The sequence below is a fragment of the Syngnathoides biaculeatus genome, chromosome 17 (genome assembly GCF_019802595.1).
Source record: "Syngnathoides biaculeatus isolate LvHL_M chromosome 17, ASM1980259v1, whole genome shotgun sequence".
In the NCBI taxonomy this organism is placed as follows: Eukaryota; Metazoa; Chordata; class Actinopteri; order Syngnathiformes; family Syngnathidae; genus Syngnathoides; species Syngnathoides biaculeatus.
The window spans coordinates 17,737,669-17,809,400 of NC_084656.1; the positions used below are offsets into that span (position 1 = coordinate 17,737,669).

The 71,732-nt window shown below is 43.3% G+C and overlaps 3 protein-coding genes and 1 long non-coding RNA gene across 5 annotated transcripts; 3 read left to right on the forward strand and 1 right to left on the reverse strand.

Annotated features, from left to right (window-relative positions):
- Positions 1–2,015: 2,015 nt before the first annotated feature.
- LOC133491214 (uncharacterized) lies at positions 2,016–40,316 on the reverse strand. 2 transcript variants are annotated; one of them, XM_061802161.1, is made up of 4 exons: positions 40,271–40,316; positions 26,530–30,061; positions 23,110–23,181; positions 2,016–3,579 (listed from the first exon to the last, which is right to left on the reverse strand). In XM_061802161.1, exons 2-4 carry the CDS (start codon positions 29,349–29,351, stop codon positions 3,390–3,392), a joined length of 3,084 nt encoding a protein of 1,027 aa, XP_061658145.1. In that variant the 5' UTR covers positions 29,352–30,061; positions 40,271–40,316; the 3' UTR covers positions 2,016–3,389. The 2 variants fall into 2 exon arrangements, with proteins under 2 accessions (XP_061658145.1, XP_061658144.1); XM_061802160.1 differs by having other exon boundaries at positions 23,110–23,184.
- On the forward strand, positions 3,454–46,051 carry LOC133491216 (uncharacterized). The gene is made up of 4 exons (XR_009792372.1): positions 3,454–3,593; positions 6,310–6,487; positions 12,363–12,441; positions 45,966–46,051. It is a non-coding gene; the product is annotated as an uncharacterized LOC133491216 (long non-coding RNA).
- Positions 46,052–46,063: 12 nt separating this feature from the next.
- On the forward strand, positions 46,064–54,202 carry zgc:73226 (uncharacterized protein LOC402792 homolog). The gene is made up of 6 exons (XM_061802162.1): positions 46,064–46,130; positions 49,702–49,852; positions 50,634–50,715; positions 51,445–51,518; positions 52,332–52,481; positions 53,779–54,202. Exons 1-6 carry the CDS (start codon positions 46,094–46,096, stop codon positions 53,825–53,827), a joined length of 543 nt encoding a protein of 180 aa, XP_061658146.1. The 5' UTR covers positions 46,064–46,093; the 3' UTR covers positions 53,828–54,202.
- A 10,613-nt stretch (positions 54,203–64,815) lies between these two features.
- On the forward strand, positions 64,816–70,373 carry LOC133491147 (thrombospondin-4-B-like). Its single transcript, XM_061802050.1, has 3 exons — positions 64,816–64,989; positions 70,074–70,271; positions 70,363–70,373. Exons 1-3 carry the CDS (start codon positions 64,911–64,913, stop codon positions 70,371–70,373), a joined length of 288 nt encoding a protein of 95 aa, XP_061658034.1. The 5' UTR covers positions 64,816–64,910.
- The last annotated feature ends 1,359 nt before the right edge of the window (positions 70,374–71,732 follow it).

Below are 71,732 nucleotides of genomic sequence, written 5' to 3' on the forward strand. Positions count from 1 at the left end.
CAGACACGCACACATCATCGCTCCACATGCGCACGCTCCCTTTGTGGATTCTAAAGCACTTCTTCTTGGTTTCCTTTTGTTCGCCACTCCAGGCTGGGCTCAGATCCTTGCCACTCGCTGTAAACCCACCACGCTCTGTCGGGAGGATTACAGGCTGCGCGGCAGCAGATTAATGACTGACAAGTCCGCGGAATCACAAACGAGGCATGTGGCGCGCTACGTGCCGCTTTTTGTCCTGCCGACACTGCGACAGGGTTACAGAGCAATTTGCTGGGCTGACGTACATGTGCTTTGCCCCCCCCCCCAAAAAAAAAACCCGTGTTGAAGTGTGTTTGGGAAAATTGACTAGGAAAAGCTAAAAGTCTGAGCAATTTATATTTTGTAGCAATTTGCAACATGCTAAAGTAATAAGACTAAGCTGAACACTGAACAAAATTGCTACAATGGAGCATTTTACACAAGTTTCACCAATTAGTTATCATCTCAATAGTATATATCAAATATGCATTTTTTTCAAGGTCTAGTTTGGGTTCTTACTGGTTGTTAAGTTTTTGTTGCATGTGCGTGTAGACCCACATGCATCACCCACCCCACCTGAAAACACCAGTAAGCCATTTATCTCTAAGCGTAATGTTGTGAGATCACTATTAAATCATAGTCATAATTTGTAGTCCATTTACTGTTAATATTGGCATGTTGTTTAGGGAAAGGCGTTCCTATTCATGTTGGTTTATTTTATCAAGACTTGGCTGTGCTACATATTTTACAGTGAAGGACGGGGAAACTTTATTTGTGCCAATTATGGAAAGTAGCCGAGAAGCTAGCCCCATAAAGTTTTGCCTTTCCTGTAACCAAAGAAAGGCTTGAAGCTCACACTACCTCGGAGCCTTGCCAGAAGCAGATTATGTGTGTCATGAATCACTAAGTAGTAATATTTGGGACTTTTCACAGCCGTCAAACAGCTGAGGCTTAATTTCCTCAGAGTTGCCCTACAGTGTCCAGGGAAGTGGAATGTGTGAGTGAAAAGGACAGAAAAGCGTTTAGAGCCGGCCTGTTTCTGACCGTAGCCGCACGGACACTTAATCTTTATAAAAGGAGTGGGGTTTTTTTTCATATTTTGACACATTTGTATGGCACTGGGAAAAGATATCAACCTTATAAAAACTCTGTTGAGGATTATGCACAAACCACGTAGCCATTTTTTTCTGAAACTTACTGTTGTTCGAGGGGTCCTTAGATCTATGGCGTCGAAGTATTTTGTTTCACGAAATCATTAGCCCAGTTGCAAGTTTGCCCAAATGATGTTTAACGCAACAAATTCAGAAAACAGGTGGTCGGTTCCTTCGATTCAATCTTCGCCATCACCTGGATGGCTCAGAATGGATTTGCATACAAATTTATAAACCGAGTGACCCCCTGTACCTGCTTCAGAGGCGACAAAAATGAGCAACTCCACAAAACGAGGCTGCAGTCAATTGTTGAGCCGAGTACATCTACAGACTTAAACCCTATTGAGCATGCATTTTATTTCATAGGAGACCAAGGACAGTAACACCCTATCCCCCAGAAAACAGATCAACCGTGTGGGTATCGTACAACTTCGTCATTTCACCTTGAGGAATTATAACACATAAAATAAATTAAACAGTTTAAAAAATGTCATTAATTTCAATCGAATTCATTTTTATAGTAGATTTCATTCAGGTCATTAATGGCGTAATTGTTCACTTGCTAGACCTCCATGGGGCCAGCTAGTACTCAGTTATAATGTGAACAGTGATGGTCTGCTGACTGGCGACCAGTCCAGGGTGAAGTCGATATAAAGTCTGATACAAACTGAGATTGGTTCCAGTTCCCCACTACCTGAAACGGGCTAAGGTGTGTAGAATAGGGCTAGATACATGAATTCATATTTTATTCAACTTCGACTTTGCAATGTTTGACAATGCATGACTTGAAATGACTAAAATAAACACCCATAACTTACCTTTACGTTGCAGCGTTACACTCTTCATTCTCCACTTTTCGACAGCGGTGCCCTCAGTCTCCAACCAAATAAATTGAGTCGTCCGAAATGAGCTCACACTCCAAGCAGCTGTGGTAAAATACTTTTTTTTTTTTTTTAATAGAGCATTATTCCATATCTGAAATATAACATTATGGCAGAATATGCACAGAAGTCTCTTATATACTGTACTGTTTAATGTAAATGTAGTTCGCTTATATATATGTGTGGGGGGAAACGTGTGTGGGACGGGTAAGTGTTTGCACGTGTGGAAATGTGTAATGGTTTCTTCCACAATTATAACAGTAAAAGATTTACCTTTTCAATATTTTAAATACAAGTATTTGATGGTGTCTTGAAATGTCTCTGAGTATAAAAGCTGGTGTTCTGACCCTCATTAGTCCATTAATGACGATGACTCCAAAATCTCTTACTGTCATAAAACAGCTCCTTTTGATCTTATATATATATATATATATATATATATATATATATATATACTTTATATATGTGTTTATAGACTACTCAAAGAAAGCGAGGGGTTTCTTTTCTGTGATATTTCAGTATGAACCTAAAATGCACTTAATTTGAACCTTTCCAAGTCCACTGAATAAGAATCAGCTTTAATGGCCAAGTATGTAAAAACACACAAGAATTTGTCTCCGCCCTGGTACGACAATTTGACCTTCTTTAAACTTTTGAGTGCTTGTGTCTATGTGGTCAACGTTTCAGTACGTTTTGTACAACCTGCTGTCCTCCAACAAGGAGCTGAAAGACAAAATTAACACGTGGTTTTTAATCTGCATGTAAACCAAAACGTTTCCTTGTTCGGTCAGTCATTAAACAGTTTGCTTAATCGTGCTGTTCACATTTTGACATCATTATTTCACTAATTATTTCATTCATTAATATTAATCCTTGTTAGAGGACAGCAAGTTGTGCACAACAGTTGAACACGTGCAGTTAAATGTTTAGCGAAAGGTTAAATTAAGTCCAGCGCTAAGTTCATCCTGAAATTTCACCCGAAAGATGGCGATGCCTAACTTTCTGTGAGTGGTGTATATTATCTGTATTTATTCTCTTTACATCTCATCATTGCTTAGTCATATTGCACTTGAAGCGACCGTCCGGCGCCATAACAAAGCTGAAGAGGCCTTTTTGGAGAGCTCTAAAAGCACATCAAGGCATTGTCATCACCTCCAACAAAAAGGCGCTCAAATCTCAACCTCTGCGTCTCGTACTCCCACAGTTTTTCTTTTGTGTATTTGCATGTTAAAATTCTCCAGGTTGCTCATGAAATCGCCCGTCTGCGGGGGTATTGCAGTAGCAAAAGTTGTTGGTTTTTTTTTGTGTGTGTTTTTTTTTTTTTTTTTTTTTTTTTTTTTCAGAGGAACCAAAAGCATTTCTTCCTGTTCTTCTTGGTGGTCGCGGTGGGGCGCACGGCCTGGGGGGAGTCCTGTTGGCTGGGCGTGCCGGACGGAGGGGTTGAGGTCTGGGGCGAGCCCTCGGGAGGGTCGCCCACCTTCCACGTGCGGACCACCTGGCCTTCCTGAAGACGAAAGTCGTGCTCTACGCTACATTGGAAGAGGTGGGAGACAAAAAACACTGGTCAGACAGAAAAATATTTACCATGGTTATTAAGATATCCGCAAAATTCATTGTGCATACTGTAGCTAGCCGCTAGTAAAAGACACTAACGTAGCAGTCTACATCTTCACTCAGTCCTCTTTCTTAAAGAACTACAAACCGTGTCAGTGAGCGTGATAACAAATGTTTTGGTGTTCGTGGCATCACATAATTATCTTTGCCGCTTATCCTCACGAGGGTTGCGGGGAGTGCTAGAGCCTATCCCAGCTGTCAACCGGCAGGAGGCGGGGTACATCCTGAACTGGTTGGCAGCCAATCGCAGGGCACAACATAACGTGGCTTGACGGGACCTTTTGTTTACTCTTATATACTGTACTTTGTTTACAAAAGGTGCCGTCAAGCCACGTGAATGAGAACAGGAATAGGAATAAACCTGTCCAAACAAAATCTGTGCAAAACATTGACCAGAACCAATACTATTATTGATTAGCAAATTGGAGCTAACCCAAGAAGCTGATGTAGCAGTCGCAATTTTCACACAATGTTCCTTCTGGTGAAACAGCACATGTTGGTTATTATTGGTGCCGAGTCCTATCCAGCTAAGCGGAATGGGAATAAAAACAAGATGTACAAAGCTACTAAAATGAAAATTGAAAAAAAAAAAGGAACACTTTAACCTTGAACAGAACCATCATGTCTTGTTGCTGACAAGCACATTGCAGCGAACCAGCTAGCATAAACTATGGTAGCAGTTCGCGATCCTATTTGGCAAACAGCACAAGATCCATTCAAATTACTCAATATCCAAACGGGTAGCAAAAAAAGAGGAAGTTTAAAATGAGGATAATAAAAGATCCAACAGCACTGTCAAACGTTGAACACAACCATCATTACTCGCTGTATATTAGCCTATGGAAGCCTAGCAGCTAGCAGAAGATATCATCATAGCAACAACCTACATCGTTACTACACTTCACACAGTGTGAACAGATCAACTTAAATGACACAAATCAACCGAGTAAAATTTAAAAACACGTGCCTAAATAATGATTCAATTCAAATGTTTTGCGCATAAAGGGTAAGTAAAAAAAAAAAAGTAACAAAATAAATGTTTTAAAACGGGCAATTCTTGAAAGATCAATGCAAATCTTATCATTTAAAAGTTAAATACGACGGAATTGTACACATGGTGTGATTCTTTCACGTGTCGGTGTCAGGAGCCCGCATACTACTCGAGGTACTCCTGCCACGCTTTGAAAATCGTTCACTTCGAGAAAGTCCGCGTGAGATCCAATAATTTAGCGTGCAAAGGATTTCACGAGACATTTTTTTTTTTATTTCAATAGCAAGGCTGTCGAGGCTAATTTTAGAGCGAAAATGTTGAGCGTCTCTGAAATGGCGAGAAATAACACCATTGGATGACACTTTGTCATGTGACCGATATCAGCTAGCGGTGTGTCGCTTCCTGCTGTGAACCCACGCTCTCTCTCTCTTTCTCTGTCTCTCGCTCTCTCTCACTCGCTTTCTCTCTCTCTTTTTTTTTCTTGTTGTTGCCATTCCTTTGCTGCTATTCCTGCTTATTATCATGCAGTGGCCTAGTTAGCGGGTGTTTCTCATCACACGGCAGCGGCGGCAGATGCTGGGAATAAATATGAGTACTCCCACCATTGAGGCGATGCACGGCCTGCTGGAGGACTCTCAGATTTATTCCCGTGTGGCCAGAAAACAACAACCCAACGCCTCTTATTTTATTATGATTATTTTTTTTGTAATCACTTGAGATGCACACAAGGGGTTCTCACATTTTTTTGGTTAAAGGAGTGAAACACACACAGCGGCCCGCGACCCCGTGGCCTCGCTCTGTTACCTGTTACATTGGGCTCGAGGAGCTCTGCTGCAACTGGGGGGTGGGGGGGGGGGTGATATGCACCTTCAAGCTTTACTACACGTAAGCTTTCCTACTGTCATGGCTTGGGTTTTCAGTGGTGCAGGCGTGGAGGAAAAAAATGTGGAGGACCAAAGTACAGAGAAGCAGGGAGGCAAGGCAGGAGGCTCAAAAAGGTATTCCAGTTCAAAAACAAAAATGGCAACCAAGGAACAGGAAGTCCAAAAATCTCAATTCAATGTAACAAAGAAACAAAACACTCACCACTAAGAAACACGACAAAAACTAAATCTATCCATCCATCCATTTTTTTCCCGCTTTTCCCGCTGGGGGTCCCTTGGGAGGTAGCTTCAGCCGGGATACCCGGACTTCCCTTTCCCCAGCCACTTCTTCCAGCTCTTCCGGAGGGATCCCGAGGCGTTCTCAAGCCAGCCGAGAAACATCGTCTCTCCAGCGTGTCCTGGGTCGTCCCCGGAGTCTCTCTCCGGCGGGACGTGCCCGGAACACCTCACCAGGGAGGCGTACCGGGAGGCATCCGAGTCAGATGCCCCAGCCACCTCATCTGGCTCCTCTCAATGAGGACTAAACCTAAATCTAATCAAAACAAAAGTCAACCAAAGCATGGATCATGGCAGATTTCTTCCTAAGTTCAAGCACGACCAAAAATTACTTTCATACTTTCGTGACGGGATTTGAATTGCAGCATTTCCGCTGTATTTGTGTCGGGTGTTTTTGTAGCAGGTGCTTCGTAGAGCCGGTGTTATTCTTGCTGCAGAAAGGGGACTGCGTCATTGTGCTTTCAACATGAAAGTGCTATCTTGTTCTTTCACAGAAAAATCCTCAGCATCGCATCGAGCCACCAATCAAATCCCGGGAGGATTGGAGGAAATTGACAATGAAGATGAGGAACAAAAGCCTCGATGACAGCGAGAAGGAGGAGGCAACTGAGCAGGGATCGGCCTCGTCATACATAAATCATCCCGCGGGGATTCATCATCCAGTCATCGCAGGTAGGAGTGGAATTTACCTTTTTAATTTCGGGACGCAAAAAGTAGTCGGGTCCTCACAGCGTGTATAAGGTGGAAAACAGCGACAACATTTTTATTGAGAATATTTGGAGGCTGCTCAAGCAGCACTGAAGGTCTTGGCAGTGAGTCAGACCCACACTATATTAAAAACTCATAACCTCGCGCTCATCTAGTTGTCTTTTTAGCACAGTTTCATCAATGGTAGGAAGTAACAAAATACAAAAATAGATTTTTATATATATGATCTGTACTGTACTTGAATACTTCTGCCAAACCTTTACTCCCTGCATTCAAAAACCGCAACGCAAAGCCAAAAATATGTAACTAGGGAAAGATAAGAACTACAATTGTGATCTCGATTGATTAAGATCTTGTGGTTTTAGTATGTGGGTGGGGGGAAAAATATGAATTTGCTGTCTTGGTCCAGCCTAAAAAACAATTTAGCTTCCGGCCTTTAAAAAAAAAAATCCATCTAATCAGAAAAAAAACTGTGATTTTCTGCTCTTACCATGAGCTAATTTACTTTTATTTTTTTTAATGTTGTTGTTCTGTTTACTGATTATCCTCTGAGGATTTAGCTTGTAGCGTAGATATCTTCAGTGGTCCCTTGAGAAGGACCACCACGCAAGTTAATAAAAGGGGAAAACTATTTTGGCTAAAGAGAATCTTTTTTTTTTTCATGCGCCAAGTTATTAAGAGGCTGTACTTAAAAAACAACAACTTTTGCTTCAGTAAAGGAGTTGAATCAGTACTTTTACTTTTATGAGAGTACTTTGGCAGTGTGCAGTGGTGCTTTGAGGTGACTGATGCATTGGCGCTTTTTGAAGCCTTTCAAGATACGGGTCCCACTGCGAGCAAACTTAATAACATCTGGCCGCCATCAATTGACATTGATTTCCTCGCAATGGAAAGACTATATTAGTTTGTGCCGCTTATGCACCATTAGGTCTGTTCGCTAACTAGTAATCAACATGTTGAACACGGATGGACAAATATGTTCAGTAGATGCAGTACTATTTTGTGTTATTTTTATACAGGACAGTACTGTTAACTGCATGTGCCTTATATAAAACATCTTTTAAACAGAATTCGTTTTTTGGGGGGTTCTGGAACAGATTGATTCCATTTCCATTCATTTCAGTGGGGAAGGACATCACTGTATTTTCATTTTTCTGTTTTACCCTTTGAGTATCTGTATTACTACTTCAGTACACAGTGTGAGTACTTTTGCCACCTCCGAGTTTCATCCAAGCATTTTATACGTGTTTGTCTCGCACGCAACCTCATTAGTCAACCTCTGACCCTCTCCGCAGGGTTTTCAGACCAGCCACACAAACTCTGGCATGTCGATGAATAAATAAGGCAAAGAGTTGTTTACAGAGAGCAGATGAAGAACGCCGGGGGTCAAAGATCGACCACTGCGTCGAATAGCCAGTGAAAGGATGAATGATAACCGAGGAAACGCAAGAAAATAAACGCAGTCAACTCAAGACCCGCCATTGCGGTCTTGTCGTCGATTACTCGGCGGACTCCATTGGTGAGGTGGGGAAGCTGTGCAAGGTGTACAAATGAGGCGAGTTCAAATACACGACAGCGGCAGCCAAAAGCGAGGCTGGCAGCTGCAATCCGTCCGCTCTGCGGGGAGAAAATCTGTTCCCCGCAAATTCCCGGTCACCGCTTTGGTTTACTTTGGGAGGCGTCCCGGCTGACGCGCGAGGCATCTGTCGCTCGCCCGCTCGCAGCAACCCGTTTAGTCAAATGTCTCGCTCGGGAACGAGCGGCGCCGAAGCTCACCGGCAAAGCTCGCGCTTGGACAAAAGACAAACCGGGATGTTGAGAGATGGAAACGCTTGGAGACATCTGTCAAGGCCGAGTATTTCAGGAGCCATATTTTGTACCTCAAGTCGATGCTCTGATGTCATGTGCGCCGGCATCTTGAGATAGGAGTGATCCTTTTTAAGGATTTTTCCAGAAGTACTCATTCAGCCATTTTTAAAAATGTATTTATTTATTTGATTTTTTTTTTTATTTTTTTTTTTTGCTTTGACTTGCAAGCACTAAATTAATACAAGCGCTGTATGTACTGATTAATGCAATCAGATACTAGTTTTATAAACACTTCTCCAACAACAAATACTCGAAAAAAATAACAATTTACCATGTAGTCCTTGAGGTCTACGCAGTGCCTGCCGGGACCACGTTGGAGACCGCTACGGCGGACATTAGCATTTACCTGGTGTTACGTCTCATGATTATTTAATGACCATTTTGTTTGGGTAGAAATGCAGGAGAAAAGTCCGACTTTTTATCCCCCGAAGTGCACAATTAGCTGGCGGTTTGCCCCGTTTTTGTCGAACTTCTTTAACGCGGGACGTCCCCGGCATTGCAATGCAACGATCTGGAATTCATAGTCCAGCTCGCTGCCGTGACTTGTAGGTTGAATACAGCTGGCAGAGAACTTAATTATGTTGTGAGTCATTTGGAAAATGGTGGGTTTCGGTACACCTTGAGAACATGCCATTGGTTTTCAATTATAAATATTTATGCAATCTACACTAGACCTGCATTTTTCAAGAGCAGTGATTACGCTGCGAGTGGACACAATCTTGCACCAGAAGTAGCTTTGGCAAATCTGGCGGGGGAGATTGTGCACGCAGGGGTGTGAGATTGAGTGTGTGTTTGTGCGTGTGTCCACAAATGCGTGTTTGTGTGCAAAGGCACCGAAGTGTCGCTCCGCCAGGATTGCTGCTATTGAGGAAATTGGAGCGAAATCTACTGTTTCAGCCTCTTGGGCGTCTCTGTTGTGGGACAAATTTAGTGCAACATATGCGCTGAGGTGTGCTGACACAGTCTGTCCTAACAAGTCAAGCCAGCGGCCGCCCACGGAAATGATTTATCCCTGCGTTGCCGTGATGGGGATGCTGCGCCTTCGCTTACTGGGGTATATTTATTTTTGCTTCACGCGGTGGGTACGAGGATGATAAAATGGCTGCTAAATGATGCGCCGCGTGCATTATTTAGGTAGTGACTGATCGCTGCTTTAGTGGGAAAGATTTGACAGCAGAGGATTTAAATCACACTCAAGGATCCGCCGCCTCCCGCAGCAGAGAAAGGACATCGAGAAAATCAGACAATTGAATCAGACAAAACATTTTCTTGAACAAAAGTCTGTCGTCTTCCAGGTTGCGCTCACCTAACAGAACGTTCACGTCAGAGAAGGTTTACTTTTGCAAAGTTTCAGAATACTTGAAACATTTTTCACCCCCGAAAAAACACGACATGCATTCGAAGCATCAATGCGCTGAGGCGTGCATTGAAGTTCTTTCGGCGTCTGCCTTCCGCACGCATCTGTCCAAACAAAGGCCTCTTCCCAAATACGAGATGATGCGAGATATGAGCTCATAGACGCCTTCCTCAAATAACCACCGAGTACTTTCAGGAAACGTGTGAATGAACTTTTCTTTTCGAGGAGATAAGCATTTATTTTGAAACCTGAATCGCAACTCAGCAGGGTAAATGTCGTTCGCTTTTTTCATCACAGCATCCTCTGCTGGATCAGATGCGGCACTTTCCCATTAATCCTGAATCCCAAATTAGACATTTTCTTTTTTTTTTTTTTTAATTGTTTTTAAACAAATGGCTGTCGTATTTCAGGTACTAGTCAGTTAAGTGCAAGGACAAGAGAAGATTTGCTCTTGCAAGGTTTGGAACATCTGAAGTATTTCTTTGCCCCCATACATAGCACGACACGTCCATTCCTCAAAGGCCTGCATCGAAGTCTTTTCAACGTGGCTCTCTGCTCTTTTCAATCCGTTCCATTTGTCATGTGCACTTCGCTTCCTCCGTGAGCTTTTGAGGAGAGACGGACCTAAAGTATCTGGTTTCTACAATAACGGCAATCTGCGCCGGACTTTTGAAGGCGAGGGGACCTTCACCTTGTCGTGATGAGAAAGAAGAATTGCGGCAGCGTGTATAACCTGAATATAGCCCCGTCGCGGCTCAAGGTGTCTTCGCCATCTGCTCCCACACGGACTGACCCAACCGGGATGTGGTGCGTTTACTGCGATACACGTGACCGGCAGAGGTGCCCAAAATGATCACGCGCTCAGATACTACTGTAAAATAAATAAATAAATAATGTGGATAGTAAAATTAAAGCGTGAGTTGAAAAATAAATACTCCAAGGGAAATACATACAGTTACCTGAAAAATCTCCCCAAGTGCCTCGTGAAGTATTTGTACTTTATTTCCCACCACTGGCAAGCAGCTCGGAGTGAGTGGGTGTGAGTGGAAGAGCTTTAGGGATCTCATTTAGCCGTGGGCGGGTTTCAAGCGTGATTAGTATTTATATGACACATCATCCACATGAGGCAGTGAATCCCCTCAACCCCCCCCCCCAACCCACCGCCCCACCTCCTCACGGTGATGGGCACCATCTGGCTCCCGGCGTCGCCGCCAGTTGGGAGCTCTGGATGACGGCAAAAGAAGCGCTCCTTTTTTCTTTTCTTTTTTTTCCCCGCGCGCCCTCTTGGCTGCTCAGGTTTTCATGCCCGGCAGTACATCTGTCACATAAAACCAACATTGGACATGATGGCTGCACCGCTTTGTGAAAGGATTATTGAAACCTCACAGAGAATTACCGGATTTATAGTCATTTGTCCGGTGAAGCAAAGATTTTTCACGTCCGCGCAACACCGGCCACCATTTTATTTACTGCCCCCGTCGACGACGAGGATTTAACGGTTGATGAAACTGTGGAGCTGCTGTACTGCATTCTCATTCTTCTTTTGTGAGCTTTGTTCACACAGGGATCCTGCAAATACATATATAACAAACAGCCATTCACACAAACGGCCGTTGGAGTCTCAAATTCGAACGTGTCGGGCTCGCTTTTGGAACATGGGGAGAACATGCAAACTCAGCACACGGAGGCCACAGTCGAGATTCCAATATTGAACCTCACACCGATGGGGCAGCAGCGCAGGCAATGAAATAACCGGCCAACCCAACTCCAGCTCCTGACGTCACTCCTGAGACCATGCCAATTAAAAACACGCATGCGACGCACAAATACTAAAGTATATACTGTAATTACACTTCATGAATCATTATTTTTTACTTCTATGATATTATACTGTTCTTATTCAAGATATTGATAAGGTGTTTCTTTATTAGAAACGCGTAACAATTTTTAGGGGGGAGCGGGGTTGATGGTCGGCTAGAACGGATCAGCAGGATTTCCATTAATTTTAGTCAAAAAAAGGAAATGAGTAAATGGAGATACGAGTTTACTCAAAGAATGAATTCAACTTGTAAGTCAAGGTACCACCGTAAGAACTTTTAGCCCAGTCCTGTCTTTTTTTGTGTGTTGGCGAGAAAGAGCGCCGTACATAGAACACGTAATCCCCCGCCGCCCCCAGCCGTCAAATCCCCGACGACTGCTGGCTGAACATTTCATCCCCACAGTTCAGAACGAGGCCGACGCCTTCGGTGTGTATCCTCGTCCCCCCGCGCGGCGCCTGTTGCGCGGCGGCTCAGCCCTGAAGTGAAGATGGATTACTGCAGAAGAACTGCTTGGCCTGCCCTTTTACACGTTTCACACACACCACTTCTCCATTATTTGCCTCATCCATTGTGTGGCGTGCACGCACACACACACACACACACCACACACACACACAAAGAAGCAGGTCTGGAAGCTCTGACAGAGTCGTTAGAAAAAGGTCAAAGTCAAGAATCTTGACAAATCTTTCTTCAGAAAGCGAAAATATGTCTCTCACGTTCGTTTATACTGAAAACGCAGCATCCTGTATGTGTCAGGTTTCTAACCCGTTATATTTATCTCTTCTTCTCTCAGCCGCCTCTGTGTGTTAGCGGACGGAGGAGGCCACGCGCAGTTGTCGGAGGATCAATGTCTCGTCGGACACGGACAGACGGTATGTTCGAAAGAGCAAAAACCAATCTTGAAAATTGCGTCCGTGTCTGGGTTCCGGGGACTTAAACTTATTATTCGATAGGGCGGCTGACCGGCTGGCCACAGACTACTTATGTCAGGAGAACTTTGATTTACGTCACGTGTGTTGAAGCAACAAACATACAACATTTCAATTCTGTTTTCTTCTGTTGTTCCACCGCTTTCTTTGTATGAAACAAAGTGACCTCCTTTAAGGCTAAAAATAATATAAAGTCGTTCCTGAGCCATAATTATTCACGTTCATCGCCACCTATAAAAACTTCATCTATAAAATGCAAATCAATGCATAACCATAACCTTAATCCTAACCTTTCTGTGAACATGCCTGAAAAAAATGGGGTTGCAGTACATTCCAGCCAAGCGTATCCCCGATATCCTCTTAGCACCAAACAACTGCTCACATTCCCTCCATTTGAAAAGTTTGTCGAACAACCGATTGCGCATCCATTGAGAGATTCGCACCAAATAACTGTCATTGCCCCGAACAACTGATCGTAACCCCTGCGTCGACAATTTTGTCCCGAGCGACAGATCGAACCCTCCCGTCAACAAGTTTACTAGAAAACCAATTGTACCCCTTTGACAAGTTCACTGAATGACCAAACACGCGGCCCGTTAACAAGTTCAAAGAACAACTGATCGAAAGTTCCCCGTCGACAAGTCGGCCTCAGAACCAATCGCACCACCTCCTTGACAACCACCGTGCAACTATTGCATCCCCCGCCCTCACATTGTCAATTTAACCAAATTTAACCCGCCCACAATTTTGCACCAAACAACCACTGCCCCGTTAGCAAGTTCATCGGAAAAAAAAATGGCTCCCCTCGCCGTCCGTTTCTATTGTACTTAATGGATCCTAAACTTCACATCCTGGGTTGAAGCCGCAGAGAAACGGTCGATTGATTGCAGGCGATAAGAAACTAGCTCTCCCATTTATCAACTCCGACTTTCAACACTGATGCTGCGTGTTTGCATTGGACGCACTCGGGATTTGCATAATATTCCAATATGGATGTAATTCGTAGGAAAGCGAGCCGGTCCGCGAAAGAGTCGCCCTCTTAAAATTCATATCAGTTCTGTTGGCTTCGCTTCATTGCCTCTTCAAATACAGGAACACGTTCCCCCTCTGCTTCTTCCTTTTAACCTCACTCCTTTCCTGGGAATCCATCTTTATCTCCCAGGAAGTGGGCTCTTTTCACTGGCGGTTATGGTAATGTCAGAGGATTGTCAATGTTTAATGAACGGCCCAAGGCGGGATTGTGCTTCCGAAATAGCCCGACGACCGTGAACATGACGAGGGGGCTTCGTCTGTAATTTGCCCGCGCTCGTCTAAATGGGCGTACACTGACGCGTGGATTTCGTTTTGGAGAGACGGCTGCTCATTTGCGTGCCGTTATTTATAGCGCACGTGTGGGTTTCCCCGAATAATGCCGCCTTGTGTTCCGCTTCGTTTGGCTTTGATGGAAAAGCGGCAGGCTGCAGGTAGCTGCCGTCTCCTCTCCCGTACGCCCCTCACTTGCTGTTCGCATTCCAGCGAGAGGCTTTTGGATGCTGTCCTCGTCGTCCCTCACCCCTTGGGTGTGAAATAGACTTTTATTGAAGGCGCAGAAGCAGGAAGCAGATTGTGTGTGTGTGAAGGATGCAAGACCAAGCTATCTACTGGGGGGGGGGGGGGGGGGGGGACGATCACTCTTTCTGTTTGTGAAATGTCACGTTCCCCTGGATGAATCCCAGACAAAGAGGAGCTGTCAGCAGCTCCGGGCCAGTGTTGGAGCAACGTGGAGAGCATTTGATGCCTTATTAAATGTCTGCCTGGGCCACTTTGGGCGCTGAATGAACGGTGAGAGAAGAAGGACCGAGCTGTGGGGGTTGGGGGGGGGGTTACACTCATGGAAGCAGATAGAAGCAATCAACCTGACTATCGATCAGCAATCATCTACAATACGCATCCCATCAAGCTGCCGTCCATCAATTTACTCACGCGCTTGTCTGTGGATACATCCCTTAGTCACCTACGTATCACTCGCCATCTTAAGGGGGTCTTCGCTTTACGAGGGTACAACATCCGATGTTTCGGGGTTAGGAAGTAGTTGCATAATCTGGTCCTCCAGCAGCCAATTTGATGTACCAGTGAGAAAATCTGGCGGAGGTCTCGTTTTTTACACCCCTTGACAGCCTTTCAAGTAGGTTTCTGGAGAATGAAACTTTGCTGGTGGATCTGGAACATAACTTTTGCGATGAACCGGGGATCACTGTACTGTTTTCATCGTTTTGGTTACGTGGGAAATATGTTTTGTCTATTTTCTCGACTACGCACAAACGACACCACGAAGATGTCCTCAGTTTTGGACTGTCTCGATATACATTGTGAGACTACTAACAGCAAACAATTTATGAGTCACTTCACTATGCGAAACGCTCTTGTGAATCAAATATTGGTTTGCCACAGGGAGCCAAAATCGACCATGTGTCTGCTCATAACTTGAAAATCCAAAAATTACAACACTCGTAAGTCAATCGCCTGTATGTCAGTCATCCATTTATCAACAAGTTGATTTGTCCACAGATACTCTCACTGAAATCCATCTTGTCACCTGGTCCCCCCCCCCCTCCACCCCACTTCATTATTACTTTTTAAAGCCTAAAAAGCTTCTCTGATGAACTTTTAATGGCGATGAATATTCATCTGAGAGTGGTGCAGATCCGGTTGCAGTTGAATGGAGGAATGCGTGTCGAGAGTTTAAAAAAAAAAGTTGAGCTAGCGAGAGTTAACCCAGTTTCCTTCCCGCACTTCCCCAAACCCTTTTGTGGTCTACGGCAATCGAAGGTCGGCGTGCGAGGACGGAATGTCGTGTCAGTGCGGATGTGCGTCAGGAAGCGCTGATTCATGGCGGGTGTGCGGTGAGAGTGGCTTGAGATGAGTCGCTACTGTAGGCGCTGTCACAAAATGTTCGTCGGCATCACTCCTCATAGATTTCGCGTGAGTCGATAAGCTCTGGTCCTACGTGTGTCGGGGGCCCGGTGAAGGAGTCCTCCGGCGTAGCGCTGCTGCGCCTCGCACGCATATGCTGATCAGGGCTGTCGTTGACAAATGAGAGGTTACTCGCAACATCATTGCACGGTGCGCCTGAGAGACTGAGAACAATTGTTAGCTTGGAGTTTCAGTTGCAAAAAGACAAAGTGCTTTCACACTGAAACCAAATCTGAGAGAAACTGGACTCCAAGGCGAGGTACGCATATAATATTCGGGTTTGGAGAAGTGTAAATCAAACTAGTAACCCTTCACATTGATCAGTACTTGCAAGAAGTTGCTCTGTTTCAAACAGGTTGGTGCCTTTTTTGGGTGATTACATTCAGCCAAATGAACAATAATCAGTGAATGAAATTCATCCATCCATTTTCTTAGAGCCGCTTGTCCTCACGAGGGTAACGGGAGTACTGGAGCCTATCCCGGCTGTCGACGGGCAGGAGGCAGGGTACACCCTGAACTGGATGCCAGCCAATCGCAGGGCACATAGAGAGAAACAGCCGGACTCACAATCAAACCTTGGGGCAATTTAGAGTTTAGAGTAGAATTCATGTTTTTGCATGTTTTTGGGATGTTGGAGGAAACCGGAGTGCCTGGAATAAAACCTACGCAGGCACGGATCGAACCCGGGACCTCAGAACTGTGAGGCCAACAACGCTTTCCAGCTGACCCACCCGTGCCGCCTGAATAAAATTCAATCTAAAAACAAAACCAAAAATACGCTTTAGCAATTAACTTTAATGCAAAATCGATGGAATAATTATCATTGATTCGAATTTGATTGTGACAGCCCAAGTACACTTTTTTTTTTTTTTAACAAATGCAATCTGATCAATTGCAAATGACTATTAGTATTTTATATTCTTGGGAAACGCAGTAAAATTTGGGCATCACTTCTCATTGGGTCCAGTCAGTGCGCGACAACCAGCTATCCCAAATACTTTGCATTTCCCCTCATTGCATGTGCAAAATAAAGCTATCGCCACATGTCAAAATACATCACTGGTCAGATTGAAATGTCTAGCATCAGTGACAGGACTTAAAGAGTAATAGAACCGACTGGTACTACCCGCCGTACCATGTGAGCCGTCGGGTCGTTAGCTTCGACTTAACGTCCTGGGCGGTTTATTTGTGCGTTGCGATTTGCAGTTTCAAAAACAACAGTTCTGGAATCACCCCCGCTGCAGCCTTGACTCAATTATCTACCGCCCAGCGCAGGCGATGACAGATTGCCTTTAGAAAAGAGAAAGGGGGGAAAAAAAAAAAAACACCGGGTGGACTTTTACTTCGGCCGCAAACATCGAATCCTGAGTCATTAATCTATGTGCAAGCAGCTGCTTGTGGAGCTCCTCCAGCCAAATGCGTGATGGAGCAAACGAGTGAGGAAGAGCCGAGATAAAGCGGCGGAGTGCAGATCTGATTAGGCGGCACTCCGCGGGGATTAAGCACAACGGCTCCTTGTTAGACTCTACTTTACTCTCACGTCGGCCATTAGCAACAAAATGATGACACGGAGGCGTCGCTAATTAACTCTGCCGCACGGTCACACAATCGAATCCTACGTATTAATACGCAATCAATGCACCGCCGCCGCCCGATAAATAGCATTGGAAGTGTCATGGGTAATTCTCGTCGTACTATGAGGGCTTTTTTTTTTTTTTTTTTCTTTCAACAAACGAAGCGCTCAGTTAGGGAGGGATTCCTTCTCGGGTACAAAGTGTTCAAAATGTAATATTCTGACGCCAGCCGCGTTTGCATGCAAAAGTAGCATTAGCATTTTTACATAAGTTCTCCCCTGGAAAGAGGTCCGGAGAACAAACGCTACACGCTTTAACACTCCACATCCCGTGTCGTTAAGTGAGATGTAGTGTGCCTAATTTTCTGCTTACATTATTCAGCTAAAGAGGCCAGAGTAGACTGCAAACTACAACTCCACAAATTTAGTTTAGTTCATATAGCTCTGACAAAACAACGCATTATTGTCTTGTATTGGATCTCATTACAACGATGTCTGCTATTTATTGATTTTAAACAATATATGTATATTGTTCTCCAGCGTTTCTTTTTTTCTTTGTGTCAGGATGTGGGAATACTTTTCTATAATCTATATCCACAGTCATTTTTCTCAATGTATGGGGAACATGCACGTTAGAGGGGGATTTTCCAGCAAGAGATGAACGTCTCTTGCCGCTTGGGCAAACGTGCCCTCGTTCTGGCCGTGCCGCAGGAGTATGGGGGGGGGGGGGGGGATTTTCAGTCTTAGCAAATAATCACAGACTTCTCCCGCGTGCAGAGGAGTCATTTCCCGCTTTCTTTCCACTCTGATAGCTCGGAATGAAAAGTTATTCAAAATCCTGCGGTTGGCCGGCTTCCCTCTCATTCGGCGATTCTCCCTCATTTAGCAAAGCTGTGCAATTAGAAATGGGAGACAATTCAAATCAATGAAGGTGACAAGCTATCTTTTTTTTTTTTAATTTATTCAACACATTTCATCTGCTGCTGCAAGCAGTTCTGCTTGCTCCTCAAGAAAAGAAAAAAATCCTGATTAGCAACTAATCGAGTTCAAGCAATACCCCACATTCATCAATGCAGTTTTCACGGTTTATTAAACTGCACAAATCAGCAATGCTACGTATCATAACTGCGCCACGGGACCAGTTCATTTATTTATACTCCTTTCTCATTGTTATTTGTTTACATGCAATGCAGCGCTACTTTTTACTTGCTAAAAAGAAGTCTGAAAAAAGATTGCATTAAATTTTTAGGGTCTGTATTTCAATAGGGAATATTGATTTGATAAATGAGCATAAACAGGATAAACGTGACGAAATCAAATTAGCAGCTCGGTTGTGGAGTGGATCAATGCAAGTCAAGTCAAGGTGCCACCGTTCATGTTCTCTTTTAAATACAAACATGTGCTTTTGTTTGAATAGCGGTGGCAGCGTCTGGGATGCGAAATCATAGCTGAAATTTGTTTTCGGTGTTCGAGAAGGATAAGCCGTGAAGTTGGGGCTCGGATTGATGTTTTTCAGGAGCTTTCGAAAAGTTGTGTTGCATTTGATGTGCCTGGCGGGTCAAACTGGGGTGAAGGCAACATTCTGGTCTCAAATCACTCCCGCATTCCTCCAAACTCTTTTTCCCTCCCCCCGTGGGAGCGTTTCATCTCCACTGATGTAATGTGCTTCAGCTTCACTTCTTCTTTTCTTTTTTTTTTTTTTTTTTAATTGATGGAATCTGTCCTGTCGGATGTTCCGGCTTCTCCATCACACCACTCGTCGTCCCCCCCTCGCCCAACACTTTTTTTTCTTCCCCCATCACCTTGGCAGAGCAGACAATCCGCCCCATCGCGCATTAACAGGAGGCTTGACGGACGACCCGGCGGAATCATCTCATCTGATCCGTGAAAGCGCGATGTGATGATGATGACTAATGTCTGATTAGGGGAGCGCGAGAAATGCTCCAGACCGTTTCAATCCACACGCGTCTATTATCACTTTTTTTTTTTTTTTTTTTGCCAAAAGTGATGTTCCTGCTCTGCGATGGTCCCATCTGCTGAGATGAACATCGACTTAGTTGGAGCTTTTAACACCTGGCCTACTACTACTACTACTACTACTACTACTACTACTACTACTACAGATACATCTCAATAAATTGGAAACGTGTCAGAAGCTGCATTTAATTTGGTACTTCAGTGAAAGTGAAAGTCATATTACAGTTGATAGATGGACTACACACACTGAGTAAAATATTTAACGTGATATTTCATGTATAACCACCATGATGGTAGTTTACAGCAAACTAGAAATCCAAAATTCACCAGTTCTTAAAAAAAAAAAAAAAAAATACTACTTAACAACAATTTGGTGGGGGTGGGGCTATTTATGGTCATAATTAAAATAATGTAAGTTTGCTTTCGGCTTGTCCCATTAGCCCATATTTGTTTGGCACAGTTTTTACACTGGATGCCCTTCCTGACGCAACCGCTTTCGGGGAATGGAGGCCACAGTGGGATACGAACTCAAGATACAATGATTAGAATAACAATAATAATATTAAATATTATTTTTGAGTTGAGGCGGCACGGTGGGGCAGATGGAAAAGCGTTGGCCTCACAGTTCTGAGGACCCAGGTTCAATCCCAGCCCCGCCTGTGCAGAGTTTCCATGTTCTCCCCGTGCCTGCGTGGGTTTTCTCCGGGCCCTCCAGTTTCCTCCCACATCCCAAAAACATGCAGCATTAATTGGACACTCGAAATTGCCCCTCGGTGTGATTGTGACTGCGACTGTTTGTCTCCATGTGCCCTGCGATTGGCTGGCGACCAGTTCAGGGTGTACCCCGCCTCCTGCCTGTTGACAGCTGGGATAGGCTCCAGCACTCCCCGCGACCCTCGTGAGGATAAGTGACAAGAAAAATAGATAGATGGACGTATGGATTTCATGCATAAATCCCATGATAGTAGTTTACAGCATACTAGAAAATCCAAAATTCACCAGCTCTAAAAAAAAATACTACTTACCAACAATTTGGAAGCAGTGGAGGGGGTATAATAATAATAATAATAATATATATATATATATATATATAATTAAAATAACAATAATAATATTAAATATTATTTTTTTAGTTGGGGTAGGTTACACATTACGACATTATTTAGCTTATTTACAATAAGACGAACCTTTTATGAAGCTTGTTTCAACCATTATTAATTGTTCATGCTTTTTGTAATATAGATTTACAACCGGTGTTTTCGGAAAGTTGTTTATATGTTTTGTTTGAGCAGGCGCAGTTGTGTATGCATTACCCGACACATCACTATTTTAATATGATGGTTTTAAATGCTCCTTTGATGCGGTCAGACTTGGGCAAACTTCACAAACTGATCCGGGAGGAAGGGGATCGTCTATTCTAGGTCGAGTCGGGATACGATTACCATTTGTTTGGCCATCAGGCGAATGTCACAAGCGTCGGAAAGCCGTAGGAACCATTTTATATATGAGCGTGCCCGAATAATAAGGCGACGGGCGCGCCGCTAAATCTAATCGCGCGACGGCATCAGTCCGACTCGTGTACCTGCCACCTTCGCCCAGACTTGCAGTTAAGAGGATGGATGAGGAACGTGGAGCTGTTCATTGTGTTGTTGTTGTTGTTGCACTAGTGCGTTCTATGAGTTATGACATTGTTTGTCTGCCATGTGAGGTGTCGAGGTGAAAAGCTCAATCACCTGAGTCATAATCAAATTAGATTTGCCCATGCCTAGCCCTGTGCGAGACGGCTCTCTTTTCCCCACGCTGCTTTGTTACACGTTAATAACGCTATTTGGATTTATTGCTGAGCACAAAGACTTCACCAAAAAAAGATGGCGGTCCCAATGCGGAGGTGTCAAACCCCTACGTCGACTCGCCTCGGTTTTTCCCTTTAAATCCACCCATGAAAAGGATAATAAGCAAATGCAGGGGTGATTATGTAATATGATGGAGCGATTATTAGGGTTCCCACGCAGAACATATTCAGGAAGGGACTAGAAGTGGAGTTGGTAACTGCCAGGCACTTTCGCCGTACCCCTAATATTTAGACAAATAAAGTGCAGCTTGGCGGCACGGTGGAGCAGCTGGTAAAGCGTTGGGCTCACAGTTCTGAGGACACGGGTTCGATCCCGGTCCCGCCTGTGTGGAGTTTGCATGTTCTCTCCCTGCCTGCGTGGGTTTTCTCCGGGCACTCCGGTTTCCTCCCACATCCCAAAAACATGCAACATTAATTGGACACTCTAAATTGACCCTAGCTGTGAATGTGGATGTTTGTCTCTATTTGCCCTGCGATTGGCTTGAATAAATTCTATTTCTATATTTTTTTAAAACATTTATTCTTGTTGGAAGTTTAATTTTGCAGTGTTAAAAAGGCGAGCGTGCGATTTTTGTTTTCCCTGAATCAGATTTTAATCCCACATAAAGCATCTCGGCGAGTCGCAGGTTCGGCGATCGATACGCAAGTGCACAGTCATGCGAGGGAGCGACTCTGCGCCCCTTCGCGGCGATGAGGCCATAAGAGCGAATTCCCAGAATTGATGTGATGCGCGATGACAGCGCAATGCACAGTAACCGCGCGCCGAGACACGCAATGTGCTCTCGTTGCCTTAACATGTAACGGCCAGGGATGCGGCAAATAGCCGCATTTAGCTCGCGTTTACGCTGCAGGTCCGAGTGCCCCATTCTGAATTAATGTATATGTCGTATTTTTAGGGAATGTCTATTTCAAGTGACACGTATCCCAGAAGGGATGAAACAACCCACATGCAGAGACAAATTGCATGTAACACTGCAAATCTCAACACAGTAAACTGAAATACTTTATGCATACACAGTACAGTGGTTCCTTGACTTGAAAGTATTTTTTACGTGACCCAGTTTGTCACCCTATTTAATCATACTGTGTATCAAATCAATGTTCCCTATTGAAATGTAATGAAATGCCATTAATCTGTTCCAATGCCCATCCTCCCAAAACTTCTTCTTCTTTTCCTTTCGGCTTGTCCCGTTAGAGGTCGCCACGGCGTGTCGTCTTTTTCCATCTAAGCCTATCTCGTGCATCTTCCTCTCTAACACCCAACCGTCCTCAAGTCTTCCCTCACAACATCCATCAACTTTTTCTTTGGTCTTCCTCTCCCTCTTTTGCCTGGCAGCTCCATCCCCAGCACCTTTCTACCAATATCCTCACTCTCTCGCCTCTGGACATGTCCAAACCATCTAAATCTGCTTCCTCGAACCTTGTCTCCAAAACATCCAACTTTGGCTGTCCCTCTAATGAGCTCATTTCTAATCCTATCCAAATTGCTCACTCGAAGCGAGATCCTCAACATCTTCATTTCTGCCACCTCCATTTCTGCTTCCTGTTGTCTCTTCAGTGCCACCGTCTCTAATCCGTACATCATGGCCGGCCTCACCACTGTTTTATAAACTTTGCCCTTCATCCGAGCAGAGACTCTTCTGTCACATAAAACACCGGACACCTTCCGCCAGCTGTTCCAACCTGCTTGGACTCGTTTCTTCACTCAGAGGCCACATTTGTTTGTGTGTTTTAATCGAGAGAAATGATACTTTATTGTATAAAATGATCATAGAACCTCCATATTGCTCAAGTCGGTGCTATCATCAACCATTTTGCTTACTTAATGATGGGCACAACTCTAATGTAGCATGTTCACACCATATTGTTAGATTTTCAGACTCACAGTGGATGTTCTTTTGTGCAGTTTTCCCAAATACGGGTGTCTACACGTCACCAATTGGTGTATTTAGATGACGTCAAGATAGCTTTGTGTATATGCCATCTGTGCATTTATGCTGATACATTTTGGATTTTTATCCACACATGTAGGAGGCCTGATTCCAATCTGAAGATAACTGATTTGGGTGCTTTCCCCCCAACACACACACACACACACACACACACACACTCGCCCTTTTTTTTTTTTTTTTTTTTTTTTTTTTTACATTACCATGACTCATATCACAAAAGATTAAAAAAATAATAATAATCGGTAATGTGCGACTTAAGCATTGTAGCATAAATGCAGCATGAGACAGACAACACACGTGCGTACCTGTAAATGATGCAGGCGCAGTCCCTGCAAGTCCCACAGTTCTCAATGTCCTGACCGGTTCGGTATGAATGTCTTCTGTGGGAAAAGCATTGAGATGACATATCAGGGGTAAAAGGATGAGTTTGGTGCGTGTACGCATGTGTGCACACGTGTGTGTGTGTGTGTGTGTGTGTGAGGAGGAGGTACTGACAGGAGTGAGCGTGTGAGTGAATGTGTGTGCCTGTGTGAGTGCGTTCATGTGTGTTATTCCCCCTGTTGAGTTAACAAAAAAATGTATCAATCCTGAGATCTTTTTTTTTTTTTTTAATGAACGCATCTCACCCCAACCAAACCTCCTCCCCTTCCTTCTCCAACTGGCTGTTACGTAACCCCATGAGTCACTACATCACTCCGGGCATAAAATAATGCTTATGAGGTAAAAGTCAAGTCTGCATGCATTAGAGCGAGCCACATCACTACGTTCCTGTGCCAGCGCACGCAAAAAGGCCGGCCGGAGCCTCCCGCGTCTGCGCCGCGCTGGCAACGATGCACAATTGGGATTTGCGCGCTTCAGACGCCATCTGTCCATCTCACGTCGCGTCGCGGCGATAAGGCATCAGAGATGACTAAGAAGCTTACAGTAGATTAATTAAACGATGATGAGAGTTTAGCGCCATCGCCAAACCACCGACGCGAGACGGGGGACGCAGATTCTTGCACGGCGAGCCGTCTCTCAAAAAGGCCGACGTCTGGTGCGTCATGAGTTCTTCTGTGGCATGACTGACATGAGAGCTAGTAAAAATAACTACAGAGGCTTGCTTCCCCACCCCCCCCCCCCCCAACCCCGCCGCGACCCTCTGTGCCTCCTGCCTGGCGATATTTCATGTTCCTCCTCTTGACGCTCAATCTGCTCCACCGCCACATTTGCCTTCAGGGGCCACAATTCTTACGTTGCGTTCGGCAGAAGTTGGCTGAGGTACAAATACGTGAGCGGTATCACAGCATCGATTCGGCACAACAGATGTGGAAGAAACACCGATTCCGCATTTATTCGATATCCTTGATACCCATCTTAAGACAATTCAATGCACTAGTAGAATGACTGGCAACATATTTTTTCCGTTACTACCTTCCTTTGCTTCATGACATTTCTACAGGGCTTCTCCACAATACTAGGAAAACTTTGTGTTACTAGTTAGGCAAAACTGCAAATTAGATGCAACTAGTCCATAGATTTTTCTAACTAGTACCAAGCAGTTGTGCTACTAGTTTGCTAAAGCTGTCTGACCAGTGAGAACAAAGTGCATATTATATTTGTACATGGCGCCCGTTGAAGAATTTCGGATTTCCACGCAACTTGTGCGCAGAGTAAAAACATTTTTACGCATTTATTAGTGAATGAAATGTTGTTGAAATGTTTTTACATACAGGCACACCGTAAGTAAAGGCTCGGTCGCACCACGACGTTCTGGTCAACGTTCTCTGAACATTTCAATCGTTCTATTTTTCAACATTCTCAAACGCGGATGACACATCTGGCGTCTGATTAACGTGCGTCTAACGCATGACTTAACGTGTGTCTATACGCACGAGAAGCGTGTAACAGCGACCAAATAAGATACCCCTAAAAACCATTAGCGTGTGCTAACGTGTCACTGGCGCGCGACGAGCGATTTGTTGACGTTAGACGAGCGTGTGACTAAACGGGTGAATAACGACAGAATAGCGTTTTGGTAGCGTGTAATTTTTACAGTGGAACGGGAATGAAAATGTTGGAAATTTCCTACTCACTACAGTTGTTCTTGTGAGTTTGAACAGTCAGCATCACGCCGCCTAGATGAAAAAAAAGTGGGGTGCGGACTTCAGCAACTAGCGCTGCAAGTAAGAATGCAAAGCATCGGTTTATATACCCGTATGCGTGGACGTTCGGGAAACGCTCGAATGACGCTCAATGGACGCCAAAGGACGTTCGTTTGACTTTAGCTACACGCTGTGTGCGCTAGGGGATTGTTCAGTGGTCGTTGACAGGTCGCCAGCGAGTCGTTCACTGCAAAGCAAACGATTAAGTAACAACCAAGTAACGCTACAGTAACGACCGACTAACGGTAGCCAAACGCGTGCAACGCTCGGCGAACGTTCTTGAACGTTCTGCAGGGTTTAAAATGAAACGTTGATGAACGCTGGTCTCGGTGAAAACTTTTGTGCATGTTCCAAACTTTTTTTCCGGAGTTCTCCGCCGATTCCCAGCGATCATTGACGTTCACTAGCGTTCAAACAACGCTCTTCTGGCGCTATCCCGGCGACCCTGGGCGACTACCAACGTTTCCTCAAACGCTATAGAACGCTTGACCGGAACGTCGTGGTGTGACGAGGCCATAAGATTCACTAAAGACTGAAATGTTAATCACGACATTAGCGAGTGGCCCCTTGTGTTTGTCGCCCTGCGTAGGGAGCCGGACTTGACCGTGAGAAATTAGCTGTCGTGGAATAAAACAGCGTCCGCCCCGGCATCCCACTGGTGTTGACTTTGCACACTGGCGGCCCTTCATAACTTATGTATTCCCACCGAGTCTTCTTCACGTCGGGCTGCAGACGACCAGATGGCTCCGTCGCACAACACCCGGCCCCCGAGCGGAGAGATCCCTGCTAGTTCGGGTTTACAGCTCCATTAGCCCGAGGCGTCCGGTCATATATTTACATGTTGAGATGTGGCTCAGTTTGACCTCAAGCTTCAACACTTCAGACCGGACTAACCTTTGGGTTAACCCTCAGCAAAGTAAGCTTTTGACACAACTGTTGATGTTACATTCCTCATCTTGTTAGGATTGCAGAGCGCAATCCTGGATTATCTTATTCAAGTGTCTGTGAAGAAAACGCTTAAAATTTAAGGTTAGCTAAGGTGACAATTAAGTCGATGTCACGATTGTTTCATCATCCAGTCCGACTGAAAATAATCGTAATTTTGATGCATTTATTGTGTTTACTTTAATGTACCTATTTACCAATGGTTGCTTCATCTTCGCAAAGCAAACCTTTCATGTCTGACACTTATGTGTACATGTGAACGATTCATCCATTCATTTTGTATTACACTTGTTCATGTTAGGTTCCTGGGTGAGCTGGATCTTATCCTAGCTTACTTTGGGCGATGCCCGTGATACACTCGGGACTTGTCGCCATCTTATCGCTTGGCACATACAGAAAAAAACAAGCATTAACGCTCACGTTTGTATTTTTGTACATTTTAGACTCTAATGAACAAATTGGGGGGGGGGGTAGCCAGAATACCTAGACAACTACGCAAACACAAGGAAAACAAACTCCACATTTGAAGGGCGAACTCGAGAGTCGGACCTCGAAACTCAGTACCATGTTCTACCCACTCGCTCTCTCTTTTGCCAATGTGTTTATGCAAAGCACTATAATAACATTTTTCCTCACCCATCTCGCTCAGCTTCCTTCTTCTCCAAATCTTGAATGACATCTAGCAGGATTTTGATGGTATTCTGGCTGGTCTCCAGGACTCCCTCTAGGCTGTGGAGATGGTTCTGCAGGCTGCGAATGTCCCGCAAGGGCCCATTGGGACCCAGGAGCTTCTCCGTCACCCGGGCCGGGTCCAACTTACACTTAGCCCCGGACACTAACCCACCCAGAATCTCCTGCACCTGCCTGAGCGTGTCAGCCTGGATCGGAGTCAGAGGCTTCTCGCCGGAAACTTCGCAACCTTTGGGCCCGGAGCAGCCCTGCTGGTTTGGAGGGAGAGTGTGTTGGCTGTTGGGAGCGTTGGCTCCTGCGCAGAGCATTTTGTGTAGTACCCCAAGCTGAGCCTGGGCTGAGCTTAGACAGCTGGGCTTAAAACAGGCCTTGGCGGGAGAGGACGGCTTTTCCGCCTTCACCACACAAACTGGCGGAGTTTTCGCCCTGTGCTTAAGAGAGCTGGCCCGCTCACAGAGCTTTGGCGTGTCTGTGCATTTTACCGTTTCTTTCTTCTCATTCTCTTCGTCTTTATCGTCTTTGGGCTTGCTCTCGCCGGGTGCTCGCGCCGCAGCTCCCGGCGGGTCGTTTCCCTTTTTACGCGGTGTGTAGGGAGGTGGCGGCGGTGCAGGAGGTGGGAGTCGAATGCCCCTCTTATCCTGAGCATTCAAGGTGGCCTGAGAGGGAGGGGTGTATGGCGGCGCTGCTCGAAACGAGTAAAGAGGAACGGCTTTTGTCGGTGTCGCGGAATGGTTCGGGTTCGGAAGATTGACAAGTTGCGACGTCGACGTGCATGTATTCAGTTTGGGGACTTGAGAGGAGTAGGGTGCTACGCCGATGCTGACCGAGGAGGAGTTTTGCAAAGCTTGACATGGAATGTTGCAGTGAGCTATGGTTTGGATGAGGGTCGCGCACGAAGGGGTAGCAGGATTGTGGAGAGGGCCCGCTGCGTGGGTTGTGGTGTAATAGGAGATGGAAGTGCAAGACAAAGCAGTTTGTGTCACCATTGTGCATGGTGTTTGATTTGTGGCCTGATAGGTATTTGGTGGCTGTGGTTGAGTAGCTGTTTGGTGAATGGGGTCACATGGAACCACACCCGGGTTATTTGCAGGACTAGCGGCGAGACGGGTGAGTGCAATTGGTGACGCCATGTTTGGCACTGGGGAGGTGCGGTTTGCAGTTGGGCATGCTGGTGCTCCTGGCGATGGAGTGGCCCGGACGAGTGCTGCACTGGTAGATGCTGACGGTGTCACGTGAGTATAGTACGGGGCGGGGAGCGGGTTCACAGTGGAGGCAGCGCAAGAAACGGGCGGGGCCGCAGAAGGAGGCGGGGGGACGCTAGCTGGCTCGATCGACGAGGTGCAAGTTGGCGGAGAGCATTGTTCACAGTTCTGTGTTGGCGCACGTGTCGGAGACGGAGATGTACAGTAAGGCACAGTAGTTATTTGCGTCCGGGGAGGCTCCTGTATCACATTTGGCCGTACTGGACACTCATCTTGAAATTTTTCTGCGTTTGGTGATTCAAGCGGAGGTGGAGAAGCGCAGTGGCTGGATGTTTGTGTCTGGGACGGTTGATGGTCTGGAGGCGAAGGCAAGGGAGGGTCTGTTTGGTTCTGAGTGGTACGCTGCGTAGCATTTAAAGAGAGGGTCGAATCGGAGTTGCTATTTATAATCTGGACTGAAGTTTGTTGTTTACCCTCCGTTTGACTTTGTGTAGTGCAATGTTTTGAACTGGCAGAAGTGCACTCTGTTTGAACTCGCACAGCGCAAAGTCTGGTGGTTGAATGCGGTAGGGTTAAATGAGGGCTCTCGGTCTGAGTAGGAGTGGTGCAGTATTGCACGTCTTTTCCAGGATCGCTCGTTGTCCTATTCAGACGCTTTCTCCTCCTGACCAGCGAGGGAGTGACGCTTCCCTGTCGCTTGGGGCCGTCTCTGCAGGATACGGTGGAACAGTGGAACTGCTCAGTGTTGTGAAAGACTGATGGAGGACAACTGTGCCTGGAGTTTTTTGTGGCAGCAACAGTTGATTTCATTTCCGCCCTGGAGGTTTTCAATCTCCGTTCAATCACGGATCGATCCGCGGGACCTTGAGGACCGTTCAGATCTTTGGAGCTCGGAAGCGCCACGTGGTTGTGCGAAAGGTACTCATCCTGGGAGTCACGTTCATCATCGCCATCTACGCCCAAGGAATCTCCCAGGCTTTGGCTACGCGTGTGCGTGGAGGAGAGAGACTTTTTCAGGCATGGTGACGTCTGGATGGCTGTGCTGGTGCTTGGCTTGCGCGTCATTGGCAAGGTCAGGGAGTTTGTCTGCGGTGGTGTCCAGCATCGGCGCGCAGGCCCTGGTGTCAATGGATGAGGAGGCGCCCTGGCTAAAAAAGCAGCCACCACCTCTATTGTACTAGCCATGTCCCCACGCACCGCCCCCACCACAGAGGTCTGACCAGGTAGGCTGTCAGTTGGTGGTCCATCCCTGTCCCCCCACGGTCCCTTGGGGGACCTGCTGCTGTGTTTGCGCAACGGATGAGGACTATTGCAGTCCGCTGTCGGCCTCTGGTTGGTGCTGTTCTCTCCCGTGCCGCTATTGCCGCTGCTGCTGCTGCCATCCTCCAGGTCTTTAAAGCGGACCTGGTGGGTGCGATTGCGACGCCGCCTCAGGCGACTCTCAATATCAGGGGAGTCACGATTGAGCAGCACCGAACGCACGGTCATTGTCCCGGACTTTTCCGCCAGGGGACTCTTGCTGTTGGTTTGGCCCGTCAGCAAGTTGTTGGGCTCTTTGCTCACCATTTCTCTTTCCTCTCACTCTCGCCCCAACATCCAACAACTCTGCGGGCAGTCCGAAGTGTCGCAGAAGGCCCGTTCGTATCAGTGCATCACCGAGGACATTGATTTTCCATCGGCCTTTTCTTTATCAATGCAGTAATAGATCTGGAGTTTCATCAAACTGTCATACCGGATAACTGGTGTCTTGTTATCCGGTATCTTGTTATGTGTGTCTGTGGGGGGGGGGGGGGGGTCACACACCGGTTATCCCTTGTCTTTAACCCAAGGGAAAGTCATTTTCACAGGTAAAGGTGATGTAAAGTCAAAAGCCAGTCCTTTATCTTCTATGGGTAGAAAAATAAATATGTGCAGCTGCATAAATATTCGTCACACTGCTATGTGTGTTCTGTTGCTTTTCCTTTCCATTCTTTGCGTAAGAATGGGAGCGAGTAAAACAGGGGGCGGAGACAACCTGTCCTTCAGTTTTGTGTTTATCACATTGGCTGTTCGACCTGTCCAAGCGCTTTGTCCTTCGGGCCCACAACAGGAAGGACGGCCAAGTTATGGACCGGACCTGCTTGGCTCTCCATCACACCCTGCGTCATTCGGTTTTTGTGGCTCTCACTTCCTTGGTTTTATTGCCGCCACCCCCCCCCCCCCCTTCAAAGCTCTTTTCTTCTGTTGGCCCTTCTTTCACGGAGTCATTTCCTCGTGGCTCAATACAGTAGAAACTCCTATTAAAAAAAAAAAAAGAAAGAGAGAGAGACAAAGAGGGAGGTGTGAGAGACTGTAATTGTTCCCGTATTATTGCGTTTCCATTGAAACACAGCCTGCTTCTTCCTCGGCATAATGAAAAAGCGATAAGGTGGGCCGCTATTTTAAAAATGCATGAGAGCCGGGTCAACGCAGAATGGAGGAAGAAGAGATCAATCAGCCGATGTAATGACAGGATGGAGGTGGCAAAAGAAAAGGCTCGACGAACACAATGGGGGGCAAAGGGAGATTGTAATTAAGGCCCATTCACGCAGACTGCAGGCGACGCTGTTTGTGTATGTATGTGTTCTAATGTCACTGCGGCAGCGCTGACAAGACTCAATGCAGCTTGTTGTGACTCTTGTCATATCCCTCATATGCGTGCGTGGTACGTAATTTCTCCTTTGCGCCACGTTCGGGAGTCGGCGGCGGCAACGCTTCCGGGCGTTTTGATGATTCGCCGTGCTGACACCGCCTCTGATTCATCTGCTCTCCACGTGACAGTCTGTCCGACACGCTCGGCCGTCACTCCCGGTCCGACGCCGCTTCCGCCGCGGCCCTCCTCAACGAAACACTTGCGTTTCCCGTCTGTCCCGATTGTCGGGCTCACCTCGCACCAACGACGGCGCCCTGATTGAAAGTGGCGGGAGTTACAAATACTTGAACTTATGTTCCGTCGTTTTAGGCATCAGTATTTTCTGACGCACTTTGTACTCCCCATATTATAAAAACAGGTATGTGCACTTTCTACTCCGTATGTTGTCAAAATAAGCGTGTCACGTTTTTCAACCACAGACAACACAGCATAAAAAAAAGAGAGCAAAGTAAAGTCTTCAGTGATAGAGATCTTGATTTATTGGAATGTTGGGGGTTATAAGGCAGAAAAAAAAACAGCGACATTGAGTAATGCGACCCGGCGAGCAATAACGACGACGGCGGCGACAGATTTGGAGAAGCAAGATATTCCAGTATGCAGTATATAAGAGAATTGTGTGATTGTTGGTGATATCCTCTGTCAGCCTAAAAACTGTATGGGGGGGAAAAAAAAGATGTATTTTGCATCTTGCCATTATTAGCTCATAAACAAGTTAACAGCTTCAGCAAAGCCACTTGAACACATTTTGCATTTTCTCTCGCTTTTTCGTCTTCAAAGTTACAACCCATATTTAAGTAAATAAAAGAAGGAAACCATGTACAGAAAATGTTTTTCTTTTTTCATTGAACAAATTGTAACGTCAGAAAATGGGCAAAAATGTCAATCGCCGGTTTCCAAAGTAAAAGCAAATGTTGCAAAACATCTTGTTTTGTGTAAACGCAATGCTAAGCGGTCTGCTCCAGAATTCTGTATCAAGAGGCTGAAGTTCCAAATATTTACACAGTTTTAAAACAATTCCTACAAATGATTCATTGTTTATCAGAATACTCTGTCGATTGTGTGATAATGTGATGGTTTGATTTATTGTTGCATCTCTTATCTTGTACTTTAACTTTACCAGAGTCTGTTTTTTTTTTTTTTACCCAAGGATGTGACCTCTTACTTGAGTGCAGCATGTGAGCACTTTTTCCACCTCTGCTGGCCGATATTCACTGATTACTGATGGGCAAATTCTCTGCCACCTCACGCCTCCCCCCCCGTCACCCCCCCCCCCCATATTTTTTTCCTTGTTCTGCGTGTGGGGTGATTAGTGACGCCTTTGCAGCTCCCAGGTCCTTTCAAGAGCAAGAGAGGAAGCGAGACCCGAAGGGCTAACACTTTTATTTACGCTTCTCTTTTTCTCTCTGCATCTCCCAAGGGGGGCATCTTTGTCACATCCGCAAAAAAAAAAAGAAAAAAGCACACTTATAGGGATTAACAATGATTAAAAACGCAGCCTGGAGGCCAAATATCGAGCGTGCGCGCACTCGGCTACACTAATGGATTTAGGGATGAATGACGGGGATTCCTGTTTATTTTATGTTCTTATCGACGATGAGCCGCTTATGATGATTCACCTCGACTACTAAATCATCCTTAGGTACAAGTACTTTGTACACAAGGAGCGCACACTTAGCGATCTTAACCTGCTCCGGAGCAACGGCACCAATTTAGTAGCGATAGCAGTCGTCGGGTCTCGGAAATAGCCGCCTTGCCGTCATGTCGCCGGCGTGATACAGGAACACCCCCTCAGTCATTGCCATGGCGACCCCGCATCACCCACTTTAATGGCCCATAATATTGGCGGAGCTGCAGGAAATGACTCTCATGTTGCGCGAGCGTCACAGCGACGTTTCTTTTTCGAGCTGTGGGCATTGCTTGCGCAAACTTCCGATCCCGAGACGCGATGCTGTAATTGGCCTGGCCTCTGTGAACTACGGCATCGCACCGCGTAACGAGGACATGTCTAACACCCGGTACACGCGTGACACACACTTAACCATCTGGCCACCGACAATCAAGAGTCTCGTCTGGCAAACTAGAAGTCTCCTGAGGGAAAAAAAACTCATCCTACGTAGTGCGATGGCTGCAATGAAATACAAAGAAGACTTCGCTCGATTAGCAATTATCATCGTGTACGTGACAAATCCATTTTTAGGGGGGAAGTCCGAACGAACCCTCAGAGCAGCAGCTCCGTCCCTTCAATCACAACACCGGGAAGGTTGCAGTTATTCCGGCGTGGTGGGGGGTGAGTAACACATCAATTGAAGCTATTTGTCTTTTTACCAAGTGCTCCTCCTTATTGTCACGTTTATCGATGGAAAAAAAGCAGATCGGTTCTAGCCTCTGCTAAAAAATCCCAAGTCTGGACCAAGACTTTGAAAATGTGGTCTTGAAACTGGCCTCGTCTTACGGCACTGTTTAAATGTCCTGTACAGACACTGGGTCAGGCAGAATTGAGAATCTTCACGCATTTTTAGGCAGTGAAAACTGTGGTGCAGCTGGGTAGAGCGTTGGCCTCACAGTTCTCTGGACGCGGGTTCAAATCCCGGCCCCGCCTGTATGGCGTTTGCACGTTCTCCCCGTGCCTGCATGTTTTTTTTCCATGCAACAGTGGATTTTTAATATACATTACTCTCCATGAATGTTTATATTATGAGGATATTTGTTGGGAAATGCAGTCGGACAAAAACCTGCAGAAAAAAACAGAGCAATTGAAGGATAAAAGTGTAAACGACTGTTATTATATCACATAAGATATTTCATGCGGACATGAAAGGTAGCGTTGAGTTTGTAATGATATTAAAATGTTCCAGGATCAGAGAGTGTGTTCTGGTTGAGCTATGAACTATTCACACCAGGATCCGGTCCCTATCCCCCCGTGAAGAGCGGCGCTTTACTGTAATACAGTAATACAGTCTACGATTAGCGTAGGCTCGGATTTGGGTTTGCCACTGCTGTAGGAACGGAACGCCTTTAACGACCCCTGCAAAAAAAAAAAAAAAACTCCCTGTAGGGATCGCCTGGCAAAACCAATTATTGGTGGCTGCTGCTTTAATGGAGAGTCTGCTGACCTTGGATTTCCAACTTTTAATCTTTCGTGGCTTTAACCGCGTTGTCGTCCTTCTGGTTTTTCATTAATATCCAGTATCTCCTCAGTCGTCTCGCTTTCTTGTACGGGGGGGGGGGGGGGGTTGATCTGTTTCAACCGTCACCCTGACAGATTTGCCTCGGAGCCTCCGTCCCGCCAATCACACGGCCATTACCCTTACTCATTCCTGACGGTGTCACCCTCCCCTCCTTCTATCTTTCTTCCATCTTCTTATCATCCGTGCCACTTGTATCCCTCTAGCTCCCGCTGATGCTACAAGGCAATTTCGTATGACCCCCCCCCCCACCACCACCACCACCGCCACCTTTACAACCTCCTGCTCCCACCTCTTCGCACCGCTGCCTCCCTCGCAGGCTGCAAAGCGCCCTCCAGATCAAAAAATTTACGCTGACAATTTAATGAATGCGGGACCCCGTTAATAGCACCCGGGCTCGCTCCCGTGGCCGGGGCCAGCACTTCCCCACGTGTGACATTTTCATGTTGAGGTGTATCGGCAGAACTGGAGATAAATCACCGGGCAGGAGGAAGAAAGTGTGCTAGCGCATAATGCCACGGTTGGGCTCATAACTCTCAGAGGTCATTATTTAAGCTTCACCACAGCCTGCTCGCCTGCTGTTTACCACACACAGCAGGCTTTTCTGCCACCGTTCTTACGACCAAAGCTATGAGGACCTTGTCTCGTTTCCCCCGACAGGCTCGTCGTGCGCATTTACAGTGACGACGGTCGAACAATTTGGAATTGCGTCACATCATGACGTTCTGATCAACGTTCTCTGAACATTTCAGTCATTCTATTTTTCAGCGTTCTTCGCATGACTAACGTGTGTCTAACGCACGAGAAGCGTGTAACAGCGACCAAATAAGATACCCCTAAAAACCATTAGCGTGTGCTAACGTGTCACTGGCGCGCGACGAGCGATTTGTTGACGTTAGACGAGCGTGTGACTAAACGGGTGAATAACGACAGAATAGCGTTTTGGTAGCGTGTAATTTTTACAGTGGAACGGGAATGAAAATGTTGGAAATTTCCTACTCACTACAGTTGTTCTTGTGAGTTTGAACAGTCAGCATCACGCCGCCTAGATGAAAAAAAAGTGGGGTGCGGACTTCAGCAACTAGCGCTGCAAGTAAGAATGCAAAGCATCGGTTTATATACCCGTATGCGTGGACGTTCGGGAAACGCTCGAATGACGCTCAATGGACGGCAAAGGACGTTCGTTTGACTTTAGCTACACGCTGTGTGCGCTAGGGGATTGTTCAGTGGTCGTTGACAGGTCGCCAGCGAGTCGTTCACTGCAAAGCAAACGATTAAGTAACAACCAAGTAACGCTACAGTAACGACCGACTAACGGTAGCCAAACGCGTGCAACGCTCGGCGAACGTTCTTGAACGTTCTGCAGGGTTTAAAATGAAACGTTGATGAACGCTGGTCTCGGTGAAAACTTTTGTGCATGTTCCAAACTTTTTTTCCGGAGTTCTTCGCCGATTCCCAGCGATCATTGACGTTCACTAGCGTTCAAACAACGCTCTTCTGGCGCTATCCCGGCGACCCTGGGCGATTACCAACGTTTCCTCAAACGCTATAGAACGCTTGACCAGAACGTCGTGGTGTGACGGGGCCTTTAACAGGGTTTCCGTGGATCCTCGGAATGTCTTAAATTTCACTTTACAAAATGAAAGGCCTTAATTACCCTCAAAAATGACACATAATCCCTAAATCGGCCGCTCTCAGTGGTCGTCGTATGCGGTGACTGACAGGTCTTAAATGTGATCCAAGCGGCCTTAAAAAGCCTTTAAAGTTGGTTGCCTTTAAACTCGCAGATACTGCAGTTTCAAGGAAAATGATCCAAAAGTCCATCAAGCTCATGACAAAAACAGGATTAGCGAGACAAAACTTCTGCGCTATTAACTAATCCCCCTGGTTCTCCTACCTCCCAGCGTAATTTGTTTTCTTTCTGTTCTTCAGTTTTCAAGTGTTCAAAAGCGTAAGAAGTAAACTGTGATGACGATGATCGAAGCCGTCGAGAAGCCTTTTCTGCGACTCTTCTCCTTGTTAGGGTCACAGTTGAGCTGAAGCCAATCCCAGCGCGCTTCGGACAAGAGGCGGGGTGCGTCATTGACCGCCAATCGTACACAAACGGATTTTCACCCACACATTCACACCTCAGGACAATTTACAGTGATTTTTGGGAGGAAGGCAGAGTACCCGGAGGAAACATACATTTGTAGCCCACGTGTGCCAGGGTAAAAGGTGCTTTGGATTCCTTTTTTTTGGGGGGGGGGGTTAAAACAACAATAAAAAAAAAAAAAGAAAGAGTCTTATTGTATCGTCTTGCCGTGCTCGGATTTGTCAGACGGCGCCGAGATTCGGAGGAGGCGGCAGCTAGCGGAAGAGGAAGGAGAGGAGGTAGACACCCTCGGTTATATTTAGTGACGTTGCGAGACCAACCGAGAGAAGTCCGACTAAGTGTGATGGAGTAGGCGGTAAAAGACAAGGCAACCAGAGGAGGGGGGGGGGGGGGTGCAGAAAAGAGGAAATGTCACGGCTCGGGTTCAGCGGAGCGGTAAATCAGGAGCATCAGCGTGTCAGGGCGTTTAAGGAGGAACTGGAGAGGAACTGAGAAAAGCTATACACGATCAGCGATAGGCCCGGCAAACAGCGTTGCCGTCGTAGGAATTTACAACCGCGACGCGCGCTGAGCCTTTTGCTCCGTCTGAGATGTGCTTGCAGATTGTTATTTTGTCAGCTCAGCATTGGGAAGCCTCACGGGGGAAGGTGGGCTTGTTGTATTTGACATGCTACAACTGGCGAGGATCTTGAAATGCAAAAATCTGCACAAAAGGACAACGAGCAGGCTTTCCGAATCCTATTGCGAGGATCGGAAGGAGAACATAAATATCTTTCTTCTGGATGATGATGCTTTCAAATATAACACAGGGGTGCCTTGAGAATCAAGATACAAGTTGAATTTGTTTCTTGACCATGCTTGTAACGCAAATCAACCATATTTCAAATCATCTTACCCCTCTCAAATGAATGCGAATGCCACTAATCAGTTCCAGCCCGCTCCCTGCAAACATTTTTTTACGCGTAATACTAAAGGATTATAGAACGACGGCTCCAGTGCCAGTGCATAAGATACAGTGGTTCAAATAAACGTGTAATAATCTTTGTTTTATGTTTCATTTAACTTCGACCGGGAATGACAGCTTGAAGCATATTTCACATTAGAATCGTTCTCCATCTGCCATAATCCTGCTTGTTGTGAAGTAAATTGAGTTGAGTTCACTGCCGCCGTAAAGTGGTCATAATTAATTCTTGCTCACAGGTCAGAGTAAAAAAACATCTTCCGGTATCTTGAAAAAATTACAGTTGTGTCATCGGTATTTCAAGGCAATTGCTGCTTGAATTGAACTCAATTCCTGATTTCAAATTGGCGCATAATCTCATGAGAACGCGACCGTGCCCTTGAGTAATTGACTCTCCACTCAAAATGTTTATAACTTCCCATATTTAATAGTTTAAATCCCATGTGTCGGGCCCTCCGCTTCATTTTTTTTTTTTTTTTTTGTGGCGCACCAAAACCAATCAATTTTGTCCTCTTCCTCTATCCTTGTAATAAGAAGCAAACGCTAAAGGCTTACTTATCTTATCTGCTAGCCACATTGTGGTAGTAAACACTCCTTCTTGTCATTGTGGCGGAAAATCGCTCAAATCTGGCAAAAATTTTCAGCAGGCGATACAAATAATATGAACCCTGCCGTAAATAGCAAAAAAAAAACAAAAACTCAAGTGATGCCTATTATAATAGATTAAACCATTAAAAAATTCCACAAACTATGATCCCAATAGAGACTATAATATCAATTTAAACTCATTACAGAAAAAGGATTTGGATGATTTGAGTTTTTAAAAAAATCTATTGGAAGTGCTTCCGTCTCCTCCGCTCACTTCAACATAGTTCCTCGGCAGCAAGAGCCGACTGCGTAATAAAGCTCCTCTCCTCACTTCAGTTCATCGGCAATAAGATGGCATAAATGCCACCAGGGCTTTGGCACCACCTTGTGGCATCTTAGAGCATTTCAGAAAGAGCACAAGATCACTGAATAACCATTGTCGCCCATATTCAGTCGGATTTATCATTTTAATAGATAATTAATTGATCTAGAGGTGTGGTTGGTGACAATGAGCGCATGTTGAGGTTTTTTTTTTTTTTGATACTCTCAACAGCAGCGAGTCCAGAGAAAGTTAGCGAAATCGGATGGGAACACAGCGGCACATTTAGCTGCTGAAAAAGCCAAATGTTTCCCTCGGGCCTTTCACAGAGAGGAAAACAGAAGCGTAAAGAGAGTGATAATTGGAGCACTCCGGGTGAATATTAATGACGTCGCGTGTCTGCCGCGCGTCGGCACGGACAAATGTTTGCGAGCTCAACTTTGGCTTTGAACATAAGGGCGGATCAAAAATCATTAGAGAGAGGTTTCCCGCGCACTTTGTTTTGCAGCCAAGGAGTTCAAATAGCATTTTAATTTGGAATCCTGCAAATAATGGATATCTGGAAGGCATGACGGCAATTTGGCTGAAGCGCTTCCGACGTCTTTGCGGCGTTTCCACTCACGCTGGTTGTTTGTCTTGCCTCGCTGGCGCACAACTTTTACGTCTTCATATTTTGAGACGATTATTTGTGTTGATTTGTCTCCCGATGGGAGATAGCAGGAGGTTCTAATCACGCTTGTTTTTCCGAAGGAAGTCCAGATCGGTTCCAACTTTTCCAGCAATGAGAGTGCCAGCGTAGATTTGTCCCATCTGTCTGCTGCGGCCTCAACAATAGCGTTTGAAAATCCTGTCGTAAGTAGGCTAATACATTGTGACGAGCGCGCTTTGACAGCACCAGTCGATGTTTGTGCCGAGGAAAGCCAAAGTAAGCACAAATGTTTGACGTTTTCTCGAAGACAGATTCGTTGTTCTTGTTGGATTTCTAGCAGTGCTGCCACAGTGCAAAACTGCTCTCGTGTTTTTAGCTCCCGTTAAAATGTTGTGACTGGTGAGGCCCGCTGTCCAAACTGCCCCATCAGGACCGTATTGTTGCACTGGATGCTGCTTGTCTAAAATTAGGTTGAGTAAAATGATATTATATTTTTAAAACGATCATGAAAATAATAGTTTTGAAAAATACATTTAAAATTATTAAAATCAAATTAGAATTTCAGAAAAAGAAATTCCAATATGATTTATTTTTTAAAAATCTATCTATCTATCTATATACACAGGGTGTCCCCAAAAATATATACACACTTTAAATAATAATATTTGTAAATTCTTTTACATGTTAAAAGTTATTCGAATTATAATAAACATCAAAGTTGACTATTTTTTCAAACTGTGTATGCATTTTTTGGGGACACCCTGCATAAATGTCTCAATAAATGTATATCCATGTATGTATGCATGTATACCAATAAATGGTACAAGCAAAGAAGTTGTGAGAGCAAAGGGAAGATATACTACGAAAATAAGAGACACAGTACTGCGCGGTATTTAGGTGTATAATTAAGAATCTATAATCATAAATAACTGAATACATTATAAAAATATAGATAAATATAGTTATATTTAACTACCAACTATATGAAATGTAAGAAAAATGGCAAGTTGAAATTATAGTAAACCTAAAAAAAGAGAGATATGATCATACAAACACAAATATAAAAATCTAAAGTGAAAGTAACCTGCTAGTAATATGGCGTAATATTAGATATGAAACTGCCACGATTCAATTCATTAAATTGCAAAAATATCATGAATTATAATCACATTATATATCACAACTTTTAAAAAAATACATCTATTTATTCACTTATGTATTTATTGATTCCTTCATTCCCTATTGTATTTTAGGCTAAAAATTGGATCCTAAGCGACCTGTGTACAACAAGCCCAATGCATATTTACAATCCCTAATAGTAAATTACATTTTGCTGAATGGATTCTTCGGTACCACCTAGTATATAGTACACACACACACACACACCACACACACACACACAGACGCAGACGCACGACAACACACACAAACACACACGCTATACTAATGGGATTCCCTCAGTCAGTGTTGTGTTTCCTTTCCCTGGTAAAACTTTCTGGACCACCTCCCACCCCAATCCACCCCTCCTCAGTCCCCCGCCACCCCCCCACCCCCCCTGTCTAAACACACACACACACACACACACGCATATATGCAAGGGAAGCAGAGTGCTGGAATTTGCAAAGCGTGGAAAAATGGAAGCGTCTCCCTTGTCGGAGCGTCCCGTAAAGCTGCACAGTCTCAGAAAATAACACCCCCATCTGCAATAAAGTCCATCCCCAGTTTTCTGCGCGCACCCCCCCCCCACACACACACACACACAAACACACATCCATACGCACGCGTGCACAAACAAACACAAGCAGCAAAAGCAGCCAGGTTATGGCCACATGACCCCTCTTATGGGAACGGGGAAAGAAAGAAAAACATGCGCATGTCAGGGATGCCTTTGAATAGAATCAGGATGGAGAAGATGCGACCACCGCAGGGAGGCAAAAGATGGGAAGTGTCCGCACGAGAGGCTACTTAGTGTAGCTCGTCTTATCGCCACGGCGATGCTGAACTGAGTCACACGTACCACATCGCTCTCCTCCTCCGGTTCTTGCATCCCTCCGGCGTCGCTGGTTATTCCCGCCGCCGCCTTCTTCCTTCCTCCTCTTCCAGATGTCTCCCGTCTCTCTCTCTCTCTCTCTCTCTCTCTCTCTCGCGCGCGCGCGCGCGCGCTCTCTTGTCGTCCCGCACCACACACCCACCCCTCCCCGCCTCGGTCTCCCCTTCACGTGGGGACCTTGTCGGGCATCCCTGGGAGCTGTGCTGCCTGGCGGTCGGGACTCTGCGAGTGGAAGTGAACGGACAGGAGGGGGAGCAAGACGACAAGAGTGAGCCAACAGGCAGTTATCCTCTCATGGGCTCAGCCCCCCTTCCTCCTACATCACCAATGCTATGATTCGCCTCCCCCCTTTTCGCGTCGCTCCATCCTTGGTGACCTCCTCTCGAGTGTCGCTATGCGAGTCCCCCCCACCCCCACCCCACCCCGTGTCCTTTTAAAGCGAGGGGGAGGTGGAGTCGAATTAAAACAGCAGAGTATGTACAGCTGCGGAGAGGGAGGACGCAAGTGAGGGGAGGTGAAGTGGGCAAATGAGGGGCAGGACATTTGGTTTCGGAGGTGGCGGGGGGGGGGGGGGGGCGGAGAGGAGGAGCTGGGTAGGACACCAAGGTCACTCGGAAAGTAATGCAGAATGACTAATGAGTTTCATTCGTTCCGTCGGCAAACTCGTAACTCAATTTACTCGTACGAAATTCATTTTCTGCATTGAAATGAATTAAAATCCCATCAGCATGTTGCAGTCCCCAACTGTCCCCCACCCAACCACCGCTCCGCAATTTTCTTAATCAAGGAAAATAACACCGTACAATGCGTAAGAATATATAACACGAGACAAAGTGACTTGCGAGTGCAAACTTGAGGTACGAGCGCAAGATGGTGGCCGTGAGCTCAGTTCAACTCATTTCACAATCAGCAGCAGTTTGGCAAATTGTGGACAATTCATCCGGAAAAAGAAACTTCAAGCTGTTTTCGAATTATATATACAGTTTATACTGTGGGGGGGGGACTTTAATCCATTAATCTCAGTTATTATTTGCACAAACAATTTTTTTTAATTAACAGATTTTAACCGCATTTAGTGTTGCAAACAATGCAGAACCTTTGTCAGTGCACAAGTTCCCGGTACAACAATTACACTGAGGCGCGTGTCAGAGCTCAGCTACTAAAATTTAAAATTTGGATGAAATAGTGTTGCTAGGGCTGATGGGAGACAAATTTAATTTAAAAAGAATAATAATAACTGCTTATAAAGGGGTTTGCATACCACTGAAAAACTTCACCTCTCACCACCCAGAAAGTATTTAAATGTTTTACTTTTCTTTAAAAAAAAAATAAATAAAATAAATCACAGTTTAATTTATGGTATTTTCAATTTATTTTTTGTTAAATTAAACTTTGATTAAATATTAAAAAAAACTTATTTTTTTTTTATTTAATTTTGTTGTAGTTTATTCTTTTATTTAATAAATTACTCCCCCCCCCCCCAGTGTAATTGCGTTAAATTTAATTCAATTTTGGACAGCGCACGAAGCGGGAGTACGTAAAATGGGAAGGAAGGGGACGCAGATGGGAACAGACAGGTTGGATTATTTTCCAGATATCTCCCATGTGAGCGTGACCGGCAGGATAATAGAGACGTGCGGAGGCGAGGGGGCACTCGGTAGTCAGCCGCATGGAAACATCACTTCAATAGTTCAGCTCTCATATCAGTTGTTTTGATGTATGCGCCTACGGATGCGGAATGAATGAGCGGCGTGTCAACGTGAGCAAAGTTTTGATAAGGGCATGAACTCGGCTCGCTTGTCTGCAGTGACTCGGCGTGGCCAGTTTGAGTTATGGCCGTACGGAGGTTACGCCTCATTTCATTCAAATCTGTCCATTTTTATGTGTGTGCGTGGGGAGGGGGGGGGGTTGCATCCGAAAACATATTTGAATTCCAGCTACAGCCCAAGTACAAATGTTCAACTAGCCCTAACCCTGTGTAATATTTTTTTAATTAAAGGTTTTATTTCGGAAACGGACGATTTCGAAACACATTTTACCGCATCATTTACGATCTCAAACATGTGATTTTTTTTTTGTGCACTCGCTGTTAATGTGGGTTTGATTGTGCTTGAAAGTTGAGAGTCAGATATGATAGAATTAGCGGGAACATTGGGCCCGCTTTCTCTTCAACGACCGCGACCCTTGTGAGGATAACCGGCGAAGAAAATGGATGGATGGATCCTGAAGTCAGACAGGAAGTGGAACCCTCATGTCGTCGCCTATTCTTAGCTCCTCTTTAACTCACCAAAATCATGTCACAAATTTTTCAGCAGGCTCCATGTCGAAGTGTCAACCGTTAACAGCGTTTTTTAAAAGGTACTCAGATGTGGGAAAACGACAATTATTTTTGTGGCGCACGTTTGGTTGTGGCACTGGTGGTGTTTTCGCTTTTTTGTAACTGCTGTGCTGCTTCCGTCGGTTGGTTTTGTACAGTCAGATTGTTGGTGTGTTTTTGTTCGAGTATTTGCCTCCTCTGTTTAGCTTTACAAATAGCTAACAGTTCTCCAATTGAAAGGCGAATTGTTCTCGCTTCGAGCTGTTTATTTCTCTTTCTTATAAATATTCATTCAAAGTACTTTCAGCACAGCGTCTCTGCCATTATCGTTGGCCTAACGCGAGCCTGCTAGCTTGATGCTAGCAAACAATAGGAAACCCCAGAGAGCGGCTAATGGCAAGTAATATCGTTGCGGTCATTTTAAACCATCAAACTATTACTTAATGCAGACATGTCAGAATACATAGAACACATACAAATGGAACAATCAACAATATTCACAGGCATCCATTTTCTCTGATTTATGTAAACGATTATATCTGCTGGAGTTAAGGTTCATTGAATAGCCCTCGAGTTTCTTTAAGTGTGAATGTGAGTTGTTGTTTGTTTATACGTGGCCCGTGATTGGCTAAACACCATCCATCCATCCATTTTCTTTGCCGCTTATCCTCACGAGGGTCGCGGGGAGCTCTGGAGCCTATCCCAGCTGTCAACGGGCAGGAGGCAGGGTACATCCTGAACTGGTCGCCAGCCAATCGCAGGGCAAATCGAGACAAACAGTCGCACTCACAATCACACCTAGGGGCAATTTGGTGTGGTCGATTAATGTTGCAGAACTGTGAGGCCAACGCTTTACCGGCCGATCCACCGTGCCGCCGGGTAAAGACCAATCCAGGGTGTAGCCCCCACCCCAATGCCACGTCAGCAAATAGACGGAATTTGACAGCAGCATTTGGTCATACTGCCGTATGAGTTTTCCGTCTCAATCTATCGACCTCTTCATCGTCACGTCGTCACCCGATGAGTGCAACGACAACGCTCGATATGGCTTACGTAGACACGATAACGTCTTCTCTTAAACGCCTCCAGGAGTGGAGTGAGACATCCTGTCCCATTTTTATCAGCTATGATCACTTATTTCCCCCCCGACCCGCCCCCACCACCTCCTCCTCCATCACCGGAATCACGTTAACATTCCTGCGTAGATTGTGTTTTCATATCTCTCGGGGGCTTCGCATTTACACTTCACACGCGCCTCGTTTTTTTTTTTTTTTTGGGGGGGGGGGTAATCAATTGAGGGAATTTGAGATTGAGACGCGAAGAAAAATGAGGGCAGAAGTGCGCCGCGCGTAAATGGCAAGCCATTAGGAATACGGCGCGAATCGCTACAAAGAATCACAAATGGGATTTGTTGCCAGGAAAATATGTGCAGATAAACATAATTTGATTCAATACGACGCCGACTAGAGAGAGAAAACAATGTGATAACGAAAAGAAATAGAAATCAAATCCCCAAATAATACAATTTAATCAGACACAAATATGAAGCAGCAATTCCTGGTTTGCAGGCAGCTGCTAGCTGATCCTTGATGTCACCACCGCCAATATAAATTTTTTTAAAAAAAAGTCAGTTTCAAGGGGAAAAAGTCAGTTTATCTACGTAGCGTTGAAAAATATGTGACATTCGATGCATTGATGATTAGATTGCGCGGAACTGTTTGGTGATTAATTGCGTCTTTGCAATGAATGCAAAATGAAGTGCACTACTTGGCTGCAACCAGCAGAGGCACTGTTGCTGTTTGGCTCGCACCAGGCTTGCACTCTGACCAAGAACAACAATAAAAACAGAAGAAGACGTTTCTTTCCGCTTGTCCCGTTAGGGGTCGCCACAGCGTAACATCTCAGATGAACTGTCATATTTGTTTGGCACAGTTTTTTTTAACCCGGATGCCCTTCCTGACGCGACCCCTCTTGGTGAGTCGAGGCCCCAGTGGGATACGAACTCACAACTCGGAAAATATTTGCACCTGCCTTTCACAAACGGTGATTTAATGCAGCTATCGCAATTCGTATCAGGTTTTATAAATCATATTGTGTTTGCTAGATTAAGGCATTTGTCTATACTCCTCCCTTAAATTAATTTAATGAACATGTTTGGGTTTTTTTAGATCAGCTTCCACATCTCTGTGTGTAAACCAGGCCTTAAAACCTTTAGTTTAACCTGGGTCGTTAATGAACGTTATGGAGAGTCTTCACCTTATGTGCGAGTACATGCTCATTCCATGTGCAATTGTTTTATTTTTATTTTTTTTTCCAAAACAAAACAAGCTGTGAGCCATTTATTTTTAATGCCGTACGATGAATTCGAACAGTTATTTGAGTGTTTTACAGTCATAACTTTTGGTATATTCCAGTTTAAAGTTTTAATATAGGCAACTGTAAACATTTTTAGGGAGGCATCAATAATTTATTTTCACAATAGGTAGACAACAACCCAAGTGAACATTTATTAGTGTGAGATTAATGTAATTGCAGTGTGTATGTGCAGTTTGTATGAATTATGTATCAGTTAACCACTACTGCACATTAAATTGCAGTGCAGGATTTATTGCTGGATTAATGAATAGACTGTTGATAGATGGATGGAAATGGAAACCATTATGACTTTCGATGAGGCTTACTTTCTTTTTAGGTTTCTTCTTCAGCAAGTGAATCAAAGTAGTGTAATAATCACTAATAGACTCCAACGGACACGAGAAGCCATTACGACTCTTTTTCAAAGCTCGTTTGCGCGCTTCTGTAAAAGCAGTTCAGCCAATTCCTCGAGGAATCGTTAGGGTTTTTTTTTGTTTGTTTGTTTTTTGAAAGATGTGACCGCTTCAGTGTAAAAGAAAGCAAATTTTTTTAAAAAAATGATGGCTTTTAAAAACTAAAAACAAAAAATGGCGCAGGGCGAAAGATGAACCACGAGGTAGGGGGGGGGGGGAACCCTGTTCAAAAATAAACCAGGAGACCCTTTCAAATGTTTGACTTTTCAGTGTGAATAAAACATGAGGCTTATCTAACGCGCTCGTGTTGATCCGTCTCCAAATAAATTATGTAACTCATCAGCACTGAAACTGCTGGTGTACTACTTGTGCTCATTCATAGATTCAGAAGACATTTTAATTGCATGCTTCATTTAGCTTTCAAATATTAGAGAGGGGGGGGGTGGGGGGCAGCCGGTATGTTGGCTTGTTTTTGTTTACATCCATCCGCCCTGGCTGACACGTGGCCAGAGGGAAGGGAGGAGGGTGCGTGGATTAGTCCAGCCGCGGGGACCTTTTTTTGTTTTTGTATTTTTAGGCTTGCACCAGGCGCGAAGCTGCCCAGTGGGAATCGCTCGTCAGCCGGCGTTTCTTGTCGTCCTCCTCCCGGAAGCCCCCCTGTTCCCTCCCCCCCCCCCCCCAGCCTGCCACCCGGGAAGACCAAACATGTCGGGCCAGCAGACTCCAGAAGACGGCCTCTACGGTGAGTGATGCTCCGTCGCCGCAGCCTTTCCTTGTGACGCGTGGCTTTCACACACCTGCTCGAAACAAAAAAAAAAAAAACGATAGAAACAGAATCATTTTGAAAGAATCAAGTTGGAATTTGGTGCTTTATCCTGGAGAAATTACTGTTTTTTTTCTCGTGAATTGTTTCTCTTATGATTACGGCTCAAATGTAAACTAGAGATACCTGAAAAATATACTTGCATACAGTACTGAAGTATTTATACTTTGTCACTTCCTGCTCATTGTTATTGAGCAGTATTTCCATTTACCATAAACAATTACAAGAGCTTTTATTCACACCAATTCATAATATTTTACTATATGTATATTAAAACAAATATGATTATTAATTATGATTAATTTATTTTTTGTTTGTTTAGAAACAATTGAATTAAAAGAAGTATTGACATTACTATTATCATTAATGTATTGTATATTTTTTAATTGATTTATTTTATGGTATGCGTTAAATTGTTTTTAATTGTGCATTTGAACAATCTTAGTAGTATTTCTCTGTGCACTTAATCATGATTGAATTTTTTTTCCATTTATCGTAATAATATTGAAACTACTCTGTACAATTGTATACATTTTCAAATTCCTTTATGAAATGACGACGCAACGACCAGTCAATTACATGGCGGGGCGTATCGGTTATTATTACCGCAACCGACACCGTTGCTGTGTAAACGGATTCCCTGACTCATCTGCGTGTTTCTCAGTAAGCCAATTAAGCTGCGCAGATTTCTCGCCGCTTATAGCTCGCTTGCAGGCGAGCACCCCAACCTTGAGTCCACCGCCAAAGTTGTTTGACTTCAATCATGCTAGCTCGAGCGTACGGCCAATTAAAGCTTTTCATTCACTAAAACGCGCCAATTCTGCGAAATCTTGTTCAACTACGTGTTTTCACATCAAAGGTCTATTTGGCTACCAATCGTTACGCTGTGATCGTATGCTAGCATCTCCCGTTGGACATACGGCAGTCATGTTTGAAAGTGGAATATTGTGAGGAATAGAAATTTTCAGATCTTTTATTCAACCCGAGTTATTTGCTGGAAATCTGATCAATTTGCTCAGGCTGGAGCAATTAAAGCCAAATTACTTTGGCACTATTTTGTGGAATCTTTGTTGTTATTTTGACGTTGTGCTAATGTACGTGTTATGCTAGTCTCATGTGAATGTTATTTGTTTTGCTTGACTCATTGAACAACTGATTACAATTGTATATGTAACATGGGTCCATGATTGTGTACATGCTCAAAGCATGGTTGATTATCGTATACTCTCTATTTTAAGTCCTTTTCCGCCATCTTGTGCCATCTGTACGTGGCTACAAGCCCCTATTGGTGAGCCATCAATTTATTTACCGAGTTTCGCGATTTATGGTAAGGTTTGGCCTCGATCCCCTCCAAATAACGGCGGTTCACTTAAGTACAGATATTAACCAACTTTCTTTTTGTGGAAAGGGATTTTAACATAAAAAATGAAATAAAGACGGAATCCTAAGCCTTCTATTTTTATTCAATAGGATTGTTGGAAAGAAACATCTGCTCTGAATTTAAAAAAAAAAATTAATCGGTCTGAAAATAGGGAACAATCGAAATTATCTTTAAATAATTATTTTTGTTCCAAATTTGTGATATCAAATTATTAGATATTTTCTCTCATCATACTACGACTTTTGCAATGTTGTAAATCTGAGGTTAGTTTGCAATCATTGGGTTTGTCGTCATAAAATTATGCTTGTAAAGATTTTTTCTTCATTGTATTGAAAATTGTCTTTGTGCAATATTATTTTAGATTATTTACAAGTCTCTTAAGAGTTTTATACCACAACATTTGCAACTGAAATATTTTTCTACATTTATACTCATAAAATCACATACTACGTTATTTTTCTTTTACTCTAGATAAACATTTTTTTAAATTAAAAAAGTAGATTTTTTTTTTCTCGTTAAAATTCCCTCCCCAAAAAAATCCTGTAAAATTCAGATTTCATTTAAATTAAAATCCTGCCACCATCAAATTGTGTTAGCGGAATAAAAATATATTTAAAAACAACAACAAAAAATAATGTTTTTGTTCATTGAGTTATGTAAGGTCTTTGATGGCCCGCAACAACACAGCATCGCAGCGCAAGAATCGCTGCAGATAGATCATCAAAGCGGTTATGTCATAAATCTCTTCTGTAAGCACCAACAAAAAAGAAAAAAAAAAGAGGAAGCCAAACTAGGGCAATGGCACAGATTCCCCCCCCCCCCCCTCGCCGCTCCACTGTGCTCAGTCATGTCTCACACACACACACATGCGGGCACACAAAAACGACATCACGGAAGTGGAGAGCGACTGCGATTGGTTGTAAATGTTGTGCACAAACAACGAGGGGGGGTGGGGGCTAGGAGGGTGAATGGCTAATCTCCAACAGAAATAAAATCTTACGTAAGCGAGCATGCTGTCAGGCCTGCTTACTGTTGCTTGAGCTGTGCACTAACACCACTGTGCGTGTGTGTTCTGTGTGTGTGTGTGCATATATATCAATATATATGTGTGTGTTTGGACCTGATGAACTTTTTCTGTTCATTGAGTCATTTAATCCCCTAATGTGTTCATTTGATTTTTATCGATGGCTCTCAATGGCGTCGCATGCAATGAAAAGCATCATTCAGCGACCGAGGGATGCTGAAGCCACACAGAAGAAAAAAAAAATAAGGCGGGCGAGCGGGGGAAATCATTTCATAACAATAAAGTTAGAATTTCACGGGGATCTTCAAAAGAAGTTTCGAGAGGATGAAAAATGAAATGGTACAGGAATATTTTTTTATTTTTATTTTTAGAAATATTTTTAAACAGTCCTAAAATATGCAAAACAATATATTTTTTAACAATAATAAATAAAGTCAGAACTTGGCAAAAATATTTCTGTTGTAATTTTAACAGAAAGTTTTAAAAATCAAATCAAACAAAATTACACAAAAAAGTTGCTGTTTAACAATTATGTCACTCTTGTTATTGCATATTTATGACTAATAAACAGGATTAAAAATAAATTGTGTGAGAATGTAATTTGTAATTTTACAACAAGATTCCAGTAGTATATGGGAGGAAAAAATTTTTACAATCACTCAGAATCTTTATGAATGAAAAAAATCTCCAAAATATCCATTTTAAAATATGTAGTTGGAGTTTCATGCAAAGAGACTAAAATGAATAAAAATTTCTAAATGTTTCAATTTTGCAAGACTAGTTTTTCTGGAATGATTTCAAAAGAAAAGTTTTTCTATATTGATCAAATCTTTTTTTTTATTCAAAAGACTAGAAAAATATTCGAATCAAACTTAAATTTTATGGTAATTTTTCAAAGCAATTTAAAGATCAGAGATTTTAACTTTGAAATATTCTGAGAATAGAATGTGAATTTTGCAAGAACAGGGTTATTAAATCATACCATAAAATTGAAGCGTTAGGACCGTACGGAGAGTCTTACTTCATTCTTACTTTCTGTAAGTACAGTAATGAAGCATTTGCGACTTATAAATTCCTCCGTGAAGGCTCCTGGGTGGAACTGGAGGAGTTGATCGCCGCCGTGAGCCGCCGGGAGAGTCTGACGGGGCCCGAGGACAGCATCTCCTCCGCCCTGCAGGGGGAGCTGGAGAGGATCCTGCTGGAGGCGCAGCTGGAGTGCGAGAGGAATCGAGACAGGTACCGAGCGAGCAAGCGAACGGCCCTCACATCACACGACACCTTGTTGACTTGCGCGCTGCGCTTAATTGTTTAAACGATTGACGTTTCTACCTCGTGAGCATCACCTCTGACCAGTTTTTGTCACGGACTAGCATGAAAGGCGCGGGATGCTAATATTGGCATCTCCCGCTCACGCGCGTTAGCTGCAGCGGCTGATGGTTGTACGTAAACGCATACAGGCGCTGCAGTTTTGTAACAGTTTTTAGTTTTCTGATCGTTAATTTGATGTTCTTGTATTATTATTGATTCATTCATGATGAAAAATTTTAGGACTTTTTTTTTTTTTACTACGGCAAGGTTAGCGGTTAGCATATAGATTTTTTTTTTTTTTTCAAAATCAGGACAGGTTTTCGCTGGGAACTCCGGCTTCCCAGTCACCCGTTAACAAACCCATAATAGGCTCATTTAAAGCTCGAAATTGTCCACAAGTGTGAACGTGACTGTGAATCATTGTTTTTGTTTATATCTGCCCTGGGACATGGACGGTACAAGGTCTATGACGACAAGGTACGGCTAACTAGCGACAAGATGGAATGAAGATGGAATTAAATACGTGAAGTAATCAGGAAAGGAGGAGGCGCAGTATACACAAGTATACACGCACATGTGACATCCATGTTGTGGAGGCCCCACCTTACCCACGACCCTTACGAGAGCATACGCTATTGATCATGGATTGGATTTGGATGATTTTTGTTTGCATAAATTGTGACCAATAATGTCCTCTCAATGTCTGCAGCCCCGCACAGGCCGGGACCCCGCGGTCGAACGCCTCGCCGAGACCTCCTAGCGATCCTGACAGTGATTGTATCACCATACAGGTAGAAATGATCATAATATTGTTCAAAAGTTTAGATTTTCCATTCCCAGCTTGTTTGAACGTGTTGAGGTTGAATGTTAGCTTTCGCTCATGGATGGATGGAGGGAGCCGTGATTCATAACCGGCTACACGAATCGCTAGCTATTGCGCTAACGTGAACAAGGGATGTTCTGCAGCTCCACAGCATTGGCGCTCTTGCCAGAATAAAGTGCGTAGTCCACCGGCGTTAAACTCAAGGCCCGGGGGCCAGATTCGGGCCACCACATGACTTGATGTGGCCCGCGAAGGCAAATCGTGTTTGTCAACTTCCGTCATTTTTGTTAAAATCAGCACCAATATTTCATATTCTCATATCATAAAGGATAACGTTGACTATTGCAAGCATGTTTGTGTTAGTAAACATCATTAATAGTTGAAAAAGCCATTAGCCTTGATTGGTGATGACAAAACCAGTTCATAAATTTCATTTGTAAATATGATGAGGGGATTATAGATTAATATAACATAATGGCCCTCTGAGGGAAACCATAACTACTGTGTGACCCGCGACAAAAATGAGTTTGACCCCCCCCCCCAGCATCGTGTGTTATTCTTTGATTGAAATGTATAACTTTGAGAATTTTTCCCAGCAGATTCACGACATCTTTTGGCTCGCCGCCAACACATTCGTGAAAATAATATTGATCGTGATGTTGTGATCATATGATCCCTTTTGCTGTGATGTGAACAGGAGGAGACTGACAGGAGAGTGGACACTGACTGGGTCTGGGACTGGTCCAGCAGGCCTGAAAACATGCCCCCCAAGTAAGAACGGTCACTTTGAAAATGTATTCATCCACTCCATAGCTTTTATTCTAGGTCAGCAATGTGTAGTAAATCTTTTATTTTATTTTATTTTATTTTATTTCCTTGGGTTTTATTTTCCTCATAGCATTTTTCTATTCATATTTTCAATTTGATTTTCTTTGAATGTTTTTCTGTGTAAAAGTCTTTTTTTTTGTTTTATTGAAAAAAAATTATTTATTTTTGTATTACTTATTCTTTTTATAGTTTATTTGTATTCACTAATTAACTAATTATTAATGTTTTGTATTAGTTAGTTCATTTTATTTAAATTGTTTATTTTTGTTTCATCATTTATTTATTTTTAATGTACATATTTTTTAATCGATTAATTGCTACAATGGGTGTGTATTACATAACATAATTTTTCAAATTATCATTGATTACTACTACATGCATTGTGTAAGTTTCAAATCATCTAGATTTATATATATTTATTTAGGAATACATTTACATTGTATGTATTTATATATATTTAATATTCTATGATAGTTTTACTATTTAAAATGCATCTCAAATGTTGCAAGAAAACTACATTTGAAAGTATTTTTATTTTTTTCACGCTGACATTCACGTAGTATTACAACAATACTTAAGGATATTGTCGTTGTGCACTGCAAAGTTTTTCTCGTGTCAAAAACTAAATCTTTTGCGTATTGATTTATTTTTTAAATGATTTTTTTGGGGACGACACAACAGAAATTCCAAACGACGCAATACATCCGTCGCCTCCCTGTCGCCGTTGACGTGATATTTTGTGGCTCTTTTGCGCAGAGAGTTCATGTTCCAGCACCCCAAGCAGTCGAGCTCGCTCAGCATTCGCAAGACGGAGGTGATGAAGAAGCGAGGCCTCTTCTCGTCCGACGTGCTCCTCGTCCTCGTCCCCTCGCTGCTGGCCTCGCATCTCCTCACGCTGGGCATCGGGTACGACCCGCACGCACTTTCCTGCCCGTCTACTGCTGCTCGCGGACAGCTGTACTTCTTGTATTTTTTTTTTGTTGTTGTTGTATTTCTTATCTATGTGGCCAGGTAGCTTCATGCTTTCGATAGCATTGAAATGTCATTCAAGGATTATAAAAAAAAAAAATAGCATGTTTTGAAAAAAAAAAAAAAAAATTCATTTTAACATGATTTTTTTTTTTACATTTGTTTAAAAAAATGAATACAACTAGGGAACGATAAATAATACCAATTCATTTTCTTGCTCTTTTATGTTTTTAATTCTCATAATGATGGACTATTTAGAGATTAATTGCTTATCCAGCATTTTATAATGTAAAAATACATATGTACCGTATGTACTCAACAAACAAATTAGAAAAAAAATTAAATGGTGGTTTAGTATTTTCTACTCAAAAGGTACGTTTGATACATTCCTTTGAACCCTCCCTGGACCAAATAAAATTTTGCAGAGAGAAAAATCTGATACTTCCAGAAAATGATACTCTGAACTTCAAATTTTCAATTATTTTAAACCTGTTGCAAATTTGCAACCCCTGCCCGGAAAGGGTTAAAATCATGCAGTGTGAACATTCATCGTGCGCTTACTTACAGGAAAATGCACTTTTGTGAAAATATATGGGACGTAATACCCAAAGAAAGGATTGAAAGAAAACTCCTCTACAGATGAAATGCGATTGCGTTGTACTTTAAAGTTAAATACAACTGAACTGTTCATATCAGATGGAATTACACCCTTACCCCTTACACCCCCCACCCCCAAGGAAAACACAAAACCACTATATAGCCGCTTATCCTCACAAGGGTCACGTGAGTGCTGGAGCCTATCCCAGCTGTCAACAGGCAGGAGGCGGGGTACACCCTGGACTACATGCAACATTAAATTCTGTGACTTTTTTTTTTTTTTTTTTTGCATTCCACTAGAGGGAGTCTGTATATGTACGTTAGTATGTTACTAGTACCACAGTTTGAGAATTACTTTTAGATGAGCGCCAATTATCATAGCAAAAATTCACTAATTAGCCCGGTTCGGTCACTATCCCCTGCGACGAGATTGAGGGCCACTCTTTATACGGACGCAGGTATTATACACCCCCCCCCCCCCCGGTGGCCAAGGCGAGAAGTACCAGAAAGAGCAATATCAATGGGTTTTGATGTATGAAATTATGATGCAAACACTTTATTCTATTCACTGTTCTTGTCAGATTATTAGTATTAAAAATAATTTGTTTTTTCTTCTCTTTTGTTCATTTTTTTTTAGAATCTACATCGGAAAACGTTTGGCCACGTCCACAACTAGCACGCTGTGACATTACCTAGCCCCTTCCCCAGTAAGGTCGCAATCTTAGTACCTCGCCCGTTTGCATTTGTGTGCATGTGTGCGTGCGTGGGTGTGCGTCTGTATTTGTAGCCATGTTGATAGGACCCTTCAGGGTGCTTGGTGGGGGGGGGGGGGTTGAATGTTGTCCACTGAGTCACGCTGAGGTCACTTCAGCCTCTAAAAACTAATGAGAGAAAAGGACTTGATGATCCAACAACAAAAAGAAAAGGAAGAAAAAACAAACAAAGAGGACGCTACGTTCGGGGAATATTTGCCAGCCCTTTGGACGACCTTGGGGCTGCAAATAAAAGCTGTCATTTGTCACAAGTAATGACTCTTTGTACATCTAAAAAAGTACTCCCCCCCCCCCCCCCCTCCATCACTGTCATGTATTTCAAGCAGGCGTGTAGTTTGCGGGAGTCATTGTAGGAGCTCTTGTACTTTTTTTGTCCCTTAATCCAATTAGATGTGTAACCTCCCCCAAAGACAATCATGATCCCATTAAACGTCACTCCTACAAACCCTCAGAGTGCGTGCTGGCTCTTCTGTTCACTTCGTGTAGCGGGGCCGCTTTGGAATTTTTTTTTTTTAAAGTTGAAACTTTCCGCGGGAATTAGCAGGAATCGAAGGGAAACCAGAATAAACCGAGAATTTGCGAAATACCAGTACGGTGTTGCTTTAATTTGCGCCTCAAAGGATTGGTGCCTCAAAGTTGCTGTACGAAAACAAAGTAATGACATAATTGCATATGACACAGAGTTTTGGTTCGATTCAGTGCACACTACGCTGCTCCTTTGGTGCGCGTGCCTCGGCCACCTGGGGGCAGCATAGCACAGACACGCTTGCAGAAGACTCTTACAATCGACTCAGAAAATTGCAGTTAAATTCCTTCTGTCATTTTTCGCAAAGCGTAAATCATATCTCCTACTGGACAATTGTAATATTGTTAGTCTGCATCTGCTGCTGCGCTGTTTGTGTTTGAGATGCTGGCGCTATTTGTTCTGCTCGTCTATGGTGTTGTTCATCATTTGTTAGCATTTAGCTAATCGGCTTGACATACACAACATGTAATTCTCTTTGTCTTATGTTGAATTTGAGGCTAAACTTCAGCTGGAAGCGGCATTTGACAGTTTTAAGCCTCTTTCTTTCTTTTTGTTTCCCAAGAATTTTTGAAGTGAGGAGCTCCCTCCCCCGCACACAGCGCTCGTACATCTCCGATTTTTGCTCGCGAGTCAAAGCAGAAAATCTGGCGCGCGGCGTCTCGTATCTCAACAAGTCGGGTCACTCATCTCTTAAAGTTTTTATCATAATTGTGACAAAAATATTCGATTTTCATGCATGTGCAGTGGTTCCTTTGCTTTGCGAGAGTATCGCGGTAATTTATTTGCATTTCTTGATTGTTTTTTTGTTTTTGTCAACCGTTTCTTATGTTGTGAATGACATCTGCCTTTGTCATTCCTTCCCTGTCTTCGGTCCTCCTCCTTTCTCTCTCTCTCTTTTTTCTTTCTTTTTTTTTTTTTTTTCTTTCTCTCAGACCAGACATGGAACGAGCCTTTTATTGGATCCCCGTAAACCCAAGAAGCCTTTCCTGGGACAATAAAGGCGCATTTGTCAGCGAGATTAAAATGATTTATTTCTACGCATGAAATAACATGTGTGAGGGTCCACTAATAAAGTGACCGTGTGACAACGATAAAGTGGCAAAAGTGTGAGGTGGATTATGGCAAGAATAAGTATTTTTACAAGAAAATACTTTCATTATGTAATATTCAAATAAAGCATCATATACAACAGCAATAGTGACTTAATGTTATGAGAATAACATTAAATATTTTTATGTGACTAATGCTGTGATATTCCCAGACAAAAATTGTGTCGTCAAAGGAATAGTATTGCAAAATGTGCTGTTATTACAGCTGTTTTGCTGTAATATGATGATTTTAAAAGTCTTATCATGGCAAAAGTTATTCCTTAATATTTCAAGAAAATTGAACTTATCCCAGCAGGCACAAGACGTGGATTCAACGTTGAATTGACGTTGTTTTAGGTCGCGACATCTAACAACCTAAATTCAACGTGAATTCCACAGTTGAATTTGTTTGTTGTACGTAAATAACGTTGTTTCAACGTTGATTCCTCGCGGATGTCGCAACTAACGTGATGTGTCAGTCACTGTCTCAAAATATTCCCACGATGCACCGCACGTGATGCTGCCATTCCTCGTTTTCAAATCTTCAGCAATCGTTCATTGTGATTTACAATTTTTTATCGTAATTAATTCGATCTAAGCTATCAGTCCGTCCGTCCAGGCTGTGAGCTCCAACAGTGACCGCTAGTTTCTCCGCCCGAGCTGTCGTGGGAACTTCCACGGGGTTAGGAGGAGACTAGGACGTTGGACCTGGACGTTGTTTCAACGTAAAATCCACGTCTTGTGCCTCCTGGGTACGGTTCCGGAAATAATACCACAATATTGTGAAGGAAAATTCATTTTATTACAGGAATAATGCCACAATATTCCGATTTTTTTATTATTAATACTGACGGAATGTAATATGTGAATATTTTTGAATTATTACACGAAAAAAGGATTTTAAGCTGTCTTTATTTTTTCAAATGATCTTAATCATATAAAGTGTATTGAATGACCTTGTGTAGGAAATGCGCCGCATTAAATTTTTTGTTTAATTTATTAAGATTTAAAAAAAAACATTTGTAAACATAAATATGTTTATCTTTCTCAATTCAAAAAGGTCAGCTTGTTACCCCCCATACCCCATAAACCTTGAGACTCTTTAAATTTTTTTTGTTTGTTTTTTTGTGACCACGTCGTCGTTTGGGTGTGAACCGAGCGTGTCGCCCATTAGCGCCATCTGATGGTCGGCGTTAGGTGAGCTCGTTCGGCCTCCAGCTGACCGGGACAACAGGAACAACAACAAAAAAACGACAACAACAAGGCGAAACGAGCAAGCAGCTGGTTTTCATCGTCCGAGCGTTCCCGCGTTCCGTTCCCACGCTGACGTGTTTGGCCACAGCAGGAAGCGCTTTGGTCGCAGCGTCGCTTTTGCTTGAAGCTAGCTAGCGCGCGCACGTGCTTCGCAAATGCGCTTTGTGGGTTTGCAGTAAAATGCAGCAGAAAGGTTACATTCCGCATTTGCTGGACGAAGTGAAAACGGGAAGAAGAAAAAAGACATCCTACTCGTATCTACGCGGAGTTGTGTTACAAATAAATCTGGTATCATTACAACAATTACAATGTTAGATTATTCATGAGTAATGGGCACCCCCCCCCTGCCTTTTTTTTAGTTTAAATTTATTGTAATTTCCAATATGAACAGTTCAAATACTAAAAAAAAACTAGAGCCACAAAAACCTTGATATATATATATTTTTTTTTAATTAAGAATCAAATTTATAAAGACTGATAAAGCTTATGTTAAACTAATCTTTCAACATAACCATTAGAAATCAATCTTTTTTTAAATGATGCACCACATTTTTTTTCTCTCTATGTGCAGTTTTATTACGTTTTTTTTACATCAGTAACACAAAAAAAATCACTTTTTTTTTTAAATCTTTAGTTGAGTTGTAAGTGGCGTTCGCCAGCCGATCAACTGTTAAATTCCTCCCAAACCGAAAGCCATCAAGACCTTTCTCTGCATCATCTTGAGATGTTTACCACCCTCGGTTTTCCTTCGTGGATAGACGCAGTTGATCTTTTTTTTTTTTTTCAGTAAATATTCGTCAGTCAGTTTCTAAAGGGAAAATTACGAGTGTGTTGGGTACTTTGTTCACCGGCAAGGGGTTCACTGTAGTATCTGGCGGACGTCTTGGTTTGAAGCCTCCAGGACATCAGCCCTTTGAACAGTTGGGTCCCCACGTGGGCTAACTTCGGTATCAGCTATCATATTCGACCCCGTGGGAGTGCGCCGTTTTTACGACGGCACAGTGAGCCTTTGAGCAGGAAGCGTGCGAGCGAGCCACATGTGCTAAAGTGAGCATGTCGGCGATGCGACGCGGGCCTTGTTGGCGCGTGAATGCGCACGCAAAATGCGTTGGCTCAGACGTTTTTCGGACCGAAGCGCGCTGGCCACTTCCTGCCGCGTCTTACGCTAATGCTTTTACCGGAGAGACGTCCGGCGGGCTAGCCGCGTGCCGCCGATGTGCGGATTTTCGCAGTAGCGGCACATTCAGTGCGGGCTTACCAAATTTAATTTAATTCCTTAAGACCACCGCAATCTGTTATATGCGGAATCTCACACAACCCAACACGGGAAACGGCACGGCGGAGTTCCTGTGTAATGCTACGCTAACGATCAAAACTACGCTAAACCTGCTAAAATTACAAAAGTTAATGTGTATGTCATTTATTCATACAAATATGACTTGTAAACAGAGAAAAAAAAGCCTAAATTCCTGCTGCATTACAGTATATGCACCACAAATTTCCTCCTTGTGCCTTTTTTTTTGTTTTTCATGGATGGATTGGAATCTCGCCATCGTGACGTCCGATCCCAATGACGGGATATCACGACAATTGAGCATGTGCCACACAGATGCCAGCACAATGTTTGCATTGTTCTATTCACTTTCGTTTCTTTTTTTGTTTTGTTTTGTTTTTGTCTTCTGGAATTCGCCCCGCTGTTGCAAGGCAGAATAAGTCAGTAAGCTGTGACACGGCCAAAGTGGGTGAAGGTGTCAAAAAGAGACCAAAGTGGATCCCCATGCGACTCTCGGCCGGATGATTCAGCGTGCTTAGGTTTACATGTAGGTGTCGTTGAGAACTGGGGAGACGGCGGCGTGACGGATGGACGGAGAACGCGCACATGTTCAACCCATCAGACTGCGATAGCGCCATTGCACAACGGCAAAAGCCTCTTTTTTTTTTTTTTTTTTTTAAAGGAGATGATACCTTTTACGGCGAAGAACGGCGACGGCCATCCCCATCAATCTGCGGACGTTATTGCCGTCTTCCAAGAATCGCAAGCAGAAGGGTTTTGTGTTTCACCGGCCGGAGACATTTTTGAGTGATTCGGCAGACGTGATGTGGGGGCCAGAGGATCCGATTGGATGAATGCAGTCATATTCTTTGTTCTTTGCAGCACTTTATCATATTTCTATTTATTTTATTGGCATTGACGTTGCATTTGTCTTTTTATCACCCATTGTCTCCAGGCCTTATGTTGTTCAGGGTGTCGGGGAGATGGCGCCGACCCCGAAAGGAAGACGACTCCCTGAACTGGTCGCCAGTCGGTCCATTTTGAGACAAAACACGGATTCCCACTCACACTCGTGCAATCACTGCAGCCTGTGAGAATGCGCGATTACACTTTCTGTTCCCCGTTTGATATATTTGTACTTTTATTTTTTCACCTTGATCATAATTTGTTTTTTAATTTTTTTGATGCTTTCTTTTTCAATGTGGTATGTATTTTAGATTTTTAATCAGCATGATCTCCTTTTGTTTTTATTAATTCATTTTTTTTATTCTAATGTCCATTGTCCATTTTCCAAGCCACTTATCCTCACAAGGGTCACAGGAGTGCCTATCCCAGCTAACTTCGGGCGAAAGGTGGACTACACCCTGAACTGGTCGCCAGTCAGTCACAGGGCACATATCAACATCATCACTGAGCGGGAATCGATCCCAGGCTCCCTGCACCAAAGTCAGGCATGTGTACCACGACGCCACATGTGAGCTATTCTAATATAATTTAGATTTTCTTTTTTTGTTGTTTTTATATTTTCATCTAATTTGGATTAATTGAACATTTCAATTTTTGCTGTAATTGGAGTGTTAATTTATTTAATTTTATTTTATTTTTGCATTTTTATATTATTTCATTTATATTTTAATTGCATTTTTATTTTATTTAAACTAAATATATTATTTTATGATAAGTCAAACTTTAAATGAAGTCATTTTACAAGCTAAAAAAATACTTTCACTATTGAATTTTAGATTTTTAATCAGCATGATCTCCTTTTCTTTTTATTAATTCATTTTTTTTATTCTAATGTCCATTGTCCATTTTCCAAGCCACTTATCCTCACAAGGGTCACAGGAGTGCCTATCCCAGCTAACTTCGGGCGAAAGGTGGACTACACCCTGAACTGGTCGCCAGTCAGTCACAGGGCACATATCAACATCATCACTGAGCGGGAATCGATCCCACGCTCCCTGCACCAAAGTCAGGCATGTGTACCACGACGCCACATGTGAGCTATTCCAATATAATTTAGATTTTCTTTTTTTGTTGTTTTTATATTTTCATCTAATTTGGATTAATTGAACATTTCAATTTTTGCTGTAATTGGAGTGTTAATTTATTTAATTTTATTTTATTTTTGCATTTTTATATTATTTCATTTATATTTTAATTGCATTTTTATTTTATTTAAACTAAATATATTATTTTATGATAAGTCAAACTTTAAATGAAGTCATTTTACAAGCTAAAAAAATACTTTCACTATTGAATTTTAGATTTTTAATCAGCATGATCTCCTTTTGTTTTTATTAATTCATTTTTTTTATTCTAATGTCCATTGTCCATTTTCCAAGCCACTTATCCTCACAAGGGTCACAGGAGTGCCTATCCCAGCTAACTTCGGGCGAAAGGTGGACTACACCCTGAACTGGTCGCCAGTCAGTCACAGGGCACATATCAACATCATCACTGAGCGGGAATCGATCCCACGCTCCCTGCACCAAAGTCAGGCATGTGTACCACGACGCCACATGTGAGCTATTCCAATATAATTTAGATTTTCTTTTTTTGTTGTTTTTATATTTTCATCTAATTTGGATTAATTAAACATTTCAATTTTTGCTTTAATTGGAGTGTTAATTTATTTAATTTTATTTTATTTTTGCATTTTTATATTATTTCATTTATATTTTAATTGCATTTGTATTTTATTTAAACTAAATATATTATTTTATGATAAGTCAAACTTTTAATGAAGTCATTTTACAAGCTAAAAAAATACTTTTACTATTGAATCTACATGAATAAATGCCCCAAATACCTGTCGTTTATAATATTATCAAATAAGCAGCTTTTACATAAAATCAACACCTATAATGTATGTAAAATAAATCAGGTGACTTTCAAATCTGTTTTGGCCACAAGCAAAATTTGCTTGTCGATGCACATTTAAGGGCTGCAATTTTTTTTTTTTTTTTTACCGGTAACTGAATTGGGTTCTATTTGAATGAATTTGGAGGGATAAAGAGTCTGAATTCATCCATAGGTGACAAGCGTTGAGGCCTTGGCGGCGGTCGGCCCACCCGCACGGGTCCTTTTGTAAGGCCGCACCAGTAAAATCGCGGTTCGTCTCCAGCGTTTAGTCTAGTACAAAAAGGAACGCTGTAATTTTGCGCTCTCCTGCAGTTGTGCGTTTGCCACCGCAAAATAGCAAAGGCGCCGACTGGCGGCTCTTACGTAATCTCCCTCAGGTACGACGCTTGTAAGACCCCGGCGTCCCGCGGGGTTTGCGAGCGCCGAGGAGCGACCGCGAAGCCCGCCGGTCACGTCAAGCTGCGCCGTACCAGCTTCTGCCCTTCGGAAAAGTGCTGATTTGGAGGAAAACACATCCCGGGAAGAGGCCGTATGTCTGCTTACCGTCGCCATTACTTTGTGCTAAACGCTGGCGTTGGTGCGACGTGGATGACGTCTACGCAAGTCAGCGCTTTAATAACCTTCAAAGATGCCACTGGAAGCAAAACAGGGGTGAAATCTCTGTCCTCTTTTTGGAGCTTTTATTGCGACGCGAAAGAAGGTAACAGGGGAGGTAAACCACCTGGAGGGGGCCACCCAACGCCTCCAAACGCAACACCAAACGATTGGCCAAATCGATGTCACATTTCAAGTGAAAGAAAGAGTTGATGATGGCAACGGTTAGACCCCGAAATTTATTATTTCCATGCAAAATGCTAAATGCTCATGTCGAGCCAGCGTTGAAAAAAACGACAGGGAGTCATCTCCAACGTACACGGAAGCGTGTTGCGGCCATACGTTCATTTTCGGTAAAACTCTCCCCGACAGACTTCTTTTTTTTTTAATATGCATTGTTCTCAAATATGTCCAATGCGTATTTAAAAAAAAGAAAATAAACAGTCGGTCACAGTGATGTTTACGTAGGTTAACGTGTGGCCGCAACACCCTTCGGTGTACGGGGGCTGAAGCCTATCCCAGCAGTTTATTTTCTTTTTTTAAACACGCATTGGACTCATTTGAGAACAATCCATATTTTTAAAAAAAAACGTCTGTCATGGAGAGGTTTACCGAAGCTTAACATGTGGCCGCAACACGCTTCCGTGTACGGAGGAGCCAACTCGCTGTCTTTTTTCTTTTCCCCCCTAATCATAGTTAATGAGTGCAACTTTGTGTAAAAGCAGGGGTCATTTATTTAAATATTGGTATTTGTATTGAAAACATCTGAGCGGCTCCATCGCTATGTGGGTTTTATTCTTGAGAACAGATCCAGCAACAAAGTATTTGTATGCGTCGGGACTTTTCTACGCTTTCAAACTCTTCTGTGTAAATCTCAACGACTTACTTACCAGATCCACGAGTAGATCCAGTTGTCCAAGACGAGCGAAAGCGGGTTAAGAGTCCACTTTCTTATTGGCATGAAATATTGGTCCTCTATACCAAGTGTCTCTCATTTTTCCACGTACCTTCGTTTATTATCACTTTCTAAATGTTTTTTCCGCGGTCCAGCTAAGTCTTACTTCGCCTCGCTTAATATTAGCAAATGGAAGAAAAGGAGGGGAAAAAAAACGTGCCTTCTTGTCTGTAAAGTAAAGAAATGTTAACTTTTGCAGCGAGTCCTCCTCCTTTGCGGACATCGTGTGTCAAAAGTGTGATTATCTGCCAGACGTTCGCTCACAGTGTAAACATCTGTCCTGTCTTTTCTCTTGGTGAGTATTACTCGGGATGGCAGTGTGGTTTTCATCGGCGGCCATAATAAACGTGTGTGTGTGTGTGTGTTGGGCTGATTATCATCTCTTTAATGACCTCATCCCAGACCCTCTTTTGACGGTTCCGTCACGATTGACCCAGAAGCCAAACTCCCGAACGCGAGCCCCAAACAAAAGATTTTTTTCTTCTTGCTTCCCACACAGAACACCTGCAGCAGAACGTGTAGGAAACTCTGACTCATCATCTTCTACTGTTGATCTTTCCGCTGGAGACATCATCTACGCGTTTACCGATTCAGGGACGTTCATTTTTCTTCTTGTGTTGGATTCGCGGGCTTAATTGATCAGTGGGACGGAATTTTCTCAAGCGCATTCATCCCTATTTTTGATGGCGGTACATCAAAAACTCGTAAACTGGCTGCAGCTGCATCCGACATTACAAAGTTATGATAAAATGACATTGAAATGACAACTGTCTAGCCCATAAGTACCATAATTTCTCGAGTATAATGCGTCCTGAAGTATAATGCGCACCCCCAAAGTTGACCCCCAAAAAAAAATAAAAATCAGGAAAAGCCTTCCACCTATGTACAATACGCACCACCAATTTGCCGCTACCCATATGCTCAGAATATTGGGAACGATCTGTATTTATATTTTGTAAGGTTTGTACTTGCATTGTTTGTCAGAAAAAAAACTGTCCGTACAACAATCATTAATAATAATAATAATTGTGCACGTGCTGATGTAGCCGTAATATAATCTCGGGACAGGCCACAGGACACGCTTGTGCAGAATCCCTCAACCGACCAAAATAATTTCTCAATGATGGCACAACATTTTAATACTATCGATAACTCATATTGAAGTCATAAAAATATAAACTATTTAACACTGCATTCAATATTTGTGCTAAGAGCAGTTTATTGACTACATTACACATCCTTGGCCAGGCCTTCAAAAGAAGCATTATGACTCATCTCCAATCCGAAAAAGATCCATCGTAGCTTTATTTGGTGCATCGCTGTGGAACTCATCATTGATGACTTGAAATATTTTTATAATTCCAAATTTGGGTTGCGCAGCTCAACCTCTACCCCTCCGTTCGGCTGTACCGTCTTTCACTATGGCGTACGTCAGGTGGGTAGCAAACAACGTGAGCTCAAACTATGTAGAAATGAGCGTAATGAGCACATTTTTAAAAAAGCGAACATTTCAATTGTCTGCGCTCTCCCGTTTTTTTTTTTTTTTTTTTATGTCCCCGTGACGCTCGTATTACGTAGTTAGACCTCACGTTGTTTTGATACCCACCTGAAGCCATTGAGGTTATTTCGGACTGCGGCGCAACTTCCGGGTTGCCGAGTGATGACACGTTTCTTTTAAAAGCGACTGCACAACTAGCCGTTGGCGTCAACATTTTTTTGTCTTAGTTTAAATTTAAACAAACTCACGAGCAGTCGTTTCTGATCTTTGGTGCAGTAGAAACAGGCATGCTACGCTAACAATCGTAAAATCCGAGCTCAGAGAGATCAGGTTGGGGCGCACATTACTGTAATATATTTAAATGTGCAACATAAGACATCGAATATCATATCAAAATGTATATGTATGCATTTTTTACCACTATATACCTGTATACGACTGTACAATGTGATTGTATTTTTTATTTTTCATCCATACCTAAATATAACGCGCTGCATTAACTTTTTGAAAAGATTTTCGGAAAAATGTGCGCATTATTTTCGAGAAATTCCGGTAATTGACGCTAATGTTCTTGACAACAGCGCTTCAGAGACTTTTCACCTGTTCCAAAATTTCCTGTCGAGTCTGGTTTGTTCAGATCTGGCCTCGTTTCCGGACTTTTCCCAAAGGGATGCGGGGGTTGGCAACACGGCGGCGCCGTCAAGGGATGTTTTCCGGGAACCGATCGCGAGCGGCCCAAACGCCGGCGGCCGCGGTCAAACCCGACTCGAGTCCACTCAATCTTTCTCCGCATGTGGTGGTCTTGGGGGGGGGGGACAAAAAACCTTTTGAGTTCTACTTTTCCCAGACGCTCCTCCTCCCTCCCACATACTCGGTAGGACCCCTCTCGCCAGCTTCCATCAGACACTTGCGAGCACAAAGTTGGACGCGGGACGGCGACGACATGGGCCGGTGGAGCGCGGCGATCGTGGCCTCGCAGCTTCTGCTACAAATCTGCACGTACGTGAAAGCCCAGGCGTTAGGTGAGCGATCAATAATTAACAAACTCGTCTCCTGTTACCTTTTGATTTGATTTGAAAGGCCTCCGTTTTTTTTTTTTTTGTTTGTTTTTTTTTTTTTTTTTGCGACGTGACTCAAAGAAAGGTCGAGCCGCTCCGCCGGCGTTCACTCGAAACGCACTTTTGTTTGATTTCGCTGCATTATGGATGAAGCAGAAGCCTGAAGGAAAAAAAAAAAAAAGGAATATGATATGAAGGCCCGGGCAACACACAAGGAATTATACATGATGTGTGAAAAGTGAAACAAATTCCTCAGAGTTTCAAATCTCCCAGTTGCAAAGAAGCTGGGAGCTTTTCTTTTTTTTTTTTTTTTTTTTGGATTTTTTTAAACATTTGCTGCCGGCTCAGTCGCACACATGGAAGCGATCAGCTGCAATCTGATAGTGACCATGCGGGTCACACACAAAAACACACACGTGCAAAACTCAGCCTGCGCGAGAGAGAAATCGGCGTCTAACATCCGAAAGGACGCACGTAGCGACAATCGTGACCGATTTTTTTTTTTTTTTTGCTTTTGCGTTCCCTCGCGATCAAATTCAGCAAACGTCAGTTTTGATCCTGCGTGGCGATCTTTGATAAAAATTATTCCTACTCCCGTACATTCACAAACAACAGTCGATGATGGCAAATGTTAAACCTGTTCAATATTTACGATGGCAAAGCGTCGCGCGCGGTCAACACCGAGTTGGACCGAGCCGCGGCTTCTGCTGAGAAACTGAATGGTAGCCAATTAAAATACGAGGATGTGGATACACATTTTCACGTTTTTTTTTTAATCTTTTCTGGTCAATGTCAGAGTAGGGTAGATTATTGATTGTCTTAGACACATTAAGTAATGATCGAGCGGTATGAGGTGTGATATGAGTGATTCCCCCCCCCCCTCCACTCATGGTAATTCAAGCCGGATTTTTGCCTCCCTCCCCACCATCGTGTTAAAATATCCGATTATCTTATGTTTAATAATAGATAAATAAAGGGTTACTCTGTGGTGTGGTGTGGGGTTTTCCCAAAAACTGTAATAAATTGTCCCAAATGTTCAACAATATTCAATGTTCCATATCAAAAATTCATCATGGACTCCGCGATTGTGATGGTAGATGGAACTACCCCCACTTATACATTCACATACTGATAATCAGGCTGATTTGAGGCAGAATCGCCGCTGATCATCGTGTGTTTCTGAAACGATTATCCTGAGCGATTACCCAGGGGTGATTTTTTTTGTTTTTATATATATTTTTTTCCCCCATCCACAATCTGCTCGGCAAATGGTAGGTCCGAAAATTGCAAATGGCCCCACGGAGGTCCACTCTGACTCTGATTGAGAGGCGAAAAGGAACAATAAGCAATCGGAAAGCTCGCCGATCAGCGCTCTTGCCAAACGCAAACGGGCGCAACTGCTCATTCAAGAGTGTGCAACCTCTGTGTAGTCGCTGTCACGAGCCATCGGTGCGGAGGAGGACCCAAATGCGGGACTCCGAGGCAAAGGCATAATGTCCAGTTGGTTTTATTTCAAAACAAGTGTCTGCACACGGTAACACAGTGCAAACTCACTAAGGCAAGGCAACGAACTGGCAAATCCCACTGACAAAAACTGTCTAATTACAGTCCGAATGTGAAACAGGTGTGACCAGTGGCAGGCGTCACCGCCCGGAGCAGTGGCCTGGCCACGCCCCTCTCGGCAGTGGCCAAGTCTTGCTCATGACAGTAGCGCTTCTTCAATTGCAACTTTCTTCTTCAGTGTGTTTTCTGGGGGGGTTGATGCCTTATGCTGCCTGTCGCAGGTCAGCATTGGTACTACCACAGACCTCCACTTTGGGGGAGGCGAATCACGGACGATTGATCGAAAATGTTCGCCGCCACAGTTTTTTCAGCAGCAAACAATTACTCGTACACATGCCAGATCACAGGATCATGGCGATGGATAATATTTTACATGAGGGGCTTTAATGTGGACTATTTCAGTTTCACATTTGAGCGTTTTGAAGAGGAATTTTGCTGTACTTCAATACTAAAAGCGCACGCGTCAATCTGAGGCTGCAGAAGCGTTTCGGGTTGATCAAATTCCCCGAGGGCCACCTTTCAGGCGTCCATTAATCGACCAGTCGACGAAACGTCCGTGGAGTCCAATAAACAAGTCGGCGGCGCCGACGGTTCCCCTCTCGGAATCTGCCGACTCGAACTCGGGATCTTTTCATGTGAAATCATCCATTCCGCGTGTGATGTTCACCGATGAATATTGATGGCTCACCGGGAGCCGTCGTTAATTACGCTCGAGCGGACTTTTTTTTTTTTTTTTTGGCCGCCGAACAAAGACTTTGTGCGCCTGGACCAAACTTGCCGCCGTTTTCATTATTCTATCGCTTCTCGCTAAAGTGCGATTGCTTTGTGAGGGAATTCCAAGATGGTGATGCAACGGTACGCTCATCAGCACGAATTTCACACATGTATTGATATTTTATATACATGTATTTGTATTTCATATTTATTTTTCATATATATATATATATAATATATATATATATATATATATATATATATATGTGTGTGTATATATATATACACAAATATATATACATACACACACACACATATATATATATAATATATATATATATATATATATATACACACAGTATATTACACCCATATAGTTCTACTTTTAGTTGCTTAAAAAATTAATGCTTAAAAAATTTTTATATTTTCAATCAGGCACTCATGAAGGCTGCCGGTACCAGCCACCTGTATGTAAGATAAAAAAAATAATGATTTAATAATTAGTAGTAAGAAACAAAAGTCTTTGTTAATAATTGTTAATATTCATATAGAATTACATAATTATTAATATATAGTTACATAATTATTAATATATAAATAATTATCTGTCATTCTACGTATCATTCTATTGCATAAGAGTGAAGACGTGTACTCGTATTGGTCTGAGTAAAAAAGTTATATAGAACTTCATGATTAGGAAAATATCCTTTTTTAAAACAATTTCAGTGCGTTTTTTTTTTTTTTGCACAAATTCGTACAAAATTTGCGACAGGCTGAACAGTTCAACAAATGAGTATTTTTTTAAAAATCATTTTTTGGGGGGGGCGGGACCGCTTGGGGGCAATTTTGGTACCCATATAGTTCTACTTTTAGTTGCATTCATGCTTAAAAAATGTTATATTTTCAATCAGACACTCATGAAGCCTGCCGATACCAGCCACCTGTATGTAAGATGAAAAAATAATAATAATCTAATAATTAGTAGTAAGAAACAAAAGTTTTGTTCATAATTGTTATTATTAGTGTATAATTACATAATTATAATTATCTGTCATTGTGTTAATTGCAATTTTACGTATCGTACTATTGCATAAGAGTGAATACTTGTACACGTATTGGTCTGAGTAAAAAAAATTATATAGAACGTCATGATTACCAAAATATCATTTTTAAAACTAATTTCAGTGCATTTTTGTTGCAAAATTTGCAACAGGCTAAACAGTTCAACAGATATGATTTGTTTTTTGTAACATTCTATTATTAAAAAAATAAGAATAAATCCTCCAGTAAAAACGACGCAATCGGCAGTGTGTTTAGTTTCGGGCGACAGCGAAAAGCAAAGTTAAGGGACGATTTTGGGGAGCGTTTGGGGGCAATTTTGGCGGCCGGCGCTAAAGAGCCTCCGCCGTCTGCTTTTGGGCCGCTTCTGCATTAATGATGTGTGCAGATGGCGGCCCACACACGCCTACCCCACATCCTCGAGTGGCTTGGCCTGCTCCTAAAACACATTATTAAAGGATAAACTGCGAGCTCAAGTGTACTCCGTCTGCTATTTTTGCCACGACGGGCCTGAAAATGTCTCCTCGCGTGCATATTTAGGAGCGAATCACACGCCATCGCACGTCAAATGTCTTTTCTCGGACTTGGAGCGACAGCGTTCTCTCCTGGTCCGCCGGACGCACCTCAACTCGATATCGCGGCGCCGCTACCTTTCTGATGAACTTATCGTTAGCCTAGCGGCGTAGCCGTCTGAGTCATTTTTTAAAAATGTTTGGGAAAAATGAGAGGGAAAAAAAAATCATTCCGATTCAACAAGTAACAAGAGTCCAGCTGGGTCGATTCAACATTTGTGGATAAACCTGGACCTAACATGGACTTGGATGACTAAGAATCTATACAAACGTGAATAATTTTTTTTTTAGCAAGCACATTTGTATTTTAAGTAATACTTTATTGTGACATTATGCTATTAAGCTGACAATATCTATTTTTTTAATGCAAAATTCTTGCTAAATAACAGAAAGCTTCTATTTTCTGTTGGGGAAAAGTATAAAACACAAACTAGTCACTGATGCCCATGCTGTGCTTCAAGTGTTTATGTTCCAGTATTGTTACATAATTTCTATAAATATTTACGTTTGCAGTGTTGTGTGTGTCAAAATATATTTTCAATGTGTTGAACACGTGTATTTAAATGACTTTCACGGGGATGATGACATTATGTGTGAGGGACATTTAAAGACTAAAACAATGAAGCAAATGTGGTTATTTTGTGTTCCCCAATTGCATATTTTGTTTTCATTTTTAAGCTGCAAAAATGTGTTCATGGGAAATTGTTTTTTTTCTGTTTTTTGTTTTTTTTTTTTCAAAAATTTGCTATATTTATCTCATGACGTCTTTATTTGTTTGTTTGTTTTGGGGGTTTTTTTGTAAAAAATTTGCTATATTTATCTCATGACATCTTTATTTGTCTGTTTTTTTTGGTTTTTTTTTGTCAAAAAATTTCTGCATTTATCTCAGGGAATCTTAATTTGTTTATTTGTTTGTTTGCCTGTTTGTTTTTGGGGGGGGGGTTGTCAAAAATTTGCTAGATTTATCTCTTGACATCTTTATTTGTTTGTCTGGTTTTTTTTTGTTTTTTTTTTGGGTCAAATATTTGCTGCATTTATCTCACGGAATCTTAATTTTAGGGTTAATTTAATTTAATTAGTCTGTCTGTTTTTTTTTTTTGTTGTTGTTTTTTTGTTTGTTTTTTTCACCGGCATGGCCAGTGTACGACCTGCTGACCTCGCCCGACTGCCTGCCCGACCTGCTGCAGGGCGGTCTGGTCGCCCAGGGGGCCAACGAGGCCTTCATCCTGGCCTCCTTCAAACTGCAGCCCAAGACCGGCACCACCGTGTTCGGCCTGTACAACCCGCGGGACAACAGCAAGTACTTTGAGTTCACCGTGATGGGCAAACTCAACAAAGGTACGCAGAAATACCCGCCGCGTGTCTGCCGATCGCCGTTCGCAAATTCTCCTCTTTGAATTTTCTTTTCGTCAGTGGAAACTCTCCTCAGGGGTTCGCTAACAAATTCACACTTTTGCGATATTTGGCGCCATTTACGAAATGCCACAAGATGTGGCCGTAGCCCCGTCTAAATCGGAAAGTAGCATCTTCCTGGTGGCCGTGGCAGGGAACTCAACTCACTTCGCAATCAGCGCTAGTTTAGCAAATAGCGAACAATTCTTCAAAATAGAAGCTTCCACATTTTTAATGCCGCTCCAAGCTGAAGTTTAACGTCAACCCTAAAATAAAACAGAGAGAATTACATTTTCCATTTTTAAAAAAAACAAGAACTTCACCTTGGGAACGGGCCCAGTAGCTAAAAACTAGCATTGATAGTCGCAGTGTTATTACAGTTTAAATAACAAATATTTGAACACCAACAGTGGCGTAAACCATGTACACAGACAATAGCGCCTTATTTGAATTCGTTATCCTTCCATCCAGTCATTAATTGAGCCGCTTATCCTCACAAGTGAAGATCGCCCAGCCTAACTTTGCTAACTTTGGGCGAAACTGGTCCAGCCAGTCATATTGCACGCAAATTCATTATCCTCTGCAGAAAAACGGCTAATATTATTTAAGCATATTGGATCACTGAGACTTGAGGTGGCTCTTCTTTATTACTATGTAATATACTGCCACCTGGTGGTCAATTGGTCAATTGGATTAAAGCATTGAAATCGTGATGCTTGATTTTTTTTTACATTCTATCTAAGTATGTTATTATGCTATTTTTTTATAAAGAACAATATTATAGAGTGGTGGCACCATTAGCTGCTAAAGTGTTGGCCTCACAATTCTGAGGACCCTGGTTCGATCCCGGCCCTGCCTGTGTGGAGTTTGTATGTTCTCCCCGTGCCTCCGTGGGTTTTCTCCGGGTAGGCACTCCGGTTTCCACCCACATCCCAAAAACATGCAACATTAATTGGACACTAAATTGCCCGTAGGTGCGATTGTGAGTGCGGCCGTTTGTCTCGATGTGCCCTGCGATTGGCTGGCGACCAGTTCAGGGTGTACCCCGCCTCCTGCCCGTTGACAGCTGGGATAGGCTCCGGCACTCCCACGACCCTCGTGAGGATAAGCAGCAAAGAAAATGGATGGATGTTTTCAGTTAAGAGCGCAGTCACGGAACAAATGAAACTCTGATCTTAAAGCACCACAATAAGTTGAAGTGATACATCTCATTTGAGAGACAAGCTTTGTATGTTCGGGAGGAGCTAAGTTTAGCCTGGGTTGACATTTTGAAATCATTTATAAGCCTTGTATTTAACGATAATGTCGCAAGATGACATTGAAGTATTGAGGGATCATAATTTGTATATTTATGGTTGCAGCTATTAATTTAGGTACATTGCAAAAGAAAAGAAAATAATAAGAGGT

Coding starts and splice junctions, on each gene's coding strand:
- zgc:73226 (XM_061802162.1), top strand. CDS start 46,094: ATGTCGGGCCAGCAGACTCCAGAAGACGGCCTCTACG. Junction 50,716..51,444: donor GTGATTGTATCACCATACAG/GTAGAAATGATC, acceptor TGATGTGAACAG/GAGGAGACTGACAGGAGAGT. Junction 52,482..53,778: donor CTCCTCACGCTGGGCATCGG/GTACGACCCGCA, acceptor ATTTTTTTTTAG/AATCTACATCGGAAAACGTT.
- LOC133491214 (XM_061802160.1), bottom strand. CDS start 29,351: ATGGTGAGCAAAGAGCCCAACAACTTGCTGACGGGCCAAACCAACAGC. Junction 23,185..26,529: donor AAGGAAGCTGAGCGAGATGG/GTGAGGAAAAAT, acceptor CTTTTCCCACAG/AAGACATTCATACCGAACCG. Junction 3,580..23,109: donor TGCGCCTGCATCATTTACAG/GTACGCACGTGT, acceptor CTTCCAATGTAG/CGTAGAGCACGACTTTCGTC.
- LOC133491147 (XM_061802050.1), top strand. CDS start 64,911: ATGGGCCGGTGGAGCGCGGCGATCGTGGCCTCGCAGCTTCTGCTACAA. Junction 64,990..70,073: donor CGTGAAAGCCCAGGCGTTAG/GTGAGCGATCAA, acceptor CGGCATGGCCAG/TGTACGACCTGCTGACCTCG.